Source organism: Cynocephalus volans, chromosome 8 (assembly GCF_027409185.1).
Source record: "Cynocephalus volans isolate mCynVol1 chromosome 8, mCynVol1.pri, whole genome shotgun sequence".
NCBI classification, from domain to species: Eukaryota; Metazoa; Chordata; class Mammalia; order Dermoptera; family Cynocephalidae; genus Cynocephalus; species Cynocephalus volans.
The window spans coordinates 114,709,656-114,781,744 of NC_084467.1; the positions used below are offsets into that span (position 1 = coordinate 114,709,656).

At 39.1% G+C, this 72,089-nt stretch overlaps 2 protein-coding genes and 1 pseudogene across 3 annotated transcripts in view; all 3 read right to left on the minus strand.

The window, feature by feature from the left end:
- Window positions 1–3,945: 3,945 nt before the first annotated feature.
- On the minus strand, window positions 3,946–4,702 carry LOC134384291 (voltage-dependent anion-selective channel protein 1-like; annotated as a pseudogene).
- Window positions 4,703–14,847: 10,145 nt separating this feature from the next.
- Window positions 14,848–52,720, minus strand: LOC134384292 (Fc receptor-like protein 2). The gene is given in 12 exon segments (XM_063105855.1): window positions 14,848–14,927; window positions 16,394–16,459; window positions 16,713–16,798; window positions 17,336–17,363; window positions 32,160–32,270; window positions 32,579–32,789; window positions 32,791–32,858; window positions 33,306–33,593; window positions 34,482–34,766; window positions 35,028–35,288; window positions 48,713–48,733; window positions 52,663–52,720. Coding segments are annotated over 12 exon segments (1,563 nt in total).
- Window positions 52,721–61,044: 8,324 nt separating this feature from the next.
- The window catches only part of LOC134384738 (Fc receptor-like protein 1), a 13,438-nt gene continuing 2,393 nt past the window's right edge, over window positions 61,045–72,089 (minus strand). The window contains exons 2-11 of one of the 2 annotated variants that reach the window (XM_063106449.1): window positions 70,475–70,495; window positions 67,879–68,148; window positions 66,435–66,722; window positions 65,993–66,271; window positions 65,565–65,684; window positions 64,501–64,528; window positions 63,439–63,521; window positions 63,146–63,217; window positions 62,498–62,526; window positions 61,045–61,116 (exon numbers count right to left, since the gene is read on the minus strand). In XM_063106449.1, the coding sequence (XP_062962519.1) occupies window positions 61,045–61,116; window positions 62,498–62,526; window positions 63,146–63,217; window positions 63,439–63,521; window positions 64,501–64,528; window positions 65,565–65,684; window positions 65,993–66,271; window positions 66,435–66,722; window positions 67,879–68,148; window positions 70,475–70,495 (1,262 nt within the window). Of the gene's footprint in view, window positions 61,117–62,497; window positions 62,530–63,145; window positions 63,218–63,438; window positions 63,522–64,500; window positions 64,529–65,564; window positions 65,685–65,992; window positions 66,272–66,434; window positions 66,723–67,878; window positions 68,149–70,474; window positions 70,496–72,089 lie in introns of both variants that reach the window. The other variant, XM_063106448.1, reaches the window with a different exon arrangement.

A 72,089-nucleotide genomic window follows, 5' to 3' on the forward strand; every position in this document is an offset into this window, starting at 1 on the left:
TAATTTTAATGTAGCCGAACTTATCGATCTTTTCCTTTATCTTTGCTATCTTATTTAAGAATTTTCTCTACTCTGAATTATGAAGATATTATACTAAATTATCATCTACAAATCTATTCTGTTTCTCACATTTAGTTTAATAGTTCACTTGGAACTGTTTTTGTTGTTGCTGTTATTGTTTCCAAATGGAATGAGAAAAGAATTAAAATTTATTGTTTCCCTATCTTGATATCTATTTATCCCAGAATCAATTACAGAAAATTCTCCTCTTCCCTGCTCCTGTGTTATGTTTATTATAAATTAAGGGTACACATATGCATGGGTCAGTTTCTGAATTCTCTGCACTGGTTTATTTGTCTATTCTTGTGCCAATATTACACTTTTCTAACTATTATAACTTCAAAATACCTTTTAATCTTATGAAGTCTTCCCATCTGTTCTCTTTTTATTAAAAGTGTCTTGCTATTCTTTGCCCTGTGCATTTATAATCGTATATGAATATCAATTTTAAAATCAACTTGTTAATTTTATAAAAAATAAACAAAAATAACTGATTAGGATTAAGATTGAGATTTTATTAAATCAATAGACCAATTTGAGAACAATTGAGATCATTATTATATTGAAACCTCTAACCACTAAATATGACATATTTCTCTATTTTTTAGGTCTTTCTTAATTTCTTCTAATGCTTTTATAGTTATCTCTGTAGAGGTCTTAAGTGTCTCGTTTTCCTTATTCTTAGGTACTTTTTATGCTAGCAAAAATGATTTTTTTTTTTTGCATTTCATTTTACTTTTGTTGATGTAATAAAGACATCCATTGGTTTTTGTTTATCAATTTTTTGTTCAGTAATCTTTCTAAACTTTTTATGTTAATTCCAATAATTTACGTACATATTCTTTTGGATTTGGTACACATGCAATCATATACTAGTTCTTTTTCTCCCTGTTTAATCCTTTCTTTTTTTCTTCTTTTTTTCTTTTTTGACTTTCTGCAATGAAAAAGACCTCCATGTAATGTTGATTAAAGTGCTGGTCCACTGTGGTTCTGTGGATTTGTTTTTAATTCACACATATTTTCCCTTTCTAGATTTTCATTGAGAACTTCCTATTCATTTTTTAAGACCCAGATTATAGTTACCATGTCTATATGCCAATATATTATACTGTTTCTCCCATAGTCAGAATGCTTGGGTTTGAGAAATGACGAGTGGAAGTGGGATATAATTTATGATACCTCCCACTGATATGACCTATGACCCACTTTCAACATATTTTCTTCCCATTCCTATGACTTTGGGTTCTACCTAGAGGCCTTAGAAGAGAGAATGCTTCCACTGGGGACACAACAATGATTCTATTGATCTGGAAACAGACTGTGGCCTGGCAGTATGGGGCTCTTCATGTTAATGGACAAACAGGCGAAAAAAAGAGGTTTACTAAGTTAGCAGGGAGTACTTATTATTATCAAGGTAAACAGGGTTGCTAATACACAATGGAGATGAACAAGAATATGTGGGGAATTTAGAACCTCTCGAAGGGTACACCCTAGTATATTCAGTAGCAAAAGTTTCAAATTTATTGATATGTAATTATTCATCAGAACTGTTGTTAAATCTCCATATATCTGTACCTAGTTAATATACATTAATAGCATGTATTTTATCTGCATTTTCTCTTTTCCTTATCTCTTAATCAGTCTTGCCAGGTGTTTATCTCATTAGACTTTTTATAGAAACAGCTACTATTTTGCTGTTCTCTCTCTCTCAGTTGTTTTTCATTATTTTATTATTTTTGTCTTTTTTTTACTATTCCTTCCCTTTTAGATAGGAGAATTTTGTTCCTTTTACTACCTTTTTGAGTAGAACAGTAGGCCTCTTGACTTTGATCTTTTTTTATTAATTCAATAAATAATTGTTAATTAATTCAATAAAACTCCCTCTTGGTATTGCACTAACCCTGTTCTATATTTTTCACATTTTGCTTTCATCATCCTGTTGTCTTTTATAATATGTTTTATGATTTACTCTTTGGTGTTATTTTGAGTAATTTTTTTCTTTTGTATACATGAGGCTATTTTCACTATCTTCTTTAATCAATTTTGAATTTTATTGCATTATGGTTTGAAAACATAGGTTAATTTTTTCATTGAACTTATGATTGACTTATTTGAATGTTCCATGAGAACTCACAAAGAATGTAAATTTTTAGTTCTACGTGAATTTATCTATATTTGAATACATTATTAAAAGATATGCTTTTATTTAGTTTTTATTTTATCTATTGGTTTCCAGAATGATTTTATTAAAATTGTCAATTACAATTAGATTTTTTTGGTGGCTGGCTGGTATGGGGATCTGAGCCTGTGACCATCAGTTACAATTCTTGATTCACTTTCCCTTTTCTAAAGTTCTGACTTGTACTTTATATATTTTGAGAATAGGCAAGCAAAATAAGAAGATGAGCTAAGCAAATTTCATATTCCATTTTCACTGTAGGCTTTCAGCATGAAATAAACTTATGCTGAGAGAAGAGGGATGATTTGATGCTAACTCAATTTAAAATTTTGATAAATAGCTGGCACTTAACATACTAATTAGTAAATGGAGAATTAAATACTCAACTTACCTATTACCTAAGAGTGAGAAGAAAAACAATGAGACTTACTTGAGTTTTCTCCTAGGAGAAGGAGAATTTTATCACCACAAAATTCATTTTTATGATAAAATGGGAGGAAAAAATAGTTTCATTTCCAATTAATAATCTAAATAGTATTATTTGAATTGAATCATATTAAATTCAAATGGTATTATTTGTGTTTGTTTAGTTATTGTGTTATAAATATATTTTCTAATGTGTTGCTGTATTTTTCAAAAAATTCAGTCCAAGAGTCCATGCGTTTTAATTAAGTTTAACTCAATTGCCAGCTATTATAATTACTGTACTAACCAGACCTAATTTCTGCTGTTTTATTTTGTCATTTCTGTTTACCTATATTTTCTTTTTATGTTTTACCATGTGCTTACCAATTTTCATTATAGAGGTTGAAATTTAAATATTTTATTCAAGTTTTATTTAAGTGATGTTAGTTACAGCATTTGAAAGGGAGGCTGCAATTCTGCACAAAATGGAATTCTCTAAAATGTAACCATTAAACTGATAAAAAATAAATCGAGTGGTGAGAGTACAACAGAAATCCAGTTTAAGATTCTGAGTGTGATTACAGCCACAGAGACTCTTTTCAGTGTGTAGTTATTTTATTCTGTGGTGTAAGGGCAAAAAAAAAAAAAAAAAAAAAAGTCGCAACATTAAAGGAAATTAAGTCCTGAATTATTGACCGCACCACACGTACTCTTTCTACTCCAAAATGGAACAAAAGAAACAGCCACCACACCCTGAAAACTGCTTTTGGTGTAAAAAAAAAAAAAAAAAGTGCAATGGACTGTAATAGAAACAGGCCATAAGATTTGTCTATAAAGGTCCCTTTCTGAAGAGCTGGTACATACCATCAAGCAATGAGCCTCTCCTCAATTAGGGTAGGAAATCAGGGTTCAATTCTCAGGAGTCACAATTTCATTCACTTATTCAATATAGCTTTCTGAAGTGCCTACACATTATCAGCTTCCACTTGCAGCCATTTCTAGATAAAGAAAGAAACCTGACATCTCTGGAGGGGCCACCAATTTCCCCCAAATCTACAGCTGAAGGGACCTTCTTTGGATTTGAGTTTCTTTTGTAACTCTGAAAGGGTAATATCTTAAAACTGAATCATCTTTAAACTTGAGGTCTAACATATTTAGCAATAATTGTATCCTACATTAAAAGGTACATTAATAAGTACACTAAATTCTAAAGGTAGCTATGCTGCAAAATCGTTTAAAATTCAAAAATTGTACGGTATTCATTAATGGTTGAAATCCCAGTCCTAGACCAAGCTCGTGGCTCACAGCATCAGTTTGATAGGTGGCTTTACAGTTTGAGTGTATCCCAAACCTATCAGGCTGGTGTTGTTCACTTTGGCTGAGAAGCAGGCATCTGGGTCAATCTGATTGGCTCCTGCTCTGAAGAAAGTGTTACTGTTTGCTGCTCTCGAGCTGAGACTGAGGACAGTGTCCGACTTCTCGTTCACCTTCTGGTAAATGGAGCCGCCAAACTCATTCCACCAATCCATCATTCACATTAATATAAAGCTGGAATTCATCAGTCTTGTAGCCAATCACAAAGTTATTCTGAGGCATTTGGGACTTTGTAATTTCAAAATTCATGTGGTGTCCAGCCAGCCAGCCCTCGTAACTCAGCACAAGAGCACCCTGTACATAATCTATGCTGCAGCCCAGGTTGATATGCTTCCATTTGAACTTTGTCTTGAATTTAGCATTTCCTCCCTGTGTTAGGAAGGTTGAATCACAGGTCACCTTCAGTCTGCACGTGAACTCATCTTCCTCAGTAATCTCCATGCCTTGTGTGTTATCAGTGTGCCACTTCTGCATAAACATCAAACCATATCTGGTCTATCTGTACTTGGTTTCCAGATCACCTGTCACTTTGGTGGCCTCAGTGTTGGCTGAGCCTGAGCTTATAATATATAGTCCATTTTCAGATATTGTTTTCAAATCAAGTTGTATTAAGAAAAATCCATAGCCTTTGGTGAAGACATTCTTGGCAGGTTTGTCAAGATCAGCATGCCTGGGTATAGCCATTTTCTGCTCAGACACAGGGGCAGCAGCCTCATTGGGGTTAGAGGTTGAATTTTCTTATGCTGCTCTGCAAGTTACACATTCTGTTCATGTCTGGTGGTAATTAAGTAAGATGAGTAACTATATTCATTTACATACATTTCTTCAAAATAACTCCCTCAACCACCTTTCAATCATGTTATCAAACTGAAGCTTAAGTAATAGAATTTTATCTACTTGCTTCATTTTTTTCTATTTATTTTGTCATTGTTTAAAAAACCAAATTTAACTATATTCTTATATACTCAAACTCACTTTCTGTATCTTGTAGCATATTCCTGCATGTATGTTTCTTCTTACCAATCACTTCTTCTAAAAGTGTTTTTAGTGGTGAGTGTATGTGTGTGTGTGTGAAAATTATACCAGAAAATATCTTTATGTACCCTTACAGTTTAATTAAAGTCTAGTAGATATGAAATTATAGGTTTGACTTTTTTCCTTGAACACTTTGAAAATATTATTTGACTTATTGCATTTAATGTTATTATTAAGAAGTCTTATCTGATTTCTGTGACTTATAGATAATACTTTATCCTCTTGAATATTTCAGAATTTTCCCTTAGTCTTTGATATTCCTAAATTTTACCTCAATATTTAGATATTTTCTGTCTATGCAGCTTAGCATATTAAAACACTTTCAATGTGCAATCTTTTATCTTTTTCTGATTTTGTAAAATTCTTGGTTATTGTTTTTTCACATTTTTTCTTATTTTTATGTGTAGTAAATGCATCATACAGACACTTCATTGCTATCATCCATTTTCTTAACTTTCCTTTTATAGTTTCCATCTCTTTACCACTTCTTGATATTTTTAGGAGAGTTCTTCTTGATCTCCCAGTCCACTATTTTTCTTTAATGTTATTCCATATGTTGATCAATTCACCTGTCAGTTATTTATTTTGAAGATTATAATTTTCATATTTACTTCTCTAGTTAGCTATTTCTTAACTTGTCACAATTTGGTGTGTCTAATGAGTATTGAGCACTAGTCTCATGTCGAAAACTTCTAGAGCTCTAAATGGTACCTCTTAGTCAGATAGTCTCCATCTAAAACCAGAGAGGTCACTGGCAACTCAACCATTGGGCCAGACCTTGGATTACTAAAATGCTATGATATACCCCAGATTCTGGCAAGCCAGAAACATGTAGATACTCGAGTCTTAATAGATAAAGGTGAGTTTGGGATTTTTTTGGGGGGAGAGGTAGACATTGCTGAGCAGAGATACATAGAGTTACCTATGTCCTTATGTACATTTTGATATGTTCCCCTGAAGAGATTTATCCCAGAGTTAATATTAATAAAGAGAGTGTGTAGTATCCTTTAGGGATGATTGGGTATAAATAATCACTGAGGAGTTCATCGCTGCTAAGGTGGTGCTAAGTGCTGCTATAAAGTTCTTTTTGAATCTCCTGAACCAGTGGCTTATGAACGATTGGCTAGGAGGGACACATTGGGAAGTTGTCCTGGTCAACTGCTTTCATGCCTCTTGGTTCATGTATTCCTATTTTTAAGTTGACATTTAATATTTTTTTATCCTAAATTTATGTACTTGCAAAGATGTAATTTTGGACACAGTAAATACTGATATTTGCAATGAACTATTGTAACATTTTTATAAGTGTATAGAATAAAATCTAAACACTCTAGGGATTTGATGCTTACTATCATACTTTTACAGTTTTAATTTAAAAAAAATTCTTTTTTTAATTTTAATTTTTTATTTTTTTAATTTTATTTTGTCGATATACATTGTGGCTGATTATTGCTCCCCATCACCAAAACCTCCCTCCCTTCTCCCTCCCCCCCTCCCCCCCAACAATGTCCTTTCTGTTTGCTTGTCGTATCAACTTCAAGTAATTGTGGTTGTTATATCTTCTCCCCCACCCTGTTTTTTTTTTTTTTTTTTTTGTGTGTGTGTGTGTGTGTGTGTATGTGTGAATTTATATATTAATTTTTAGCTCCCACCAATAAGTGAGAACATGTGGTATTTCTCTTTCTGTGCCTGACTTGTTTCACTTAATATAATTCTCTCAAGGTCCATCCATGTTGTTGCAAATACTTTTAAAAGTATGTGAAAAAACTTTCTTTTGCCAGTAAAATTTTGTAGTGTTTCTTGTTCCTTTTTCTCCGTGAATGCACATTTTCATTCAAAATTTTAAGTGCAATGCAGTCTTCTGAAAATCTTTTATTTATTTATTTATTTATTGAATCATAATTGATTATACGTATTTTGGAGGTTCAATGTTGACACACATTGATAAAATCAATATTACTAGTATGTATATTGTTACAAATTGTAGTTATTCTTTATGCCCCTTGTCCAATCTCTCCTTATCCCTCTCTCCCTCACCCCTCCCACCACTGATAACCCTAGATTTCTTCTCTCTCTCCGAAAGAGTAATGGTTACTGTGTTGATTTGTTGCCTAGATGATCTGTCCAATGCTGAGAGGTGTGATCAGGTCCCCCAATATTATCATAGCACAGATGCTTCTTCTGTCACTCTGGAATGGGCTTTGTGGAGAGAGACATCCTCTTCTTTTCTTTGGTCTCTGCCGGTGACTCTTCTTGTGTCAATGCACTCCAGTGGCTGGTGGACCATCTGCATGGAGGTTGTGATGTATAGCCACTTTTGTGGCAGCCATGGTTATTGTGGTGGTTGTGGTGGGCCACCCACAAGGAGGCAATGTTTTTGGCATGCTCCTTGGTGCTGGTGGTGTGCCTGGTTGTGGGAGGGGGAGGGGTCTGGTTCCCAGCTCGATGCCCTGGGCTCCGGAATGGGGGTCTGAGGGAACATCTTTTAATGATCACTCTCACTTTTAAAAAAAATTTTCTGTGATCATAAGTCTGTATGTGTTAGAATATTTCTTCTGGACTAAATTATGTTTAGAATTATTATAGGCATACAACAGACCAAAATCACAGTAATACATTACAGATTTGGACAAAATTATTAAACACAAAAAGGTAAATTTTACTGAAAATATACCTTTTAATGAATGGATGGGGCTCTTTTTAACATTTTTAATTGGCTCATGTATCCATGGATAAATTTATTGAACTGATTCAGCAGACATTTATTGAAAATGTACAAAGACCAAATGCTGCTCTTGTCAATGGAGATGCAAAATATAAGTATGCAAAAATCTCAGTCCTAAATTCTATTTCTATTCTTCTTTTTTATACATGTCATCAGTGAGAAACCTCATTCACATAAATAAAAGATTTTGATAAAAGGAGTTTTTAAAATAGAATTTTTACACAATTCTTTAAGCCCCTTCATAGTTACATGCAAAAAATAATGATCTATCATTAAAAGTTACTTTTTTTTTTTTTTTGTCTTTTTCGTGACCGGCACTCAGCCAGTGAGCGCACCGGCCATTCCTATATAGGATCCGAACCCGCGGCGGGATCGTCGCTGCGCTCCCAGCGCCGCACTCTTCCGAGTGCGCCATGGGCTCGGCCCAAAAGTTACTTTTAATGATCCCCAGACTTGCAACTTAATTAGACTCTTATTTATTTTGATTGAAAGCAAATAATTATAAATCACCAGATTTGCAAAATATTTGTCATTCAGTCTTTATAGCCATTCATTTCCTTGTTTTCTTGGATTTATTTATAACAATATTTTTCTGACATTTGTCTAATGATCATGAAGTGTGCCTTTACTCTGTCACTTAGAGACATCATCTTTAACCTTGAAGAATACAGTAAACAGTGGAAAAGAAAGAAATGCTCCAACCTGCTTGACTGTTCTCCTTAGAAGCCCACTTGGATCTGCTTTCTCTGGCCATTGGTACTATCTAATGATGGCTATAGGTAGGCACCTTGGCCATGTTGTCTGTGTTCTGACACTTGCTGGTTCCCCAGGGTTAATTACAGGGGTAAGATTACCCCCACCTTGTGATAATGCCATAAGCCATGCTGACTTTCAGTCCCTGGTGCTCAGAACTTAGATATTCGGTCTTACCAAAGATGATATCTATTTAATTTCTGGGCAGGTATTTTCTAGGCACACTCATAGGTATTTCTATTTATCTGGTTTCATCTACATAATATCTCATAGGAATTTGTTTTATTTGTGTGTGTGCTGATGCACATTCCTCCTAATTTTTGTGTTTCCTTGGCTATTTTGATGGTGGAAAGAAAGGAAATTCAACATGAGAATAAAAATAGTGAGAAGGATAATAATAATCTTGAAATGAAGATTTCTTTCCTTTGTGATGCTTTGTTTATCATTAGTTAAATTTATACAAATACCACAGGTTGTTTTTCTTTTGGATTGTCTATTCTGGACTAATTCTGTTCCATTACTTTGGTTTATCAATTCTTGGCCACTAGCATGATAATTTCATTTTTATAGTTTAAAATATGTTATTATATTACAGCTGGTCCTCATTAGCCTTTGTTAAAAATAACTCATAGTAAAATAAATTTTGAGAAAACAGAATAAAGTGGGAGGAATTACTCTCCTTGATATTAAGGATTACTATGTAAGTACAGTGATAAAGACAGGACATTACCGGTGGAGGGACAGACACACAAGTCAGTGCAACAGAAAAAGGGGCCCATAAACATATCCACACATATATGCTCAAATGATTTTTGACAAAGTTTAAAAAGAAATTGTCATAGTCCCATTTGTCTATTTTTTATTTTGGTTACTTATTCTTTAAAAGAATTCTTTTTGTTGTTCTTGTTTTTTGGTTTTAGTGGGGGTTTTTTTTGTTTGTTTTTGGTGGCTGGTTGGCACCAGGATCTGAACCCTTGACTTTGGTGTTACAAGGCTATGTTCTAACCAGCCAAGCTAACTGGTTAGCCTAGAAGTCATCTTCACAAACTTTTGCCCAGATCAATGTCTTGAAGCATTTCTTCTATGTTTTCTTCTACTGGTTTTATAGTTTAAGGTCTTATATTTAAGTCTTTAATCTATTTTGAGTTGATTTTTGTATACAGTAATGGATAGGGGTCTAGTTTCATTCTTTTGCATAACCAGTGTTCCCAGAACCATTTATTTGAGAGGCTGTCCTTTCCTCAATGTATGTTCCTGGCACCTTTGTTGAAAATCAGTTGGCTGTAGGTACATGGATTTATTTCTGGGTTCTCTATTCTGTCCCATTGGTCTGTGTGTCTGTTTGTATGCCAGTAACATGCTACTTTAATTACTATAGCTTTGTAATATATTCTGAAATCAGGTAGTGTAAAGCCTCTAGTTTATTCATTTTGGCTCAAGATTGCTTTGGCTGTTCAGGGTCTTTTGTTATTCCAAATGAATTCAAAAATTTTTTTCTATATCTGTGAAGAATGCCATTGGTATTTTGGTAGGAGTTGCATTGAATCGGTATAGATCGCTTTGGGTAGTATGGTCATTTTGACAGTATTAATTCTTCCAATCCATTAACATGGAATGTATTTCCATTTTTTGTGTACTCTTTAATTTCTTTTATCAGTGTTTTGTAGTTTTTATTGTAAGATCTTTCACTCCTTGTTTAAATTTATTCCTAGGAGTTTTTTTGTAGCTATTGTAAATGGATAGCTTTTTTGATTTCTTTTGCAGCTGGTTTGTTGTTGACATATGGAAATGCTACTAATTTTTGTATGTTGATTTTTTTCTACAATTTTACTGAATTTGTTTATCAGTTCTAAGAGCTTTTTGCTGTAGTCTTTAGGTTTTTCTATATGTAAGATAATGTTGTCTGCAAACAGGGACAATTTGACTTCCTCTTTTTCTACACTGAACTGAGAACCTTCTGCAAAACAAAGGAAACAATCAACAGAGTGAAGAGGCAACCTGAAGAATGGGAAAAAATATTTGCAAACTATTCATCCAACAAGGCATTAATATCCAAAATATACAAGGAATGCAAACAACTGTATGGCAAAAAAACAAATAATGTGGTTAAAAAATGGGCAAGTGAGCTGAATAGACATTTCTCAAAAGAGGACATTCAAATGCCCAACAGGTATGTAAAAAATTCTCAACATCACTAATCATCAGGGAAATGCAAAGCAAAACCATAATGAGATATCATCTCATCCCAGTTAGACTGGCTATTATCAAAAAGACAGAAAATAACAAATGCTGGTGAGGATGCACAGAAATGGAAACTCTCACACATTGTTGGTAGAAATGTAAATTAATACAGCTATTATGGAAAACAGCATGAAGGTTCCTCAAAAAACTAAAAATAGAACTACCTTATAACCCAGCAGTCCCACTACTGGGTATATATCCAAAAGAAATGGAATCAACATATTAAAGAGACCCCTGAACTCCCATGTTCTTTGCAGCACTATTCACAATAGTGAAGAGATGGAACCAACCTAAATGTCCATCAATGGATAAATAGATTTTTTAAAAATGTGGTATATATACACACAATGGAATACTATTCAGCCATAAAAAAGAATGAAATCATGCTATTCACAGTAACATGGATGAGCCTGGAAAACATTGTGTTAAGTGAAAAAAACAGGCACAGAAAGAAAAATACTGCATGTTCTCACTTGTATGTGGGAGCTAAGGAATGTGAGCTCATAGAAGTAGAGAACAGAATTGAGAGTACTAGAGGCTGGGAAATGTAGGGGGAGGAGGAATAGGGAGAGGTTGGTTAATGGGTACAGAATTATAGCTAGATAGGAAGAATAAGCTCTAGTATTCTATAGTAGCATTAGGTGTCTATAATTAACAATAATTTATTGTGTATCTTCAAAAGGCTAGAATAGAGGACTTAAAATGTTCTCATCATAAAGAAATGATAAATGTTTGCAATGATGGATAGACTCATTAGCCTGATTTGATAATCACACAGTGTATACATGTATAGAAATATTACTCTGTACCTTACAAATATGTACAATTAAAAATAAAATTAAAGAGACAATTGAAAGGAAGAATAGCCTTTTCAATAAATGGCATTCAAGCAATTGGTCATTCATAGGCAAAGAAAATAAACCTCAATTTAAGTCTCACACCTTCTACAAAAATCAACATAAATGAATCACATACTTAAATGTAATATTTTAAAATATAGAAAATTCAGAAAGAAAAACATATGAGAAAATCATTGGGACTTATGATTAGGTAAAGGAGTCTTAGAGTTGATGCCAAAAGCAAGAAAAGAAAACATTCATAAAAGAAAAAAATCATTAAATTGGACCTTTTGAAAATTAAAAATTTTACTCTGTGAAAGACCTTATTAAGAGAGTGAAAAATCAAACTGTAGAGTTGGAGAAAATATTTGCAACCAATATCCAACAAAATACTTGTACCTAGATAATATAAAAAGCTAACAAACTCAACAGTAAAAATAAACAAACAATTCAATTAAAAAATGGCAAAAGACAAGAATAGATATTTTTCCAAAGAGGATCTACATACAGAATGATAAACACATGAAAATATGTTCAACAACATCAGCCATTAGGGAACTGCAAATTAAAACTATAATGAGATACCACTACAAATTTATCAGAATGACTAAAATAAAAAATAATGATAATATCAAATGCTGATAAACATACAGAGAAACCAGATTGCTCATTCATGATGATGGGAAAATAAATTGGTAGCCACTCTGGAAAGCTTTGACATTTTCTTTTAAAATTAAACATGCACATACTATAAGTCCTAGCAATCATATTCTTGAACACTTATCCCCCCAAAATGAAAACTTACATTCACTGGAAACCTGTACATCAGTGTTCATAGCAGCTTTATTCATAATAGCCGAAACCTGGAAACAACCCAAATGTCATCCAATGGATAACGGTTATGAAGTTGGAGACGTAGGTTCTGAGATCTCCTGAGGGAACACTCTCATCAGGAACCCACAATACCTTCAAGCTCAAGTGGCAGAGTCACACTCACACTCAAAGTTCATTGCAACATGAAAGTACACTCAGAGGGCCGGCCTGTGGCTCACTCGAGAGAGTGTGGTGCTGATAACACCAAGGCCCCGGGTTCGGATCCCATATAGGGATGGCCAGTTCACTCACTGGCTGAGCGTGGTGCTGACAACACCAAATCAAGGGTTAAGATCCCCTTACTGGTCATCTTTTAAAAAAAAAAAAAAAAAAAGAAAGTACACTCAGAGAGGTTGCGTGGGTATCTCCTAGTGACTGAAGAGAGCCACATGCATTTTTAAGGAAGAGTTTATATGTTGTTTGGGGATAGGGGTGTTTCTCTATCTTAACTAAGGGAAGGAATATTCAAGAAAAAGGGGAAGGAAAAGGAGTTTGGATGCCTTTTTGCTCGAGCAAGCACTTTTCTGAGAATCAAAGAACAGGGTTTTTTTGTACTTTGTGGTTTTGTTTCCTGCTTAGAAAACCACAAGGCTCTGAAGAAGGGTGAGCTGATCAGTAGGGTGGTTAAGACGTTGCTAGCTGGTGTCAGTATGAACAGCCTCCCTGGGTCAAGTCCCTGTTCTATCCTGCTCAGTTACACAAGTTGTGGTACATCCATACCATGTAATGTTACTCGGCAATACAAAGGAACAAATTATTGATACACACAAAGATGGCTCTCAAGGCATGTAATGAGTGAAAAAAATTAATCTAAAAACATTACATAGTTTATGATTCTATTAATAGAACATTTTTGAAATAACACAATGGAGTTATTTGATTGGTGGCTGATACCAGAGATGGGGAGTGAAGGGAGGTCAGTGTGCCCATAAAGAGGTAGCACAAGGAAGCCCTGTGGTAGTGACAGTTCTCTGTCTTGATTATTGTGGTGGTCATTACACAAAGCTACACATGGGATAAAATTGCATAGAATTACACACACACACACACACACACACACACACACACAGACACACACACACACAATCTGAATAAGCTTTGTGGATGGTACCAATATCAATTTCCTGGTTTTGACAATACTATTGTTATGTAAGATGCTACCACAGAGAGATGTTGGGTTAAGGGGTTACAGGGCCAATTTGTAAATTACTTTGTAATTCCCTGTGAATCTATAATCATTTCAATATAAAAATTTAAATAACAATTATTATAACCATTCTTGATTATTCATTTTCTTCTGATGAAATTTAAAATTATTCTATAGAGTTTATACAACATTCTAAATTATTTCTGGGTAAATTAAATATCAAATCCAGGCCTTGAGTGACACCTTTCCATTGTTGAACCACCTTGTGCAGGAGATAGAATGATACAAAATGTTAATCAAAGATGCATTGTGGTGAAAATTCTGATAGTTGTCTTTGACAGCCATTTGACTTGAGATCCTCATTACTCAGCTTTTTCAACTTTCTTAGTACTGACTTTGAAGACTGAATGATAATTGTGCATATTTTATGTAATGAACACTAGGTGTGCTACCTATTTGCCAGAAACTGCTAGGCAATTTACAAATATCTATTTATTCCTCATAATTACCCTGGGCTACCCTCATTTAAAGGTGAGAAGACTGAGGCATGGGGAAGTTAGTAGTTTGCTCAAGACCACACAATTAGTAGGGGATGGAGTTGGGACACTGCTGCAGTCAGTGTGCTATAGAGGCTGGGCTCTTACTCCCTACACTCATGTAAAACCTTCGGATTTCAAAAAGATACCCTTGTTAATTTGTTTAAATTGAAGTACAATTGAACATTCATGATTCTGGACAATATGTCAAGCTAATTCTGGCTGCTGTTTCTTCCTGCAAACTGAACCCTCAAGTTCTCACAAAAGCAAGAAGAAATTCAATTTAAAACTTTAATGTCTCTGGGGAGGCAAAAGACAACTGAGTTACAGTTTGGGAGGGAAAGAACAGCCCAGGAACAGATCCTGTTCACATTGCCTCAGAGTTGATGAAGGTGAGACCTTGTTTCTCTTCTTCACTCTTCTTTCCTCAACTCTTTTTACATTGATAGCTTAAGAGAAGATAGCAGAAATAATTTCCTTGCACAGTGCCTGTGATGTAGTAGCAGTTCAATACATATTTAATGAATAAAATAAGATATTGGGGAAGAAATATGAGGGGAACAAAATTGATGACACAAAATTGATGGCTTGCTTACAGTCCCTGGACCACATTTTGGCTGTGTCAGGTGATGAGCCTTGAACTTTTTTATAAGGGTCTTATGGAAATCCTTAGTGATGCTTTACCCTTGTTGCTGATCTTCTCCTCTGATTCCACCAAGTGTTATGACACCTTCACAGAAGAGTAGATCACTTGGGAGTCCTGGAAGAGACACACAAGAGCAAGGAGCTAAGTGAGCAGGAGAAGGAACGTGATGGAGAAAGCCAAGATAGAAAAATTCCAAGGAGTCTAGCTCACCTTGTTCTCCATTGTTCTCCAGAAATGTCCTTCTGGTGTTTGCTATGGGAAAAAAAAAAAAAAAAAAAAAAAAAAAAATATATATATATATATATATATAGTACTGAGCTCTGGGGTTCCTTCTTAAACCTCACTCCAAGACTTTATATCACAGGGTATAGAACTGCTATGCTTAATGTGTCAAATTCCATCTACTACAGTTCTGTAAAATACATCCCTTAATATTGCTCACTCTGAAGTCCCTCTAAGACTCCGTCCATCCTCTGAGCCTTCCACCAATATTTATTAACAAAGCCCTTCCTCTCTCTGATGCAACTTCTGATGGGTTATTATCTTTATATATACATATTTTCCTTTTGGCTTCTCTGACCATTACAACATTCTGTCAGGCCCACTTTCTTGTCATTCTTCTATGTTCCTTAGATAACCAGCCATGGGTGGGTCACCACACTATATAGAAGAAAATTGGAGGCACAGATAAGTGAGGACAGAACCTGAGTCACACAGCAGTTAAAGTCTGGGTACAGGGGCTGCTCAGTGATGTCTGCTTCTTTCTCCCTTCTTTCCATGTGTGCATAGGGGGAGTGAATCTACTTTTCTCTCCTAACTGCAGATTAACACCTAGAGGGCTTGGAAGATGAACATCCAGTGGAGACAACTGTACCTTTTTGATTCTGCTGGGCTGGTCACAGACATAAAAGGAGAATGATAGGATAATCAACTCCACAGGAAGCTGCAGTGGCACAACTCCAAGCAAGGATAGTAGAAGACCCAGCCTCAGAGGCTCAGAAGAGAGTGTGTAGATGACCACCGACCAGAAAACTAGCCGAGCTGCCAACAGCCACTGGCTCCATTAGAGGCACGCAGGAGCACAGACCAAAGGACAAAGTATTAAGACTGTAGTTTCAATGGCACTGGAGCAGCAGCTTGAAGGACACGGCTCTGCATTGCTACAGAACTATCATCTCAGTTCTTGCAAAGCTACATGTCAAAGTGAAAATTTTCTAGATCAGGTTGATTAATTCGGTGATTCCTCCCATCCCATTCCAAGACTGCAGGTCCTTTAAAATGACCCTCTTCAACTGAAAGGATTTCTCCTGGACTTTAGATATTATGACTCTAGATATTCTCATTCTTGCCTGATTTCCTGTCTCTGCCTGGTATCTCAGGTTCTCTCTGACTCTCTAGTCCCATCCAAATGAAAACTCAATGTATCATCTGCCTATTTATTTTTAGTTCAGCTTCTTCACAAGAGCCTGCCTCCAGATGTCTTTTGCTTTCTCTGGGATCTACAGATCTCAGAACAAATGCAAGTGATGTATTGAAGCCTCTGCTGGACATCTGACAAGAACCAATTTGCAGTTTCCTACCTGATTCTTCTGGCTGCTGAATGCTCCAGACCTGGGAATAAACCACATCCACACCTACAGGGCCCACTGCAGGGAGAAGATAAGAGTTCACAGATGTCCATGGCCAAGAATTCAAACTTCATACACAATCTTCCCAGTCCCCTGCTTCATGACTATATCCTCCCTCCCTACCCCAACATGATTTCAAAAAAGTCATTCATTCATTGGGAGTGACCAGGCCTCATGGGGTGGGATGGCTAGAACGCCTCATGGGCTTTTCCCCTGCTCCCTCTGCCCTCCCTGCCTCAGTCCCAGAGCGCCTCCCAGTGGGGAGACTCACCATTGACATACACCGGCTGTAGCTCCTCCATGTCTGCAAGTGGGCTGGAGTGGGTGAACTCTTGAGGGTTTGGACTGGAAGCACCTCTGTGAGAAAATAAAATAACTACGTGATAGCCCCCAGGGCAGTGAGTGAGAACAGAGAAGAGACAGGCTGGGGAAAGAATAGGTAGAAACCACACAGGCATGACTCTTGGCTTGGTAATTTTATGGCCCTTTGTATAAACTATCTACTCTGATACTGTAAAAATTTTCTGTTTCTCACTTTCGGCTTTTTCAAAAGTTATAAATAAGACAATATTGCCCCAGATTCAATCTCTTTCTCTTATAAACTCTTATAGAATTTCACCTCCCCCTCTCTCATTACTTTATCTCGCTCACTTTTTTGTGTACTCTGTACATATCTTACGTTTCCTATAAGACAGTATTCCCTTGAGGAAATAAACTCCATTCTATGCATATTTTCGCCCCAAATGTAATAAAGTAGAGACATGAGTATTATAGAAAGATACCATATAATCAAATAGCTTTAATTCCTATGTACAAACAAAATAGCAATGAGTATTTAAATTGTTAATAAGGGAGCCTTCCAGAACTGAAATTTTGGCTAGAAAGAGCTCTCACCTGGGTGCATTAGTTCTAGAACTTTCTCCTGAAAAGCAGATAAAGAAACATTTATTTCAGGGGAGAAAGTTTATCTCTTAAAGCTGTTACATAACTGTACATAATCAGCTGATAAGATATAAGATATAGAATAGTAATTCAATTATATTCCATCCAAATGGCCACTTATTTATTCCAACACTATTAGTTATTAGTTAAAAAATCCACTCTTTTCCCCACTGATTTGAAATGCCACTTCAAATGGTAAACTCTGCATGCATTGGTCACTGTCTGGATTTTCTATTCTGTTCCATTGTTTCTTTGTCCATTCATGCACCTCTACAATGCTGTTTTAGTTACTGTAAAATATATTTTAATTGTTGGTGGCTCTAATTCTACTTTACTACTCTCCTGTTTTAGACTTTACAAGGCCATTCTTAATTTTTAACTGTTTTTATATTTGCAACATCCAGTAGCAGTGGTCTTGCATTTAGGCTTCATATCAGCATTCATAAGGTCCACTAGGCTATCTCTGGCACCATTTAGCTTTGCAGAGAGAAGCACAACAAGAATCACAGCATATCAGCATAGAGTATCAGGTGTGTCCACATAGCAGGAGGGCATATTAATAGTGGTCCAGGTGCTATTTTCTAGTTCTGCTATTAATAGCTCAGGAAACAAGGTCATATAGGTGGGTGTAGGTTCAAATGCCTTATGCTCCTTAGAAGTTAACCACTGTTGTAATACCCACGAGTGTATGAGTGTGGCTTCTAGAGGTCACCATTATAAGGGACATGCTCAATTTCAAGAGTATGCTCCCGTTTGTGCTTCCCACCAAGCAGTTATAATCCTGGTCAGAGTCCTCCCAGTTTGGATGCAGTTCACCAATCATGAAAAATGCTGCTGGTCGCACGGCCAAATCCAACTTTATTAGGTTTCTCAGAAAACAGCTCTAGAAGGATAACCTAAGTTTAGTTTTCCAAGGAGAATGAGAAACATTATAATCAGCTTGTTTAGTCTTCAAAGAAAGGAAGAATGACCTCAGAATTTTCTATCAAAACAAACTGTCATTCAAGTATAAGGCAAGGGATAGACATTTTAAAGCATGAATAAAATCAGTGTATGTGTTTCTAGCAACTCCTTGAAGAAATTAGTTTAAAAATGAGTGTTAACATATTATATAAGCACTCCTAAATAATAACAAAAGTTGATGATATGTTGGTTCACAAAAAAAAAAAATCTCAAAAATATTCCAAAAAGTAGATATGGTGGGTGCAAATAATATTTCTGATAGCAATGAAATGGCTAATTCATAACAAAACTATGATAAAATCCCTATATGCCTATAACATAAATTTAAGGGAAACAAGTCTTAAGCAATTGAAAACATATGTAAGTATATAAGAAAAAGGAAAGCAAATTAAATATTCAATTTGTTTAAAGAATGAGGCTAACAAAAACAGAAGGCTACAACTAACAAAGATAAAAACAAAACTATAGAATTAGAAAGCAAATTTGGGGCCGGCCCTGTGACGCACTCGGGAGAGTGTGGCACTGGGAGTGCAGAGGCGCTTGCGCCGCGTCACCAAAAAAAAAAAAAAAAAAAAAGGAAAGCAAGCAAATTTGGCAGACGGAATAATAAATCCAAAGGGATGGCTCTCAAATCCTTGGGATAGACATTCCCGAGTTGTAAAACTGGCAAGAGGATAAGAGAAAATTTATTTCTCAAAGAGGCCGAGAAAGAACTTACAATTGCAAGTTTTCTAAAGTAAATGATCTAAGAAAAGGGAGGTAAGGGGACTATAATCAAGCTGAGGAGAACATTACGGCTGTCTTGGTCAGGGAGAGGGTGCCAACAGTGGACACATGCCTGAGGAATCTCAAGGACAGAGTCTGTGGCCATCAGCTGAGGCAGGAGCTACAGATGGGGCTAAGGGTGTGTGAGTGTTTCTTGTGGACTGGATCTGAGTCCCATGGAAGAGAGAGCCAGCTTGAAGCCATTTCACAATCTGGCAAGAGAAATGCCTGGATGGATAAGGGAGTTCTGAGGTGAGGCACCTCAAAGTGAGGGGAAGAAGAAGGAGGCTCTAGATTCCCAGGAACTGAGGAGCGATGTTAAGTGCCTGGCTGAAGAGAAATGAATCACCTGATAGTGAGTATTCCCAGTTGGGGGACTCTGGAGAATCCATAAACACACTACCAAGATAGGAGCCAGTTTGCTCATTTGATTAAGTCTGGAGAGTCAGCTTTTTTTTTAGAGTCAAAGGAAATCATTTCAAAAACAGAAGCAAGCTGAGGAAAGAGAAACATCTGAGCAGGGCCCCTGCTTTATTACAGCAAGCTAACCTGAATAGAGCCTGAGCTGGGGATGGGAGGAGAGAGATTCAACTTAGAGATTAGGAGAGCTTTCAGTCACTTTTACAGGGGACTAAGCATATTAATTACTCAACAAGAACTCTTTGGAGAAAGTACTTTTTGTTTTTTGTTGCTATTTGTTGCTGTTTTTTTGCTATTTGTTATTTGTTATTTTGTTGGTTTAAAATTACTTAAGAATAAGTAGGTAGACTATGGGCCTGCCTGAGATTTCATCCAGGGATGGGTAAAATATAAGCCCCCCCGCCAGAGCAAGTGTGAATGAGCAATGAGGAAAGAGATATAAAGAACTAAGTTTTACTATTGCACTCTAAGAGTCCCCTTGTTCAATGAATCCATTATAGTAGCAAAACTAAATAGATAGATAAATAAATACCTTAAGACTAAACTTAATGAGAAATGATGAAAGCCTATGTCAATAAAATTCTAAAATATTGTGACTCAAAATATACCTAAAGTGAACAAAAATACATATTCTTCAATATGAAAGTTACATATCATGAAGTTATCAATTCCTCTGTAATTAATCTAATGGTTTATGAAAATCCTAATAAAAATACTAACTTTCTTGAGAGAAGCCAATTATATTGCTTGTAGAGAAAAATGAAAACACAACAATATCTGGAAATGTTCTGGGAAAACAGCATAGTCATGATGGGGCACCTTAATGAAGGAAAAAAGCATAATACTATAAGTTAAGATATATAAATCACACACACAGACACATGCACACATGGAATAGAGCATCAGAATTAGATCTGAATAGCATCTGAATGTGTCCTAAGCACAGGAGCTTCTGTTCCCCATGGAGTTTGAGTGAGCCACACTCCTAGCATGTGGATGCATTCCCCAACCTGGAAGCTCTCCAAATCCCATTGTTTAGGGTTTTTATGGAAGTTCTATTACAAGGCACAATGGATTAAATTGTTGACCATTGGTGGTTAACTCAATCTCCAGCCCTTGTCTCCCAAGAAGTCCAGGGTTGGAGCTGAAAGCTCCAACACTCTAATCATATAGTTAATCTTTCTGGCAACTAGCCCACATCCCAAAGCTACTTAGGAGCCCCTCAACTAAGAGTCATCTCATTAGCATAGGAAGACAGTCATCGCTTAGGGAATTTTAAGGGTCTTAGGAGCTCTGTGTCAAATAATGGGGACAAAGACCAAATACTATAACAAAACATGTTCCCATCACGTATCAATCAGGAAATTCTAAGCATTTTAGAAGCTCTTGTGCTAGAAACCAAGGACAAAGACCAAATATATGGTTCTTCTTATTATTATATCATAGTACATAAAGGTATAGCTTTATTGAGGAAAATATTTATTCAATAAATGTTATAGGGATAACTGAGTAGCAATCTGAAGAAAAAAAGTTTAGATTCTGACCTCAGTACTTATTCAAAAACATTTCTGGATAGATCAAAAATTTAAGCATAAAGACTCAAGGGAGGGGTCAAGATGGCAGAGTAGTGGGTTCCTGGTGTCGCTCTCTCCTACAGAGAGACCAATTTGCAGCTTTTGAGGAGAAGTGACAGAGGACCTAAAATCTGTGCTGGCACAGACAGGAGCTGCCCGCAGCAGGACCCCAGGTCAGGTTGCTCCCCCATTTCATAGAGAGACTTTAGAGCTTCTGGGCCTACACGCCCAGGGCCTGCTGGCTGGAGAAGGCAGACAGGACTGGGGTGGGACTTCCAGCGCCTGCCATCCCATCTTTGTGAGTGACCTGAGAGGCTCTGGGCTCCCAAGCCCTGAGCCAGAGGAGTCAGTGAAGGCAGGTGGGGTGACACTTCCGGCCCAGGCCATCTGTCTCCATGAGCGACTTGAGAGGTTCTGGAATCCCATGCCCCCTGACCCACCCATGAAGGCAGGTGGGGTGGGCTTCTGGTCCAGGCTAGTTTCTGCTGTCCAGAAACAGCAGTCCCTTCAGGATCCAAGCCAGACATCAGGGTGAAATGAGTGAACTGTGATATTCCTGGCCACAATGACAAAACACCAAAGGAAAGAAACCAGAAATATGAAAAATCAAGAAAGTACATCATCACCAAAGGAAATTATTAACTTACAAGTGCTAGATCCTATAGAACAGGAAGTCTTTGAAATGACAGACAAGGAATTTAGAGTAACTATTCTAAGGAAACTCAATGAGATACAAGAAAACTCAGTGAAACAACACAATGAAATGAGAAAAACATACAGGGTCTGAGAGAAGAAATGTACAAAGAAATCAATGCCTTGAAAAAGAATGTTGCAGAGCTTGTGGAGCTCAAGGATTCATTCAATGAAATAAAAAAATACAACAAAGAGTTTAACCAGGAGACTTGAACAAGCAGAAGAGAATATTTCTGACCTCAAAGACAGGCTGTTTAAATTACTATAGGCAAACCAGAAAAAAGAAAAAAGGATCAAAAAAATTGAAGAAAATTTAAGAGATATAAGTGACAACCTTAAGCACTCAAATATCTGAATCATGGGTATTCCAGAAGGAGAGGAAAAAGGAAATGGCATTGAAAACTTAGTCAATGAAATAATAGCAGAAAACTTCCCAGGTATAGGGAAAGTCACAGATCCCCAGATTCAGGAAGCCCAAAGATCACCAAATACATTCAACCCAAAAAGGTCCTCTCCAAGTCATGTGATAATCAAGCTGACAAAATTCAAAGACCAAGAGAGAATCTTAAAAGCAGCAAGAGAGTGAGAGTAGCAGCAAGTCACCTATAAGGTGATTGGAGCCCCAATCAGAATAACATCAGAATTTTCATCAGAAACTCTAAAAGCCAGAAAAGAATGGGATGATATATTCAAAACACTAAAGGTCAAAAATTGCCAGCCAAGAATACTTTACTCAGCAAGGCTACCCTCCTGAAATGAAGGACAAATAGTATATTTCTCAGACAAACAAAAACTGTGGGAGTTCACTACCACACGACCAGCCCTAAAAGAAATTCTTAAAAAAGTACTGGGTTTGATACCAGAAAAACAACCATCACTACCATGAATACCCAAGAAAGAAAAGTACCTACCAGCAAAACAAAAATGCTAACAAAAGAGAAAAAAATAGTTTATCTATCACCACAAGAAACCAACAAATACAGAAGACAAACAGAAAATTTGAAAGAAAGAAACAAAAGATACTTAAGACATCTAAACAAATATCAGTATAATGCTAGGAGTAAATCAAAACCTTTCAATAATAACTCTGAATGTAAAGGGTCTAAATTCCCCATTCAAAAGACACAGACTGACTGACTGGATTAAAAAGATGGACCCAACAATATGCTGTCTCCAAGAGACTCACTTGACCTGTAAAGACATACATAGACTAAGAGTGAAAAGATGGAAAAAGATATATCATGCAAATAGAAATGAAAAATGAGCTGGAGTAAGCTATTCTTATATCAGGTAAAACAGACTTTAAAGCAAAAACCATTAAAAGAGATAAAGATGGCCAATATATAATGATAAAAGTATCTATCCATCAAGAAGACAGAACAATCATAAATATATACACACATAAAGTTGGAGCAGCCATATTTACAAAGCAAACACTATTAGATCTAAAGAATGAAATAGACACTAACAACATAATGGCAGGGGACCTGAACACCCCACTCATCATTGGACAGATAATCTAGGCCAAAAATCAACAGAGAAACAGAAGTTCTAAACAATACTTTAGATGAATTGGATTTGGCAGAAATCTACAGAACATTCCACCCATCAACCTCAGAATATTCATTCTTCTGATCAGAACATGGAACATTCTCCAATATAGACCACATGTCTAGGTCACAAAGCAAGGCTTAACAAATTCAAAAATATTGGAATTATTCCATGTATTTTTTCTGATCACAATGGATTAAAATTAGAAATCAATAACAAACAAAATTCTGAAAACTATACAAACTCATGGAAATTAAACAACATTCTACTTAATGACATATGGGTCCAAGAAGAAATTAAACAAGAAATCAAAAAATTTCTTGAAACTAATGAAAATAATGACACATCATACCAAAAGCTGTGGGATACTACAAAAGCAATTTTAAGGGGGAAATTTATTGCATAAAATGCTTACTTCAGAAGAATGTAAAGATGGCAAACAAATAACCTAACACTTCACCTTAAAGATCTAGAAAAAACAAGAACAATCCAAACCTAAAGTTAGTAGATGGAAAGAAATAATTAAGATCAGAGAAGAAATAAATGAAATAGAAACCCCAAAAACAATACAAAAGATCAATGAAACATAATGTTGGTTTTTTTAAAAAAAAGATAAATAAAATTGACAAACCATTAGCAAGGCTAACTAAAAAAAGAAGAGAGAAGATCCAAATAACAGAAATAAGAAATGAAAAAGGTGATATTACAACTGTTATATCTGAAATACAAGGAATCATTCGAGACTACTATAAACAACTATATGCCAACAAATTTGAAAATCTGGAGGAAATGTATAAATTTCTGGATGCATACAAGCTACCAAAACTGAGGCAAGAAGATATAGAAAATCAGAACAGATCAATAACAATAAAAGAGATTGAAGCTGTTATCAGAAAGCTCCCAACAAAAAAAAGCCTAGGACAGGACGGGTTCACTGCAGAGTTCTACCAAATATTCAAAGAAGAACTGATACCAATTCTCTACAAACTGTTTCAAAAGATTGAAACAGAGGCCATTCTCTGAAACTCATTCCATGAGGCAAATATCACCCTGATACCAAAACCAGACAAAGATGCATCAAAAATAGAAAATTACAGGCCAATATCCTTGATGAATATAGATGCAAAAATCTTCAATAAAATACTAGCTAATAGAATACAGCAACACATACAGAAAATTATATACCATGATCAAGTGGGATTCATCCCAGGAATGCGAGGTTGGTTCAACATAGGCAAACCAATAAATGTGATACACTACATTAATAAAAGCAAAGACAAAAACCAGATGATCATCTCTATTGATGCTGAAAAAGCATTTGACAAAATTCAACATCGTTTCATGATAAAGTCTCTCTACAAGTTAGGCATAGATGGAAAGTATCTCAACATAATTAAAGCCATATGCAACACGCCATAAATAAAAGCCACTCCTTAAAAACAGGAACTAGACAAGGATGCCCACTCTCACCACTCCTATTCAACATAGTGTTGGAAGTACTAGCCAGAGCAATCAGAGAAGAGAAGGAAATAAAGGGCATCCAGATTGGAAAGGATGAAGTCAAGCTGTCCCTTTTTGCCGATGATACGATCCTATATATTGAACGTCTAAAGCATCTATAAAAAAAACTCCTAGAGTCCATCATCAGATGAGTGGATAAGGAAACTGTGGTACATCTACACAATGGAATACTACTCTGCTATAAAAAAGAATGAAATACTACCATTCTCAACAACATGGATGGACTTAGAAAAAATTATATTAAGTGAAACAAGTCAGGAAAATTATATTAAGTGAAACAGAAAGAGAAATACCACATGTTCTCACTTATTTGTGGGAGCTAAAAATTAATAAATAAATAAACACACAAACAAATAAAGGGTGGGGGGAAGAAGACAGAATAAGCACAAAATTCCTTGAGCTATTTAAGCCAAGTGCACAGATATGAAGTTTGGAGAGAAGGGAGGGGGTGGAGAGGAAAGGGTAAAGGGGCATGAAAATCAAGTACAATGTGTTCTGAGAAGTAAAATAAAATAAAGTTAAATTTAAAAAATTTAAGCATAAATATGAAACAATATAATTTTGGAAGAAAATATGAGGGCTAAGAATGGGGAAGACCTTTCAAAATATGTCACAAAACCCAGAATCCATAAAAGACTGATAAATTAGACTACCAAAAATCATTATTTTTTTGCATAGCAAAAATATCAATGTGAAAGGCAATGGAAAGTGCAAATTGGAGGACATTTTTATTACTCACATTACAGACAAGGGCTGATATATTTAGTATAAGAAGATTGTCTACAAATTACCAAAAATATCAAAAATTCAATACAAAATGATGAAATGACATGAACAGAGAGATCATAGGAAGAGAAACCCGAATCAAAAGAGCAAGGCATTACTGTTTCTCAATTAAAAAGAAGGCAAAAATCAAAAACTTATAACATGGTGTGTGGCTAGTATATCATGGAATAAGAACTTACCTATCATTATGGGAGTATAATTTGGTACAACCACTGTAAATAACACTTGGCAATATCCATCAAATTAGGAAGGTATTGAGGGAATTTAGGAAATTCCATCCCAAAATATGCTGCTTTGGTACATTGATTACTTTGAGCCGAAGGCATGTAGAGAAGGGTAATTACAGGGAGGGCCTTTCTCTCAACTCCTCTTATCTGCCTAAAGACAGATCCTCCAAAAGGAACTCAATTGTCATCAATCCCCTCCCCAGGAGTTTCATCAGCCAGGGAAAGTTAACTTCTATCACAGGAGAGGAGACTAGAAGGCAGTACCATACCCAGACGAACTTTGTTACAAACTCCTCTCTGTTTTTCTAAGGACCCACCCAGCTTTTCCCAAAATCATTTACTCCCCTATGTTGCCTATATCCCTCCTCTCTTCTGCTCTGTGAATAGGGTATATAAGCTTTTAAATATCACTGTTTTTTTGTGTATTCACTTTTTTTCATATGATGCCCACATGCACATAATAAATTTCTATACTTTTTCTCCTGTTAATCTGCTTGTTGTCCATTTATTTCATAGACTTAATTATTGAACACTCAGAGGGTGAAGGGAAAGTCCCCAACAGTTCCTACCTTGTATCTATAAATTTCATTTCTAGACAATTATCTTGCAGATATACTGACACATGTAAGATATGACATCTAAGCAAGTATATTTATTGTAGAATTGTGTGTAATGGGAAATGACCTGAGACAACCTAAATGTTCATCATTAGAAAACTATTATCAGCACCACACTCTCCCGAGTGAGCCACGGGCCGGCCCAGAAAACTATTAAATCAACTTTTACAAACTCATATATAGAATACTTTGCAAGCATTAAAGACATTCTGCACGTGGGTGGTGGGGGAGTTGGGCCCACTGGGGGAACACTGGGGCACAGCAAGGACAGCTGACTGGCACCCCAATCAGCAAAGGACCACTCAGAGGAGACTGGTCAGGAATATAGAATTACATGGGATGCAGTTTGATAAAAAGACTTAGGTCCAGATCAGAGTTTCTTCACAACCCAGGTGCATTGGGTCTCTGGAGAGCTGGAAGTACCTATAAGGTCAACCATTAAACCCTGAGCTGCACAAAAACCTTCCCTAGGGAATCAGCAGCAAAGCAGCAATTTAGCTAAACCACACAGCCCAAGTACTGGCCCCCACAGGAAGTCCCCCAATTTTAGAAGTAAGCAAAGGACAAAATTTAGTTCCATACCAGGCATACTGCCAGTGCCTTGGGGCTTACCCGGGGACCTGAGGTATGGAGCCTGGGACTGGACCTCCCTCCCACAACCAGGCACACTGCCAGCACCTATCCCTCCACAACCAAGCACACCCCCAGTGCCAAGGAGCATGCCAAAAACATCACCTCCATGTGGGTGGCCCACCACAGCCACCACAATAACCACAGCTGCCACAAAAGCAGCTAGACACCACGACCACTATGCAGATGGTCTGCCAGCCACTGGAGTGCATTGACACAAGGAGAGTCACCAGCAGAGACCAAAGAAAAGAAGAGGATGTCTCTCTCCACAAATCCCATTCCAGAGTGACAGAAGAAGCATCTGCTCTATGATAATATTGGGGGACATGAACATACCTCTCAGCATGGGACAGATCATCTAAGCAACACTTCAACAGAGTAACCATTACTCTTTCAGAAGGAAAGAAGAAATCTAGGGTTATCAGAGGTGGGAGGGGGAGGGAGAGGGGTATGGGGAGAGATTGGAAAAGGGGCATAAAGAATAAGTATGATTTGTAGCAATATATATGCTAGTAATATTGATTTGATCAACATATGTCAATGTGGAACCTCAAAAATATGTATAATCAATTATGATTCAATAAAAATTAAGAAAAGTGCTGCAGTTCTATATGTATTAATATGCAACATTCCCAAACAGTATTCATAAAAATATAAAGTGCAGTACATAGTACATGGTTTATTACACAAGATATTGCTAATACATGAGATATTGCTAATAGTGGGAGCCTCTGAGGAAGGAAACTGGGAGGCCCAGGAACAGGAGCAAGATAAAGGATTAATTTTCACTGTATATTCTCTAGTGTCTTTTGAATGATTTATTTACCATTTGCATTTCTTATCTATTTATTTAATTTTTTTAAAGAAAAAATGATAATTGTGCCATTCTGGGAGGAACCATATGAGTAGTTCATTTTCAGTACATAAGGAGGCACTTGTCCATATGATGGGAGATTGGCAAATAAAAGAAGACATGTTTTCATTAGGCAAGAGCCCCCCCACAACTATATATTGCTATGCTGTGAAGAGCTCAAAAGTTAATGATTTGATTATGGCTAATTTTTATAGCGATCCAAAGACCCTCGTGGAAGCAAGGGGATCAAGACCCGACTTTCTTTAGTTATTAGATCATATTTTGATGGATTGATGTGGTCCCAGCTAAATCATCTAGTTGGAAAAGAAATTAGATGTCTTAAGTAACTCACCATGAAATAAGTTGATAATTTCAGATATGTGAAGATATATTGAAATTTTTTTCTGAAACAATCATCCTAGTTTGATAAGCAAATTTAGGGAAAAATGGTTTTGCAGTGGGAAGAAAAAGTTATGACTGGAAGTGCGGCCCACTGACCACATAATAGATATATGCAGTAATGGCCCTCAATTTGTTCCCATCTTTCTCTGTGCATTGCTTTGCAATGTGATTTTGTCACTCCTCAATAGAGATGTAGAGACTATTTCTCCCATTTGCATTTGGGCATGAGCACATGACTTACTTTGGCTGAACAATGGACAATAACAAGAGTGACTCAACAGGAGCCTTGAAAGATGTTTTCATATTGATCCTTCCTGTCTCTTGGGCACGGTTATGGACTGAATGTTTGTGGTCCCCTAAAATTTATATATTAAAGCCCTAACCCCCAATATGACTGTGTCTGGAATTATGGCCTTCAATTAAGTTTAAGTGATTAAGTTTAAATGAAGTCATAAAGGTGGAGCCCTGATACAATAGAATCAGTGTCCTTATAAGAAGAGACACAAGAGAACTCTTTTTCTCTGCATGAGCACAAGAAGTCATGTGAGCACACAGCAAGGTGGCAGCTGCCCACAAGCTAAGAGAAGAGGCCTCAGCCTGAAACCTACCTTGCTGCCATCTTGATCTTGTACTGCCCAGCCTCCAGAACTGTGAGGAAATTAATTTCTGTTCCTTAAGGCACCCAGTCTGTGGTATTTTGTTACGATAGACCGAGTAGAACAATACAAGTTCCCTTTGCTCTCTTCATGGAAAAGAACAAACACCTTCTTTGTAAGTCTACAACAGTTGAAGATAGTTTAGCTGTATCACTGGACAGACCTGAGTTAACTTTATTTTCTTATTTTGTAGACGAGGAAACAGAACAGAGCTAGTTACCCACCGCTCACATAGAAGGTCCTGAAAAGCCATCTCATCCCTGAAAGAGAAAATCAGTGATGAGGAAAGGGATTCAAGAAAGAAATAAGGGCCTGGGAAAGTTATTTTGAGAACAGAGCAGGAGAGAGCAATCCAGTTGATATAATACCGCAATTCCTTAGTCTGAGATTGTCTGTTTAAAAAATTAGAACTTCCACTGGACTTGAAAATACTGGTTTACATATTAACTATATGGGAAAAAAAATTTAACTGATGATTTCCCCAAATTCCTTTTATTTGGTGGAAGTAGATAAGTCTAAGGAAGTATTTTACAAGATCTTAAAAGTTTACATTAAAATCCTGATGTAACTCCTGCTTCTACTATATCTGATAGGTTAAATAAATAACACTTTATTGAAATAAGTGAAACTTATGAGAGAATAGTTAAAGCCATGAGATGCAACACAGTCAGGTTCGAGGCTTTGTAGTCAGGCAGACCTGGATTCTGGTCTCAGCTCTTCCCTTACTGGCTGTGTGAGCATGGCAAACAACTTGACTTACCCAAGAACGTTAATGAGAATAATAACACACACTTAATAATTATTTTTGATAATTACAGATAAAATATACATAAGTATATTTTACTTTAAACTTTACTATAAATTTATAGTAAATTTACTATAAATTTACTATAAATTTATAAATTTACTATAGTAATTTAAACTTTACTATAGTAAAGTTTACTATACATAATAAATCCAATAATTGGTCATTGGTAGCTTTTTGGCTAATAGAATACTAACAGAAATCAGTATGAGAAATCACTTAGAAGAATTCTCTAAATTCTTAGTCTTAAAAACATGTTAGAAAGAGATATAGTAATGCTGAAATGCTAAAAACAGAGCAGCTTTATGAAGGTGTTGGTTATAAAAGGTGGATGCTTTTACACTTCCAGTGATGATTGGTGAAGACACTTGGATCAACCCTTCTACTAAGGACAAATAGAAATGCTGGGCAAAACATTTTTAAAAGCTGTTTAAAGGGGTTGAAAAGGTAAGAAGATAGTGACGAAATACTGGGACAAGATATGAGGAGGAAAGAGGTTCAGAGAGATAAACCTGGCTTCTGGAATCACTGGTTTCATGGGGCATTTGCTTATTCTGGAGAGGGCAGACAAGAGGCTTGTGGGGTTTTTGACAGTTTTTTTTTTTTTAGGATTACATATATTTGTGTGGTACAGAATCGAATGTCAATACATGTATACAATGTGGTGATCAAATCAGGATAATTAGGATAGTCATGTTTACAAGGGCTGGCCGGTTAGCTCAGCTGGTTGCAGCACAGCTTTAGAACACCAAGGTCATGGGTTCAGATGCCCGTACTAGCCAGCTGCCAAAAAAACAAAAAGAAAAGGGATAGTCATGTTTCCAAAACTTAATCAATCTTTGTGACCCTTAACTAATTTCTTGCTAACTCCTCTCCCGCTTCTCACCTCTAATAATCACAGTTCTATTTTCTCTCTTTTTTTTTTTTTTAAAGTTCAATGTATTATTGTGATTGTTTCTCTTTTTCTTTTCTTTCTTTTAGCTCCCACTTATGAGTGAGGACATGTGGTATTTCTGTTTCTGTGAAGAGGGTTGCGTTTTTGATGATCTTGTGGGGTTGAGGGACGTGGATGGGAATTCATTGTGGTGTGTGTGGAAACTTTTCAAATATGGTTGCAAATTCTTTGACAGTTCTCCCATTTAGAGGAGGAGTCTATGAACCCTCCCCTTATATCTGGGCAAGTTTGTGAGGCACTAGGACACAATAAAATTGTGGTGGCAGTGACACTGCTTCATAATTTTGAAATCAATTGATGAAAGATATTGCAGATTCATTATTACTCTTGCTTTTGGAGCCTGAGCCAACACGTAAAAACTCTGACTACCTTGAAGTCATCATGCTGTGAGGAGATCCAGGTCACATTGAGAGTCACATGTACGTGCTCTACTTGACAGTCTCAGCTAAAGTTCCAATTTATAATTGGGATTATCCAATATATCCATATTATCCATATTATGGATCCAAAACTCAAAAAGAAGTCATGAGTAGAGTAACTAATAGGAAATGTATAAACATTATAACTAAACTATTTAAGTTTTTTAAAATCTCACTCCTTATTGTTAGCCAATTATGTTATGACCGATGTCAGTCTAAGATGGTGGCAGGTGGACAGGAAGAACACCCAAAATGGCTGCAGAAAGTTTCAGGTCCCTAGAATAGCACATTTTCTGAGAACCACAAAAGACTCCCCCTCCCCTTCTGCTCACCACCACTTCACCTTCCCATGAGTGAGATTTTCCCCACCTATAGGAAAGTCCCAGCTCAGCTTAAATTCTCGCTTGGTCCTCTCATCCAGTGACAATGAGACAGCTCAACCTATTAGGATATATAAGGCACTCCCTAGTTCTGTATGCGGCTGCTCCCGCTTTGAGAGGGCAGCCCACCTGCTCACCCCCGAAGCCCTCCAATATACATTCTGGCTGAGTATCTGTCTCTTGGTGGAATTTTTTGTGACTCTGGGCCATCCCTTTCACTTATTACTTTTTACTCCATTGTGTGTAAACTATGTGTATTGAAAATTATTAAATGATATTTCATAATTAAACTTTTTAATTTAAAAGTCAAGCGTGGAGGAATGTGTTAATATTTTAATGCCAAGTAACTATACACAGGGGACAATGACATGTCATAGAATTTGTGGCATGGCAACATTGCCTACTGCATGGAACCTTGCACAATTGTGAAGTGTGGGAAGAAATTATCGGATACTGGAAGATTTTTTTTTCTTTTCTTTTTTGTGCAAATCCAGTGTGTATCAGTAATGCAAGAGCTCAAAGCAAAAAAGAGCAAACACAACAAAAAGTAGACACCAACCTGGTATCTTGTGGGACCAGCAATAAAACAGCAGAGTAACACCAATGAAACCAAGGATGCGAAACAGTCCCCCAAGCACTCTGGCAAGGTATCTTCTATAGCCATCAGGCCCTGATTGAAGAAACCCGTGCTTCAGCCTTGGAGAGTAAAGACTGGGACCCTGGAATTCCTATCAGTACTATGTAGGAATGATAAGTATAAATTCATGTAAGGGCATTGAAGTGTTGTCTGTAGTTTTCAGGTTAGTGTGGGGAGAAGAGAAGCAGTTAGATGTTGAGATCACCTTTCCCACCTTCCCGCATACCGCAGACAACACTCAAGACAGCTCCTATCTTCTGAAACCCCAATATGGTATCAATAGAGACTGGTGGGACAGAGCCATTGACCATAGTACTTTGTTTCTAGGTACCACAACCCACCTGAGATGAAGAGTGTCACTGCCTCACTGTGCTGGGCCCCCAGGCCATTGTCAGCCTCACAGGAGTAGTTTCCAGAATGTTCTGCAGTCAGAGAGAGGTTGAAGGATGCTCCTCCTCCAGAGGGGGCTGAGCTGTTCCCCAAGGTGACATCCTCATGATAAAACTGGTACAGGATCGGAAGAGAGCCTCTCAGGGCCTCACAATGAAGCTCTTACCATGTCCCCCACCAGAGCCTGGGCCCTGGGGGCTCTGAGGGTGAGGATAGGGCGAGACACTGGAACTGAGAGACACAAAGGGCTATCAGAGAGGGTTTGTGATGCTTCCATAGACTCACAAACTCCTACGCTAGGGTCTCAGCAAAGGGCCTGGGCCTTGGTCATTGTGTATTCATTCCGTTTTCACATCCTCTCTAGAACAGTCAGAGGTAATTTTCTCAACAATGTATTTAGAAATTCGGGAGAATATCAATTCTGGGGTGTGTCTAGAGACATGTTCATTTGTTTTTCTCATCTTTTTTTTTTTTTAATGGCAATCCAGCCTTCTTTTTATTTCCTTCCACAAAAAGAAAGATGTCAGTAGTTAACTTGCAAGGGTAAACCATCTGCAAACTGTTTTCGGTTCTCCACGGCACTGATAACTGGGACCTCCTAGAATTGCCTCATGACTTCTGGGTCCCATGCCCTTGGTTTTAAGAATTCTGGCTGAGATGAATGAGAGTATAACTCACTTCTCACAGGGACATCTACCACCTTGCTCTGGATGGGATCATGGCTGTTGTCAGCTCTGCAGTAATACGCGCCAGCATCGCCCTCCTTCACAGCCAGGAGCTCCAGCTCTGCCGACAGGGAACGCTGGCTCTTCTTTCCCAGACTGGTTCCTGTAGCCTCTCTGTGCCAGGAGAATGTGATGTTTCCTGTGCCCTCAGCCACTGAGCAGAGCAGGACCAGCTTCCCTCCTTCGATCACCTGTCCTCCAGGGGCCCAGGTCTCCAAGCTTACGTTAGAGACAGGGACTCCTAGATGAAGATAACATAACACATGAGAACACTGACTATGGGAAAACAGGGGTAAACTGATTCTACTCTCTAATGCAAGGAGTCGGAATATGGGGATTGTATATGTAATCCATTAGAAGTATTCCTGCAAAGATAGGGAATCCATTACAATTATCTTTGAGGAATGTGGATACAGATACTCGTATATTCTAATCTTGATCTTGACTAATTTCATAGGTAGTGATAATTTAAAAATTTGTGATGAATCATCCACTCCATGAGTCAGTAAACTTTTTAATATTTTTGGATGGGTCATTGTGCAGACAGATGCCTTTTGCACAGAATGAAGAGAGCCACTTATAGCATCAGTTCTACCTAGGAAAAGGCACTGTTCTTAATAACAATCCCAATAACATTCCCCTATCATTTCTAATTTCCAGGCTCACCCAGATCATAACTGACCTCTGACCACTCCAGTTCACTCTGGTCTCTGCTTTATCTGACGCTTCATTTAGCCCCATATGCTGTAGCACATCATTGCCTTCTAGTAAGTCCATTTGTGTTGTGATCCCAGAATGTGGAGCCATTCAGTGAGCCACTGGAGAGCAGGTGCCTTGTCTATTAAAGTACCCATCCCACTGCTAAGTGCTGAGGCGCACAGACAGTGATCAATGAAGACTTGATCAATGAATATGACTTGACGAATAAAGAAGAGAAAAACTTAAGGAGGTAGTCTATTTCTGATTCTAATGAAGAGAGATGTCAGGAGCAATCTGTAAAGTTTCTCTAGCCCAGTTCCACTTTCCATAAGGACAAGAGTTGCACAAAGAAACAGAAGGTCTAGCAGTCCAAGCTGAAGCTTCAGTACTCTGATCTTTGTTTCCCAGGCCCACCCCCACTGATACTTACTCTGCACATGAATCTGGGATTGGAGGCTACGTTTTCTGACACTGTGAGTCACTGTCTCTGCTTCACACCAGTAGGACCCTGAGTCTTCACCCCACATATCAGCAATCTGGAATTTGGGGGAGCTGCTCCAGCCTGACCCCAGGGTCCAGCTGTCTCTGAAGAAGCAGAACTGGAGCTGGACATTGGACCTCTGTGGAGGGAGCTGGGTCTCACAGGTCAGGGTCATGGGGCTCCCTTCTGTGGGCTGGAAGGAGCTGGCTGTCAGCACAGGACATGGAAACAGCTCTAGAGAGAAGGGTTACAACTGAGAACAGAGCAGTGAGATCCAGGGTTTCTACTGAAAAGCCCCTAGTGAGAAGCAACCCGAGCAAACAGGACATTCAGAACCAGAAACATGTCACCTCTCATGTATCCCTTGCATGGTCAAACCACAAGCACTCCAGTCCATATTTGGTCTGTGGGCAGCTTTCCCCTACCAGTTACCCACCCTGCTCTGCTACCACAGTCTCCTGCTCAGCCCAGCTCCCACGGGAGTGAAGGCTTTACCTTGGACTTTGATATTCACTATTTTTGAAGTTTCTGTCCATGGGAAGATTGTTTTTGTAGTAGCAGTACAATAATAGTTGCCACTGTCACTCATAACTGCTCTTTGGATAGTGAAGTTTGAGAGTTCCTCTGAAAAAAATAACTCCTTTTTATCCTTGTAGTAAGTTATCCTCTTTATTTTCCAGTTGTATTTTTTTTGGCATGTCAGAACTATGCTATCTCCTTCAAAGACAGAAGAGGGAGCCAGGAGAGTCAACCAGCCTGCAAGAGAGAGAAGGAGACTGGATTTGCCATTTCTGCAGAGAACTCAGTTGTCTGACCTGCTCGCCTTGCTCTTGGGCAGTGAGATGGTGTCAGGCATAGCCTCTACATATTTAAACACAATGGTTGTTCCAATCCATGCCTTAATTACTCAGTGTTGCATCCCATTTTTCCTGAGGGAGTATTTTAGTTCAGGCTGCAGTAACAAAATACCACAAATTGTGTGGCTTATCAACAACAGAAACTTATTATCAATGATTCTGGAGGTTGAAAGTCCAAGGTCAGGATGCCAGCATCATTGGGTTCTGATGAGAGCCCACTTCCAGGTTGCCGACTGCTGACTTTTTGTTGTATTCTCACAAGGCGAAAGAAAAGCTAGCTAGCTTTTTGTCCTCTTTTATAAGGGCATTAATTCTATTCATGAGGGCTCCACTCTCATGATTTAATTACCTCCCAAAGGCCACCTCCAAATACCATCACATTGGGATTAGGGTTTCAACATATGAATTTGGGTGGGAGTAGGGTACACAAACATTCAGTCCATTGCAGGGGGTGTTGGTAAACAGCTTTTTACATGGATGAGAGTGTTCTGCTAAAGTGCCTTGTTTTTAGCCCTCTCCATTGGTGAAATCACACAGGGGACCACAGTCTTCAGTGGGCACTTTACTTTTCATCCCCTATACCTTTATCCAACCCTTAGAGGCACTGCACTGTATTACAAATTCAGGTCTCACCCCTTCTTTTTGCCTCACCAGATGAAACCACCTAGTGGCCTGGATTACTGGGGAATAAGCCAGATACTGGAATAAGGTCCAGTAGCTTTAATTCTCATAACTTTCCACTTGAATGCTTTCAGAAAAATTTCCCCACCAATTCAATGAGGTAGAGATTATTTTTAACCCAAGATTCAGTTCCTAGGGACAGATAATAATGAGAAAAAAGTCATTGCCAAAGACAATTGTCCTCCCCAGGGTGGCTCTTCTTAGATTGATCATAGGTCCTCTAATTTTACCTGGTCACTACACTTATTTATGGTACTAGACTATGTTCTGTGTCTGCTACATCTCCACTGTATTTTAAGATTATAGTTGGGGATTTTGACCTCGAGGGACTAAATTATATCTCAAATAAAAATTTCCCTATTGCTATTGAATTGTATCATCACTGCATGGATTTGAATGTGTAATGTATGGAAGCAGAGGTCAATCATATAAGAGAATGTGATGGCTCATAAAATACCATTGCAGAGTCAGAGCCAAAATGCCACAGGAGACTTGTGGAACTTAAAATTCTAATTTTTGGTGCTGTTCCAGGAAAAATTTCTGAGGAGAATGCTGTTGGGGACAGGAGGGAAACATTCTGAGTCACGGTTAGAGAAGCTATTGAAAGGACACATGACAGGTGGCCTCACTTGCTCAGAGCTGCTGGTGACTAAGTGGGCCTTTGGGTTGGTTATTAGGGATTATTCATGTCTTCAAACTCTTTTTTAAGGGACAGACTTCCCAAAGAGTAAGCCACAGGTGGACAGAAGGGGGTGCAGATGATGCTGAATCCATAGCAGGAGACCAGCAAGCGGGAGCAGCAGGTGAGCCTACTGTAGCCCCTAGAGAGGAATCCACAGGGAGAGGGGCATAAAGCTTAGAGACCTGGAAGCGAACTTGCCCCAAGAGTGCTCCATTGCCAAGAATCACTGACTAATTTTAGTTCTCAGAACATTTAACCTAGTGGATATGAGCCTAATCACATTGTTTTAAATTCAAGTCTGTCACTTACTAGCTGTGTCATCTTGGACAAAGCACCTTATCTCTCTATACCTCAGTTTTCTCACCTGAGAAATGGAACAATAAAGAGTATTTGCCTCTCATAAGGATGTTTTAAGGATTCTATGAGATAAGCATAAAATTGTGATTGCAAATATGGGCCAGTCAGTTAGCTATGAATATTCACAGCCTTGAGGGAGAATGTCTTTGTTGCTGAAGCTAATGATGGCTGAGGAGGAACAAGAGGACATCACCTTAAGAGAAACCAAAATAATTGGTTTTAAGTCTGTGAGATGAAGTGACTTGGGGAGACTGAAGGGACGAAGGTGACTTGAAGTCTAAATCTCTGAGAGTTATGTCCTAGGGAGTGGACATAGTTGATCCTCATATGCTATGAAAGAGTCAGAATATGGTTTGTGTTAGAGTTTGTTTCCACTTGCTTCGATAATTGTTGTGACTACTCATATGCCCACTGCCTGGCAGTTTGGAGGTCTCAGCAGAGGTGTGCAGACTCTGCATTTGCTGTCATTGTGGTGTAGCCTCAAGGGTTCTGTTCTGTGTACACTTACTTATAGGGGAGTAAAAAGAGTTAGAGGTCCTGAGGAGCAGGGAGACAAAGCCCCAGTGCTGAATTGTTCACCTCAGGGAGTTCCAAATCCTCTACAACTAGGATTGATGGGGAAGAGACAGACACAGTCAGGCTGAGGGTGGCCACACCTACAGAGGGACACAGGAGAATCTTGCATATCCCCAGAGAGTACACAAGAGAATTTCATTGTGGGGATAATGGTAGGAGGCAGGGAGAAGGTTAGGTGGTGAACAGAGAAGCCCTTAAATAGAGCAAATAAAATAGGAACACAAAGATTTTACTAAGAAGGGAAGAAGCAAGATGGTTGTACAGGGCACTCCAGGGGCCATCTCACCACAGATACACCAATTTGAATATCCATCCATGCAGAAAAATACCTTCCCAAGAGCTAAGAGAACCAGGTAAGAGATCACAGTGCCTAGTTTTAGCATAATAAAAAGAAAAGATGCATTAAGAGGGTAGAAAGACAGAATTGCACTGCTCGCTTCACCCCCTCCCCCAACGCCATGCAGTGTGCAGCTCAGAGAAACACAAAGCCTGCTTGGGAGAGGGAGAGGGAGAGGAGGAGGGGGAGGGAGAAGGAGAGGGAGAGGAAAGTGAGGGCAGGACTTTGAAGGGAGCCCAATGCCAGCCACCACCATGAAAGCCAAGGTGACATGAAAGTTCCCCTGTGTTGTTGTCTTAACTGCTGCAGATCTTGAGACCCAGCTTTAAGGAGCCACTTGCTCCATATCTTCTCCAACCCCAGGCAGCACAGAGCAGAAAGAGACATGGCCCCCTTGAAGAAAAGAGAGGGAAGTAGACCTGGGGGCCAAGGGCCAGGCCCACCAGGGTGAAGCCCAATACCAGGCAGAGACCAGAAGAACCTGACGTCAGGCCACTGATCACAGACATAACATCTGGAATCACTCAGATATTGGGGGAAACTGCAAACATACAGCAAACTTGGGCTTAGGACATCCTCTAGTGTTAAAAACGTGGCAACATACCAGCTGCAGACTGGCAGCAAACCAGAGCATAGGGCATAGTCAGTCATCTACCACTGAAACAATGGCAGCAACCATAGGCTCAGAATTTATAGCTAGCCTGCCTAAAAGCTCACAAAAAATGGGCACAAACAAAGCCAGAGAGCGAAGACTAGAATAAGTACCTAATCCTTCAATATGCATGACCACAGCATCCATGATCTCACTGAACAGACAAATTAAGGTGCCAGAGACTGACCCTAAAGCAATGGGAGATGTGTGATCTCTCAAAGAATTCAAAATAGCTATTCTAAGGAAATTTAATGAGTTACAAGAAAATACAGGGAAGTCATTCAATAATTTCTCAGAGAAATTTAACAAAGAGATAGAAATAAATTTTAAAATCAAACAGAAATTCTGGAATTGAAAAATTCAGTGAACCAACTTAACAATGCACTAGAGAGCATCAATAGCAAAACTGATTAAGTAGGAGAAAGAATTAGCAAGTTTAAAGACAGGCCATTTGAAGAGATACAGGTGGAGGGGAAAAACTCCCCACAAAGAAATGAATAAAGCCTTCACAGACAGTGGCACAGTGGGACAGTGTCAAAAGAGCAAATATTCAAGCCATAGGAGTTCCTGAGGGCCTTGAGAATGCCAAAAGGGTAGAATGCTTATTCAAGAGATAACAACAGAAAGCTCCCTAAACCTAGAGAAGATACAAATATTCAGGTACATGTAGGTCAAAGGACACCAATCATATTCAATCCAAATAAGACTACTCCAAGAAATATTGCAATCAAGCTCACAGAAGTCAAAGATAAAGACAGAATCCTAAAAGCAGCAAGAGAAAAAAAGAAAACAAATAACACATAAGAGAGTCCCAATTCACCTGGCAGCAGACTTCTCAGTGGAAACCTTACAGGCCAGGAGGGAGTGGAATGATATATTTGAAGTAATGAAGGAAAAAATTGTCAACAAGAATACTCTATCCAGCAAAACTATTTCTCAGAAATGAAGGAGAGATCAATACTTTCCCAAACAAAAACTGACAGAATTTATTACTACCAGACCTGTCTTACAAGAAATGCAAAGGAGGTTCTCCAATCTGAAAGAAAAAGGTGCTAACATGTAACAAGAGAACATCTAAAGGTACATAACTCACTGGTGAGAGCAAGTATATAGACAAAAAGAATTCTCTAATATCATAACCATGGAGCATAAAACACTTATAAAATCAGCAGGAAGACTAAAAGGCAAAATTATTAAAAATAATAATAACTACACTAATTTGCCAAGAGATAGGCAATATAAAAAGTTCTAGAAATGGGACATCAAAAATCCAAATATGGGGGAGGGAAGATGGAGATAAGGTGCAGAGTGTTTTTAATATTTATTGTAACTTTTTCTTTTGCTTTTTGTTTGCTTGTTTTTTGTTTCTTTTTCTATCTTTACAATAAAAATTAGGTTGCTGTCAGTCTAAAATTAGTTTTTATAATTACAATATGTTTTGTGTAAGCCTCATGGTAACTGCAAACAAAAACCTATGAGAGATCCACCAAAAATAAAAAGCAAGGAATCAAAATATACAACTAGAGAAAAAATTTTAATCACAAAGAAAGTCAGCAAGAGAGGGAGAAAAGAAGGAAAAACTGCAAAAAAAACCCCTATTAAAAATTAATAAAATGGCTGTAGTAAGGCTTACTGATCAATAATTACTTTAAGTGTAGATGGATTAAATCTCCTAGTTAAAAGACACAGAGTATCTGAATGGATTAAAACACAAGATCCATCGATATGCTACTTACAAGAAACTCTATTTGCAAAGAAACACATAAACTAAAAGTGAAGGGGTTGAAAAAGATATTCCATGCAAATGGAAAAAAGAGCAGGAGTAGCTATACTTATAACAGATAAATAGATTTCAAATCAAAAGCTGTAAAAAGAGATGAGGAAGGTTGCTATATAATAATAAAGGGGTCAATCCATCATGAGCATAGAAAAATTGTAAATATATATGCACCCAACTTTGGTGCACTTAACTATATAAAGCAAATATTAATAGACCTGAAAGGAGTGAGAGATTCTAATACAATAATAGTAGGAGACTTTAACACGCACTCTCAGCAATGGGCAGATACTCCAGATAAAAAATCAACAAAGAAACAATAGAGTTAAATGGTATGCTAGACCAAATGGACGTAACAGACATCTTTAGAATATTTCACACAACAACTGCAGCATACATATCTAAAGTACATGGAACATTCTTTAGGATAGATCATCTGGTAAGTAACAAGTCTAGACAAGTTTTAAAAATTTAAAATCATATCAAATATCTTTTCTGACCACAGTGCAATAAAACTAGGAATCAATAACAAAAAGAACTTAGAAAACTATACAAATGCATGGAAATTAAACAACATGCTCCTGAACAATTATAGGTGCAAGGAAAAAATTAAGAATGAAATTTAAAAATTGCTAGAGACAAATGATAACGAAAACCCAATATATCAGAGCTTATGGAATATAGCAAAGTTAGAACTAAGAGGGAAATTTACAGCAATTAACATCTACATCAAAAAATGTAAAGCTCACATCTAAAAAATCTAATGTTCCAACTCAGATCAGAGAAGAAATAAACTAAATTGAGACTAAAATAACAACACAAAAGATCAACAAAATTAAGAGTTGGTTTTTTGAAAACATAAACAAAATTGGCAAAACATTAGCTAGTCTAAATGATAAGAAAGAAAGAAGACTCACATTAATAGAATCAGAGATGAAAAAGGAGACATTGCAACTGACATCACAGAAATACAAAGGATCATTAGAGACTATAAAGAACAACTATATGCTAACAAACTGGAAAGCCCAAAAGAAATGAATAAATTTCTGGACACTTACAGCTTACCAAAATTGAATCCTGAAGAAATATAAAATCTGAATAGACCAATAACCAGTAATGAGATCAAATCAGTGATAAAAAGCCTCCCATCAAAGAAAAGCCCAGGACCAGATGGCTTCACTATTGAATTGTACAAACTTTTAAAGAAGAAGTAATACCAATTCTTCTCAAACTATTCCAAAATATCAAAGGGAAGTGTAGTGGATTGAATTATGTCCCCACAAAACTCACTGAAGCTTAAATTGTGAGACTTGAATTATTTTATGTATTAGAAACTTAGCCTCCACTGTGACTGTTTAAGAGGGTGGGAAATCCTATTATGGCAATTGAAAGGTGGAGCTTTGAAGAGGTAATTGGATTGTAGAACCATGCAGTAGTGAATGGATTAAAAATGGTGGTCAGAGGCATGGTTCTGAGGGCTTTAAAAGAAGAGGAGAGTCTCTCTTTCTCTCTGTTTTTATCATCTTGCAATGTGAGACCCCTGGGTCACTGTCACCATCACCAGAAGGATTTTGGACTTCCCAGCCTCAGAAACTGTAAGCAATAAATTGTGTTTTCTTTGTAAATCATCCAGTTTCAGGTATTTTGCTATATGCAACAAAAATGGACTAATACAGAAAATTGGTACCAAGGAGTGAGGTGTTTTTATACAGATACCTGAAAATGTGGAAGTGGCTTTGGAACTGGGTAATGGGCAAAGGTTGGAGGAGTTTAGAGGACTTAGAAGAAGAAAAAAGATGAGGAAACGTTTGGAACATTTTAGAGTTTGGTTAAATGACTGTGACCAGAATGTTGATAGAAATGTGTACAGTGAAGGCCATGCCAATGATGAGGTCTCAGATAGAAATGAGGAACTTATCAGGTATTGGACAAAAGATCACCCTTGCTACATCATAGCAAGGAACTTGGCTGCATTGTGTCCATACCCTTGGACTTTGTGGAAGGTGGGACTTATGAGATGTGAAACAGAATGTCTGGTGAAAGAAATTTCCAAGCAGCAAAGCATTCAGGAAGCAGCATGGCTACTTGCAATAGCCTGTGCTGAATTATGGCAGAAAAGGCATGATGCAAAGCTGGAATTTAAAAGGAAAGCAGACTGTAAAGATTTGGAAAATTTGTAGCCTGGCCACGTGGTAAAAAAGCAGAGAGCAGTAGAAAAACACAAGGGTGAAGCAGATTAACTGCTGTTAAAGACATTAGCTTAGCTATGAGGCAACCAGATGCTAATAGCCAAGACAATGGGAGAAAGGCCCTGAAGGCATTTCAGAAGCCTGGAAGGGTGCCCCTCCCATTACAGAGCCATAGGCCTAAGAGGCCCAAGTTGTTCCAGAGGACAGACCCAGGTGGGTGCCGCTGCCCTCAGGAACCTGCTCCTTGCATCCCAGCTGCTCTGGCTGGAACAGCCCTGCTTTGAGTGGCTCCAAGTGTGTTTCATGCAGCAGCTTTGGAGAGCACAAGCCAGAAACCTTGGTGGCATCCATGTGGTATTAAGTCTGCAGGCCAGCAGAATATGAGAGCAGTGGAGGCATTGAAGCCTCCACCCAGAGTTCAGAGGATGTACGGAAAAGCCTGGGGCCCAGGCAGAGACCAGCTGCAGGGGTAGAGCCACCGCAGTGGCCATCTACTAGAGCAATGCCTTGCAGAAAAGTGGGGTCAGAGTCCCCACAGAGAGCCCCAACAAGGGAAATGTCAGTAGAGCCACGACTCCAGAACTGTAAGGTAACTGGCAACGTGCAATGCAGGCCTTGAGAAGCTTTAGACACCAGCACAGCCCTCTGAGCTGTGCCTGGCAGAGCTGTGTGAGCGAGGCTGCAGGTGCCCAGTTGCCCCATTGTGCCCAGGATGCAGAACTTGGAGTCAAAGAAGAATATTTTGGAGCCTTAAGACTTAAGGTCTGCCTTGTTGGGTTTCAGACTTGTTTGAGGCCTGTTTCTCATTTCTTCTGGTCTATTCCTCCCTTTTGGAATGGTAATGTGTACCCAATGTCTGTTTCACCCTTGTGTCTTGGCAGTAAATAAATTTAGTTTTGATATTTACAGGTTCACAGCTGGAAGGAGTTTTTCCTTTGGTCTCCATGGGGAAAATAGAATAATTTAGTCAGGCTCAGGTCTGGCTGGGGGCATGGAGCAGCACATTTCTTGTAAACAAGTTATGTGGGTGGAGTTAGTGTGCATGTGCACCCATGTATCTTTCTAGTTAATTGCAATTGTGTGTTCTGCTTTTGGGAAGCAGAGCTGGCTGCCAGAGCTCCAGTCAAAAATAGAGCATGTTTACTCTGCTGGCAGCTGCTCAGTTTCAGTTTTTCTTTGGATTTTGCTGGTAGCAGTTGAGTTTTTGAGTTTCTCTTCATACTGCCTAGCTCATAGTGTTATGTGTGCTGAATAAAGACTACTTTTTCTTCAACCAAGCCTCCAAGGAACTTTTTGCTGGTTACCTGACTCATAGACCTGCGTGTGAAGGGTTTGTGAATGGGCTCAAGGGGACTGTGAGCTCCAGACCCTAGCCCTACCTCTACAGTCTCAGATGAGACTCTGGACTTTTAAGTTGGTGCTGGAGCAAGCTAAGACTTTTGGGACTGTTGGGATGGAATGATTATATTTTATATGTGAGAGGTACATGACTTTGGGGAGGCCAGGTGTGGAATGATGGAGTTTGGATGTATTGTCCTCCCAGAACTTGTGGAAATCTGATCCCCAGTGTAGTAGTTTGAGTCACGGATGGATCCCTCATGAATGGATTAGTGCTCTCCCTAGGTGTAGGGGAGTAATAAGTGAGTTCTCACTCTATTAGTTCCCATGAGAGCTGGTTGATTAAAAGACCCTGGCACCTACCTCCTCTCTTGCTTCCTCTCTCCATGTGATCTGCTTATACCCACTCACTATCTACCACCTTCTGCCATGAGTAGAAGCATCCTGAGGCCCATGCCAGATGCAGCTGACCCAGAACTATAAGCCAAATAAACCTCTGTCCTTTATAAATTACCCAGTCTCAGGTATTCTGTTGTAGCAACACAAAATGGACTAAGACAGGGAGGAAACTCTTCCAAACTCATTCTACAGGGCCAGTATTACCTTGATACCAAAACTGGACAAGGATATAACAACAGCAAAAAGAAACAAACAAACAAACAAAAAAACGGGCTTCTTTCCTTGTATGAACATAGATGCAAAAATCCTCACAAAATACTAGCAAGCCAAATCCAACAGCACATCAAAAAGATTATCCCCCATGATTAAATGGGATTCATCCCACGTATGCAGAAAGGTTCATATGTCACTCAGTGGGATGGAGGGCAAAAACCATATGGTCATCTCAATAGATGCAAAAAAAAGCATTCAATAAAATTCAACACCTCTTCGTAATAAAAACTCTTAACAAATTAGGCATAGAAAGAACATACATCAACATACTAAAGACCATATATAACAAATCCACAGCCAACATCATACTGAATGGGAAGAGCTGAAAATTTTCCCTCTAAAATCTGGAAAAAGAAAATGATGCCCACTCTCACCACTTTTATTTAACATTCAAGTGGAAACACTTACCAGAGAAATTAGGCAAGAGAAAGAAATTAATGGCATCCAAATTGGAAAGGAGAAAGTCAAATTGTCCCTGTTTATTGACAACATGATCTTATATACAGAAATATATAAGATCCAAAGACTCCACCAAAAAATTATTAGAACTAATAAACAAATTCAGCAAAGTTGCAGAATACAAAATCAACATACAAAAAGTACTAGCATTTTTATAAAACAATAGCAAATAATCTGAAAAAGAAATTTAAAAAAACAATCCTGTTTACAATAGCTACAAAAAATACCTAGGAATAAATTTAACCAAAAAGGTGAAAAATCTCTATAATGAAAACTATAAAACATTGATGAAGGAAATTAAAGAAGACACAATAAATAAAAAGATAACACATTTGTAGATTGAAAGAGTTAATACTGTTAAAATGTTAACAGTACCCAAAGTACAGATTCAGTGCAACCCCTATCAAAATACGAATGACATTCTTCACAGAAATATAAAAAAAATTCTAAAATTCATATCGAACAACAAAAGATCACAAATTACTAATGCAATCTTGAGCAAAAAGAATAAAACTGGAGGCTCTGACACTACCTGATTTCAAAATATGCTACAAGGAAATCATAACCCAAACAACATGGTACTGTCATAAAAACAGACACATAAACCAATGAAACAGAACAGAAAACTTAAACATAAATCTACGTGCTTACAGCCAATTGATCTTGAGCAAAGGTGCCAAGAACACAAAATGGAGAAGGTTAGTCTCTTCAATAAGTGGTGCTGGGAGTACTAAATAGCCACATGCAGAGGAGTAAAACTCGATAAGTCCATCTTTATCTCTTACCACTTACAAAAATCAACTCAAAATGAGTTAAAGATTTAGATGTAAGACCTGAAACTATGAAACTTCTAGAAAAAAAGCATAGAGGAAACACTTCAGGACATTAGTCTGGGCAAGGATTTTTTTGATGAGACTTCAAAAGCACAAGTGACAAAAGCAAATATAAATAAATGGTATTATATCAAACTAAAAAGCTTCTGCATAGCCAAAGAAATAACCAATAGGGTAAAAAGGTAACAAAAAGTTTGCAGACCATACAACTGATAAGAGGTTAATAGGAACTCATACAACTCAATAGAAAAAAAGAAACACATCTGTTTAAACAAGAGGCAAAGGACCTGAATAAACATTTCTCAAAAGAAGGTATACAAATGGGTGACAGGTGTATGAAAAGGTACTCAAAATACTAATCATCAAGGAAATGCAGACCAAAACTGCAATGAAATATCACCTCATACCTGTTACGATGGCAATTATCAGAAAGAGTACAGATTAGTGTTGTTGAGGATGTAGAGAAAAGGGAACCCTTGCACGCTATTGGTGGGAATGTAAATTGACATAGCCATTTTGGAAAATAGTATGGAGGTTCCTCAAACAATTATAAATAGAACTACTCTGTGATTCAGCAATCCCACTTCTGAGTATATATCCAAAGGAAGTAAAATCAGTATCTGCACTCCCATGTTCATTGAAGAATTATTCACAATAGCTGAGATATGGAAACAACCTCCATGTCCACTGATGATAAGTGTGTGTGTGTATATATATATATATATATTTACACACACAGAGGAATGTGATTCAGTCATAAACAAGAAAATCTTGTTTCTTGTCATTTGTGACAAAATGGATGAACCTGGAGGACATTATGCTAAGTAAAATAAGCTAGATGCAGAAAGACAAACACTACTGATTTCATGTATAAGTGGACTCTAAAAACATCAAACTCACAGAAGCAGAGAGTAGAATGGTAGTTGCCAGGCGATGGGAGAAGGGGAAAAGGGAGATGTTGGTCAAGGGGTACAAAGTTTCAGTTATGCATAATGAATAAGTTCTGAAGATCTAATATACAAAACTGTAATTACTAAAAAAAAAGATTTAACTAGGGGCAAAATGTATAGAGCTGTTAAATTTTTTTCACAAGAATTTCAGTGAAAGATATTTTCACCAGAGCAGCAGCAAAAGCGAAAGGCAAATGACATTTCTCAGAGGTTTGCATGCAAGGAGAAGGTCCCAGGTGGTGAGTGCAGTGTATGAGTGGGGCTAGGAGGAAGGTGGGAAGAAGACTGCCCTGAGAGAATGGGTGAAGAGAGAAAGACATTCTCAGCAGCTATGCCGAATGGCATTTTCACACCTTGCAGGGGAGTGGAATTCTCAACAGGCCAGAGACTTTTAACTGGAGACAAGGCTGGTGTCAGAGTCCAAGTGACTGACCAGCCCACACAGAAGGTAATAGCAAAAACATGATTTCAATTATTTCAGGCTGTATAACTCCTGCTGTTTTCACTACATTATGCTGAATTAAGTTCCCTTTTATTATTTTTAAAGGGAAGGATCTCAAATTTCTGAATAATATCCCAGCTCTCTGAGAACAGGAAAGAAAGTTACTTAGCTGTTGTCCTGTTTTCTGGATAGATGTGGGTAATTCACTTTTTTCCCAAATAGAAGCCCTGCCCACATTACACTGAAACTGAGTCATAGTTTTGTTTCTCACTCATGGTCAGAAACTACCTGAGCATCGGCTGAGGATTCCTCTAATTTCCACCCAGTGAGGAAGTGGAGTGATGGCTATGACAACGTAGGGCTCAGGGGCCTCATGTGGGACAAAAAATGACACAAGAGATGAGACTTGCTCCTGAACAAGCTCCAGACCAGGACCTCTGTAGGTGTTCCTGAACATTTCTGCTCCATTCAAGGTGAGACAGGGATCTGCTTATCCCGGCACAGTGCCCTATAGTCCAAAAAGCCTCCTCTATTTGCTGGTTAGCATTGTGTAGGCAAGGAAACAACTCCATTTTTCTTTATATTTAGTCTTGGTTCATGTGGAGATTCTATATATAGAATAAAATATTTTTATCCTTTACTTCCTTTACTGAGCACAGCTTTAAATAAAAAAGAATGAGATCAAATTACACAGTTTTAGTCACACAATGTTAGAAAAAAAATTGAAAAAATAATTTTATATAGAAAAAAATTCAGAACTAAATATAATGAATCTATAGCAGGAGTTGGCAAACTGTGGCCTGTGAGCCAGTCAATGACCTGTTTTAGTAAAGTGTTATTAGAAAACAGCCGTGCCCATTCATTTACATATGGTCTGTGACAGCTTTCCAGCTACAAAGACAGAGTGAGTAGGTATGGCAGAGACCTGAAAAAACTAAAGTATTTACTCTCTGGCCTTTTACAGAAAAAGTTTGCTGACTCCTGACCTAGAGCTAGAGCAATGATGGCACATGTTTATTCTGACCATGCAGACGTTTTTAGCCCTGAGATTTTTCCTCTATGAATAACTGTTTTTGGGGTTACTGACCTGTGGCAGGAAAACAATTCTCTGAAAATGGTTTTCTACTCAGTCTGCTTGTCCTCTTTTAGATGTTACTTCCCTTCCTACACCTGGGCTTTAAACAAAAAGGCAGCATCTGGGGCCTTCAGAAGACTGGGTGGGGCCCAATCACCCAGGGTAGCAGGAACATGTGGCCCCAGGGGAGCAGTGATATTTGGACATCTCCACAATCTTTCTGGGGTCACATCTACAGGACCCTGTGGTGGCCTGATGACCAACGAATCAGAGACCGAGAACAACAAAGACAAGGAGACTCACCTTCCTGTTCACTGACTGGAGCTGTGAGGGGATCAAAAACCAGAGGTTAGCACAGAGCATTTGTCCTCTTAATTTAGAAATTCATTTTACTCTCGTAAATTGCTCTAAAACTTTTTTCCTGCTTTTCTTTTTTTTCTATCCCCCTTTTCCCTCATCCCCAACAATTCGATCTCCCTCACATGTACCACGAACCCTCATTCATTGTACAATCACAAGACAAATTGCAAACCCATTCCTTGGCCAAAGGGATTACCAGGAACAAGTCCCACAGATGTTGGATATTTAGTGATTCTCTCCTTCATTTCATTTTCCCTCCTCCTCCCCACCACCCTCCCTTACATCCACGCTTTTTCAGTGGTAGACACATTGCTACATGACATCACAGTCACAAGTCACAAACGTTTATCAGGAAACATAGGGGAGTTACGAGAGTTGGACGCACTCTAAATTGCTCTCTTTCCTCAGGCTGTATTTTATGTTAGAGTCCTTTTACTCCAATAACAAATATTTATGTAGTGACTACCGAGTGTAGAGAAAGGAATCTTTTTTCCAGCAGCAGCCTTCGTCTTCCTCATAGCCCGTGGATAAACAGAGAAACATAAGCAAAGGGTCTCAATGCATCTGCTAGACCCAAATCTCATAGATAATGGTTTTCATGGATGAATGGGGGCATATTAAGAGCTGGAAATTATGAACATTCTACTTACAAGAATATCATAGTACCCAATGAGATCTAAGATATCAAAACAGAAATTTGTGGTGGACAAATGGTGAAGTGGCCCGCCTTGAACATAAAGAATTAGGATGTGCTGCGATTTGGTTTTCCTCAGGCCCACTGCTTTGCATCTGTTCCTGAAGCTAAGCTAGAAGCAGAGACCTGAACATTCCCCTTCGGCTACGATAAAACCTCAGACCTTTTAGAGCTGGGGACCCCATCCTGCTGCCATCTCATTTTTAACTGAAATTATTGAACTCACCAAAGATGACCAGCAATGACCACAGCAGCATGAGGATCTGGTCCAGCAATTTTAGGAGGTCATAGAAAAAAGAAAAGCTGTTTAAAAAAGAGAGAGAGAGACAGAGAAACGATGTTCTCTCAACTACCAGCTGGGACCTGTGAGCAGGGGATGAAGACAACTCTTCAGCATAGCTTTTGTATAATTAGCAAAAAAGGAAGTAAAAGAGCCCTGCAATGTTTTACCACTATCTTTTGTCCTGAAGGTGTTAAGAAAATTAAAGCCGGTCCTCGAAATGCCAGAGAAATTCCACATCTTGACACTAATTATAGTAGCTAACACATATACAGGTCTTAATGAGTCAAACACAGTTTTAAGTGCCTTATGCTTACAAAGTTATTTAATCCCCTCAGCAAGCTCCTAAAGTCAGCAGAGGCACAGAAAAACTTAGTGAGGCTCTTGGAAGACGTAAGTGAAGTATCTGTGACAAGGAGCAGTCCTCCCTCCGTGCGTGAAAATAGTTCCTGGCTCATGGCCTGGGCTCTCTGGGGACAGCAGGTGGGGAGGTCCCCTAGGGATCATAGACAGTTCAATTGGAAGCTTTCCACTTTCTGTTTTAATTGTATATCTGTGGGTTTTCCAGAAGGTGGATGATTTATGACTCCTCAGGCAGGAAGGCCAGTGACCAAGGGGAACTGTGAACTGTGGGTCGTTGACTACACCAACCCTTAATAGATCACCACAGCAGCTTTCTGTAGGTGTCTTCCTGGCAGGCAGGTGAGCATTAGTTGGGTTGTGGCAGAAGTAAAGCCAAATCCAGATTATATTCCTGGCTTTCAATCTTGGTTTCCCCCAAGGCTTTTTGCTGACTCTTTTTTTTTTTTTTCTTAATCTTTTTTCTGTGACCCATAAGGGGAATGCAACCCTTGGCTTGGTGTCGCTTGCACCGCGCTCAGCCAGTGAGCGCACCTGCCATCCCTATATAGGATCTGAACCTGCGGCGGGAGCGCCGCTGCGCTCCCAGCACCTCACTCTCCTGAGTGAGCCACAGGGACGGCCCTTTTGCTGACTCTTCTGACATACTCTGCTAACAACTTTTTCCCAGTTCACAAAGGTATGATTCCCAAGCAGAGGAAGCATTCATTCACACAGGCATCAGTTATTCAATAAAGTTTAATTCAATGCCCTGTACTTTCTATGCAATATGCTAGGCAGTAGATGATGCAGATAAAAAGATGTGGTTCCTATTCTTATGGGAATCACAGCCTAGTATTAGAAGACTAACATAAAAAAGTGAAGATATTTGTATGTAAGATTGAGGAGTGGAGGAGTAAAGGCTTCCAAAGGAAATAACTGTTGAGAGATGGGTAGGTCTTAACCAAATAATTAAGACTTGGGAGGAGGCAGAGTTTCCAGCCTAGAAAGCAACAAGAGAAAGGTTGCCCAGAGATCTACAGGCACTTTAGAATGGCAGATGCAGAGGCATGAAGGGAAGTGTCACAAGTGATAAGGCCCAAAGGTGGGCAGGGGCAATGTCAGGGAGCACCTGGTATGCCATGCTCAAAGTCTGGGAGGATCCTTCATATTTTAATAGGGTGAGAGATGTCTAATCTATTTCCCAGGAAAGAACAGTATTAGATAAAACTCTTTTGATCCTTTTAATAATGCTCCTCATCTCTACCACTTATTCCTCTGCAGGGGAGGAGAGGCTTATATGATTGGGGAGTTGCGGGGAAGATACCACTCATGGTCTCTTGCTCTCTCTCCTTTCCTTGTCCGCAAGCAGAAAGAGATCCTTCCTTGCTCATTTTCTTAAGTGGAATCATCTCAATGAGTTGAGATAGTTCCTCCGTTTGCTGGCTGGACACAACTCTCCTCACAGATAAGTCCCAAAATCTATTGAGAGAAAAGTAGAGAAAACCTCTCTGGAGGGCTTGGATCCAAGCCCCACGGAGCCATCCAGCATGGCCATTAATAAAGCTGATATTTTGTCTTCAATCTGACTTTATTTCTCAATTAGAAACACCCATAAACTCCTAACTATTACAAGACTAATTGGGGACATTTTAACCATGATCATACATGAACATTTTGAATTTTGAGAGCAGGGTATATGGTGGGGTGGAGGGGATACAACTATAGAGAAATAGAATAAATGGGTGGCCACTGATAGAATCCTCACTGGAAAAGGTGAAGGCTTGAACCAAGGCAGTGATAATGGAGAGGAGGGAATGAACAAAAGAAATGTCAGGGAGGTGCCAGTGCCTTGGGGCCCACCTGGGGACCTGAGGCATGGAGCAGAGGACCAGACCCCCTCCCACAACCAGGCACACTGCCAGCACCAAGGAGCATGCAGAAAACATCACCTCTTTGTGGGTGGCCCACCACAGCCACCACAATAACCATGGCTGCTGCAAAAGCAGCTAGATGCCACAACCACCATGCAGATCGTCCACCAGCCACTGGAGTGCATCGACACAAGGAGAATCACCAGCAGAAACCAAAGAAAAGAAGAGGATGTCTCTCTCCACAAAGCCCATTCCAGAGTGACAGAAGAAGCATCTGCTCTATGATAATATTGGGGGACCTGAACACACGTCTCAGCATTGGACAGATATATCTAGGCAACAAATCAACAGAGTGACCATTACTCTTTCAGAAGGAGAGAAGAAATCTAGGGAATTAGAGGGGGGAGGAGGGAGGGAGAAGGAGATGGAGAGAGATTGAACAAGTGGCATAAAGAGTAAGTATGATTTGTAACAATACATATACTAGTAATATTGATTTGATCAACATATGTCAACATCAAATCCCCAAAATATGTATAATCGATTATGATTCAATAAAAATTAAAACAAAAAAGAAAAAGAAATGTCAGAGAGTCGCAATATATAGGGCTGGGTGACTGCTTAGAAATGGGGTGTGAGAAGGAAGCCAGAATCCAGGCAGACTCCCTGGTTCCTGGACCTTGTTTTTACTGCAAGACAAACTTACTTTGGTTTTGTCGAAGCAGTCTGCTCTGCTTCTCTTGATTGAGGTCTTTTTTGTCCATTGTCCTTCACCCCTGAGATTCCCCCTAGAAGCCATCCCAGACTTCCTGTGATCAAGCTAATTGCAATCTCATTACATAAATTCTGCAGGGCTCTCCCAGACTTGCTGCTTTCTCAATATTTTAACTCACTTTTAGCCTCCTTTCTTTGTTCTTCTCTTTTTAACCATCTCCCTTAAACTCAGCACTGTCATTTTGTGAATATCATAGTGGCAGGTTTGTCTGTGTCTTGCAGGAAACTTCCATCCCTGGTGGCAAGAAACCAACTATTGTTGTTGACCTGTCCAAGAGGATTAGGCATAATAATGTACATAGCAAAGTTAAGAATGGCTCCATGGGTCAAGGAGTCAAGAGCTGAGACAGGGAAAAAGCAAAGTATGGGATCAGTTCTAAAGCTGCCTTCCAACAACTTCAGTGTTTGTGCATAAGTAAAATTAGAGTTTCCTTCCAGCATTTTCTATTTAATTAGATTTTTTTCAACTTTTTATGTATCATCAGATACATAGAAGCTAAGAAGAAAAAGAAGTTTCAAAATATGATTGTGAGATTGGTGGACACAATAATGTAAGAGTGAAAAAGGTGTTGGTTGGAAGGGAAAGATAATTGTAGAATTATAAAACCCCACGAATGCAGAGAACGTTAAGGATCATCAATATTGCCAGAAAACCTCTGCCTCCAGCCAGGAGTATTCTTAGAATTTTTTATTATGTTAAATAATACATGTATGTTTTCTATTATAAGTAATTGATGATCCAAGATGGCAAACTAAGCACTGTTGTTTAAATATTCGTACTTTCAAAGTCCCATTAAAAGGTGGAAAAATTTAAAAATCAAAATAAAACCACATCTCCACTGGGAAAGCAAGAAATGAGGTTCTAGCAAGTTGTGGTACACTAAAAACCCTAAAAATTCTTCCACTTTAAATTTTTATAAGTGATGGGTAAATATTACATAATTTAAAAAAATGCTTAACTAAACATATAAGAAAAAGGGGAAATTCCTTCATTACAGATTAAGAAAAGGAAGTGAAAACGAGTGTTAAACATGTAAATTGACATTACTACTCCCCTGGGAGGAGTGAGGGAAGAAATTTCACGCTAGATAATTTTCATGGGCTTAATGTTCAAAGTTTGTGTGGAACTAAGAAACAAAACTTTTGGCCTGCAAAAGGCACAAAATCGAAATGCCTGCATAAAATCTGGACCATCAAAATATTTTCCTTTTAATGAGTAGTTGGTGGGGGAAAAATCCACCCACCAGCACAGACAGATGACAAGAAAGCTTATCTTTGAATGAACTCTGGAGGAAATAGAAAGTTTCCCCTGAAATAACAAAACCCCAGACTGTTCCACACTCATGGGTGTTCCCTGGGAAACCCCAAAAAGGAATTACCGTAAAAATTGGTCCTGGGCCAGTGACATTCCCAGGGCTTAGAAGGAAAAAGAATACAAAATGGCTTTTGAGGGACACCATCAGAAGCTCAGGCCAGAGTGACTAGGAGATACCAGTCTTCACACACATACACCCCCCCACACAGACCCACAAAACAAATAGACAGTTCTCTGTGAATGATAACAATAGCCTTAGGAGGGCTCTAGAGTTCATTTGAGAATCTACAGTAACACAGTAGAGCAAAAAAGAAAAAAAAAAAAAAGAAGGGACGGGGTGGGCAATAATGCATAGAAAGGATTGCCGGGGAAATCAACATACCTGAGACATCTGGGATGGCTAGGAACAAAGATGGAGGGCAGGGGCTGTCAGTGTCAGCCATGCCACAGGTGCCACCATGGTCCCCAATGGCCTGCTTTGCAAAGGACACTGGCACCTTTTGCCATTTAGATAACCATGAGCCATCCTCGTTGCAGACCCCTGGAGAGGGAGACACTGCTGCTCCCCATCCCTCAAGAAGGGGCTACTATTGTGCCATGCCAGAACTGGGGCTTGCCACTCCGCTCAACCCCATGCATGCCTCTGACCCCACAGTCAGGGGCCACTTTGCATGTGCCTCCACTCCAGACCCCAGAGCCACAGCTATTCCTCACATGCCCATGTTTTAGTCCCCAGTTCTGTGGCCACCTGCACATCCTACAATCCTGGCTCTGCTGCTGCTCTGTGAGTGTTTGTACCTCTGACATCTGAACCACCACCACTACAAGCTAGCCCATTGCCCAGTCCCTGGAGCTGTTGTACCTCTGCACATGCCCACATTCCAGACCTTGGCTCTGTAGCTCCACTGCACACACTCAGGCCTAAGACAATGGAGCCACCACCTCTACTGGCTAGTCTGCCCTGGGCCGCAGAGCTGCAGTCTCTCTGCATGCACCTATGCTCCAGACACTGACTCTGGTGTCATAGTGAGCTAGCCTGCACCCCAGACCCAAGAGCCACTGTAGCTCTGTGCACACCTGTGCTCCAGACTTCAGCTCCCTGCTTGCTCCACAAGCACCATCACCTTACACACCACTCCAGTGCAGCAGTGGGGATGCCTGTGCTCTAAGAACCATTGCTACTACCATCCCAGACTCCAGAGCTGCACCCGTGCTTCAGAACCCAGCTCCATACCTGCTCTATGAGCTCCACACATCAGATACTGGTGTCACTGTCACTGCAAGCATTCCCTTAAGCTGAACCTGGCACCAAGAGAAATCCCCTCAACTATGACCTCCTTAGTGGGAACAAAAAAGATTAAAAGGACTATAGCAGCCTTCACCACCAATGATTCCAACAGCCTTCATGGCAGCTGAAGATACCCACAGCATTGGCTGCTTAAAACATCTGCAACCTTTGCCAATGCCTGCGTCAGCTGATGAGCTGTATGGGGATTACATTGTGTGCTATCATTGGAACCAGAACTGCACCCCACCCCACCCCACCCCAAATAAATGGAGAACTATGAATTGCTTGAAAAATAATTCAAAACAATTGCTTTAATGAAGCTTGGTGGACTATAAGAGAATACCAAAATAATTCAACAAAATCAGGAAACAATACATGAGCAAAATGAGAAGTTTAACAGAGAGACTGGAATCATTAAAAAGACAAAAATTCTAGAGGTGAAGAATACAATGAATAAAATGAAAAATGCAATGGAGGCATTAACAGCAGAATTGATCAAGCAGAAGAGAGAATCTATGAACTCAAAGACAAGTTTTGAAATTATAAAGTCAGAGGAGAAAAAAATAAAAAGAAAGGAAAACTGTTAGATTTATGGGATAGCATCAAGCAAGCTAACATTTTTATTATAGAAGTTCAAACAGGAGAAGAAATTGAGAAAGAGACAGGAAGCTTGTTTATAAAATAATAGCAGAAAACTTTTCAAATCTAGGAAAAAATATAAACCTCCAGGTACAGAAAGATCAAACATCATCAATCAGATTCAACCCAAAGAAGACTACACCAAGACATATTTTAATCAAACTGAAAAATCAAAGACAAAGACGATCTTGAAAGCAGCAAAAGAAAAGAAGATCCTCACATGCAAGGGAAACTGTATGAAGCTATCAGCGGATTTCTGAACAGACACTTTATATGCCAGGAGACTATGGAATAATATATTCAAAGTACTGAAAGACAAACAAAAAACTATCAATAAAAAATAATTTACCCAACAAAGCTGTCCATCAGAAATGAAAGAGAGATAAGGACTTCCCCAGACAAGCAAAAGTTGAGAATAGTCATTACAGCTAGTCCCGTATTACAAAAATTCTAAAGTGAGTTCTCAGCCTAAAATAAAAGAACACTAATTAGTAACATAAAAACATATGCAAGTATAAAACTCACTGGTAAAGTAAGTACATAGTCAAATTCAGAATATCCTAATATGGTAATGTTAGTTATATCTCTACTATAAAGGTAAAACACAAAAAATACTAAAAAATAATTATAGCTTAATTGTTAATGGATACATGATATAAAAAGATGTAAATTGTAATGTCAAAAACATATAATGTGGGGGGGAGAGTAAAAGTGTAATGTTTTTGTATGCAATTCAAGTTAATTTGCTACCACATTAAAGCAGAATGTTATAACTACAAGATGTTTTTATTTCAGCCTCATAGTCACCAGAAAGCAAAAATCTATAGAAGTTACACAAAAGATAAAGAGAAAGGAATCAAAGCATACCACTGCTGAAAATCATCTAATCACAAAGACAACCAGAAAACAATTTTTAAAATGACAGTAGTAAGTCCTTACCTATTGATAATTACCTTGAATGTAAATAAATTAAATTCTCAAATCAAAAGACACAAGGAAAAAGATATACCATGAAATGGAAACCAAAAGAGAGCAGGAAGAGCTATGCTTATATCAGACAAAATAGGCTTTAAGTTAAAACTGTAAAAAAGAGACAAAAAAGGTTATTACATAATTATAAATGGGTCATCTCATCAAGAGGATATAATGCTTGTAAATATATATGCACCCAACATCAAGGCACCTAAATATATAGAGCAATTATTAAATAATCTGAAGGGAGAGATAGACTGCAATCTAATAATGGCAGGGACCTTAAATACCCTGTTTTCAACAATTGATAGACCATGCCAAAAAAATAAATAAATAAAAATCAATAAGGAACATCAGACTTGAACTACACTTTAGAACAAACAGACCTAATAAAAATATGCAGAACATTCCACCCAACAGCAGCAGAATACACATTCTTGTCAAGTGCACATGAAATATTTTCCAGAATAGATCATGTCTTACACCACAAAAGTAGTATTAATAAATTAAGAAGATTGAATTCTCACAGTGGTATAAACTGAGAAATAAACAACAGGAAAAAACCTGAAAAATCCATGCATATATAAAAATGAAACAAACCAGTCTTGAACAAAATGGTTTAAAGAAGAAATCAAAGGGAAATTTTAAAATATCTTGATGTGAGCAAAAATGAAACAACATTCCAAAACTTATGAAATGCGGCAAAAGTGGTACTAAGAGGGAAATTTATAGCATAAGTGCCTACATTTAAAAAAAGAGAGATATCAAATAAACATGTCATATGTCAAGAAACTAGGAAAAGAAGACAAACTAATTCCAAAGTTAGTACAAGGAAGGAAATAACAGAGATTAGAGTAGAAATAACAATGAAAATAATTGATAAGACTAAGGGCTGATGTTTTGAAAAGATAAAATTGACAAACTTTCAGCTAAACAAACTCAAAGAAAAGACACAACATTCAAATAAATAAGTTTAAAAAGTTTGTGGAAAAATGGAATTAAAAGGTAATACAAATCTTTCCATGAAGTTTTTGATGACCATTTATATTTGCAAACTGTACATCTCCTTACACATTAGCTTAATTATTTTACAATGTACTCATATGTCAAAACTTCATGTTGTATACCATAAATGTACACACTTTTCATTTGTCAATTTTACCTTTATAATCTTAATACAGCTAGATAAAAAGGACCCCTAGCTTCATGAAATCTCCACACTGCACATTTTTCAAAGTAAAATCACAAAATCTGTCAAACTACCATGAACAAGATTTAAAATATGTGATAAACATAGGAATAAATATCTAAAAGTCTGATAGTAGAATTATCTAAGAATTACAGGAAATTAAGTACACTTAAACTATTTTAAGGTTGCTAGAATCATGAACTAAAGGATTAAACCCATAGTACTATGATGGAGTTTGAGTTTGGATGTACTGTCCTCCTCCCAAAACTCATGTGGAAATCTGATCCCCAATGTGGCAATGTTGAGAGCAGTTTGGGTCATGGGGGCAGATCTCTCATGAGTGGACTAATGTTCTCCCTGGGTGTGGAGACAGTGAGTTCTCACTCTATTAGTTCCCACAAGAGCTGGTTGTTTAAAAGACCCTGGCACCTTCCCTCTTTTCTCTCTTGCTTCATCTCACCATGTGATCTGCTTGTACCCGCCAGCTGCCTGCTGCTTTCAGCCATGAATAGAAGTAGCCTGAGGCCCATGCTAGATGCAGCTGTCCCAGAATCGTAAGCCAAATAAACCTTTGTTCTTTATAAATCACCCAGTCTCAGGTATTCTGTTACAGTAACACAAAATGGACTAACACAAACTAAAACACTGTAAAGAACAAAAAGGCAAATTTGAAAAGGGATAATAATAAAAATTTATTTTTTGAGTACTGAGAGTACTGAATGTGTTTTAAGCATTTACACAAATGATTTTACCTAATTATCAAACAACATTATATATGAAGGACAATATCTATTACAATTTTATACAGGAAGAAACAAATAATATTCAGTAGTTGTTTCTAAAAGAAAATAAATTGACTGGGAATGAGTATGAGAGAATCTTCTGGAGTGATGAAAATATTCTGTATTGTGATAGGGGTTTGGATCACTTGGATGAATGCATTTATCAAACTGAAGAAACTGTGTGCATAAAATCTGTGCATTTCACTGTACATAAATTTTGCTGCAATAAATAGTTCCTATAAAAGCTATAAGAAAAAGTCAAATAAACATATAGAAAACGGGGAAAGTCTAAACACAAACTTTTAGAAAAACTACAAATTAACAGTGAATTTATGGAAAGATCAATTATTTTACAAATTTACATTAAATTAATAACAATACCTTTCCCCCACAAATTGATTCTCTCATATATTGTTGGTGGATGCGTAAATTGATAGAGCCTTACTGGAAAGAAATTTAAGAGTATTTAACAAATATTTATTGTTCATAACCTAAAATGTATAATCCTAGATTCACAAATTTATTCTGCAGATAATCTAGTAGAAGTGCCTAAATATGCTCATAAAACAACATTTGTTTAAGCATTGCTTTTATAATATAATGTTTTCAGAAACCACCTTATGGGGGCTGGCTGGTGGCTCACTCGGGAGAGTGTGGTGCTGATAACACCAAGGCCACGGGTTCGGATCCCATATAGGGATGGCCGGTTGGCTCACTGGCTGAGCGTGGTGCTGACTTGAGATCCCCTTACCGGTCATCTTTTTTTTTTTTTTTTTTTTTGTCTTTTTCGTGACTGGTACTCAGCCAGTGAGTGCACTGGCCATTCCTATATAGGATCCGAACCCACATCGGGAGCGTCGCTGCGCTCCCAGCGCTGCACTCTCCCGAGTGTGCCATGGGCTCGGCCCCCCTGTCATCTTTAAAAAAAAAAAAAAAGAAACCACCTTATGTTTACCAGTGGTGAAACTGATTAAAATACATTATGATAGTACTTAATGCCACTGAACTGTATACTTAAAAATAGTTAAACTGATCAGTTTTATGTTACATATATTTACCATAATAAAAGAAACCATGTATTATGATTTATCTGTACTGTAGAATATTATACAACCATTTAAAATAGTATAATTGATCTATAGACAGATTTTAAAATATTTTATGATAGAGTATCAAATATGTTTACTCCTAAATATCTATATATTTACATGTATGTATAAGTGTTTATATAACAATAGAAAAGTATCTGGAGAGCTACATGCTAAGTTTTTAACAATGGCTATCACTTATAGTGTTAGCTTATAGAAAGGACTTTAGCTTTTTACTTTATATACCTCTAAATTGTTCTAATTTATAAAAGTGAGTGTGTGATTTTTTAAAATTCAAATACAGACTTCAAACCATATTACCACTTTTTCAAAAAGTTTGTGAATAAAACAAGAAACACTGTTTATAAATCTTCTACAGGCCGCAACAAACACAGAACTCTAGATGTGGTGAAACTTACAAAGATTAATCAATACCGGGGTGTTAGTTTGGCCTGTGTATACAAAATATGTCACTAAAAATGAGTGAAATCACAATAACTTTTTATGTGACTTTGTTTTAATTCTAACTTGGTAACAGTGACTCAAAATATATGGAATTGCATATTTGAGGTGGAAACAGGATGATTAATGTAAGAGGCAGGGCTGGAGTATAAACTGTCCAAGCAGAGAACACTTGGACAAAGTGATGGACACAATTCTCTTTATGGAGCAGACTTGCAAAACCACTAACCTTGGGTTCATGCACTCTCCACCCCAAGGCTCCAATTTCTCTTATCCCATCCTATTTCCTCTTATATTAAATAAAGTAAAAGCACAATTTGACCTGTTCCCTAAAGAACCAACAGGAATCAGGTTCAGGAGTGGGACCCCTTCCCATTCCTGTGTCTATGTGGTTTCTCCTGATTGGTTTCTTCAGGGCTGGTGCCAACTTAACTTCAAAGTAGATGAAGGAATAAACTCAGGGAGAAAAGCACCTGGGGGAGGTGTACTGGAAAGCCGACTCCCCAGCATCAATGAAGAATATGTTGAGTCTGAGGCTTGGGTTTATGGATGGTTTTCATTCAGGAGACTTCCATTACTTTACATAGCATTTTCGTAGTCCATATCTGTAATGTTTGTCTTCCTCAGCCTAGAATAGATGTCTAGGCCAACCTGGAAGCAAAGGTACATGGATGGGACCACAGCAGGGAAGACAAGTAGAACATGCATTCCACTGGTCCTCTTCTTAATTAGCCCAGATGCAGCCTGTCATGGCGCATCATGCAGCACATAAATTAGAGACTCTTGGAAGACTGTGGACCTAGACCAGCATTTTTAAAGGGCCTGCAGCCCACTGGTGGGCTACAGAGGTGTTCCTGATGAGCTTCAAACTGATCCAAACATATAAGGCCTTTCTTCCCTTATTATTATGGGCCATTATTAGGCAGTCCCACAGGATGTCGTTTTCTAAGGATGTCAGAATTTTGTATTCATAAACCAAGTTTAGTCTTTTACTAGAGTTTACCAAGGACTTGAGTCCCATCCTGAGATCTCTAGCTGCCACACTCTGCTAGACAAAATTACAAAGCACCTACTGTTGTTGCACACATGCGGGGTTGGAATTCCTGCAACTTTTAGAAGGTATTTTTGTATTATCAGTGATATCTTGAATTGTTCAAGGTTTACAAATTACTGATTTTTTATGACACAAATCACCATTAGCTTAGCTTCACTCAATATTGATTTAGTTTGCTACAGATTACTTTGTAAACCTTACAGCACAAAGTTATGGATGTATGGTTTAACAGTGTCTTAGGATAAAGATTTCTAAATAAATAGAATTTTTAGAGTAGATACACACTTTGGTTTAACTTCGAATTATCCGTATGCTCATTGCTAAAGTAAATGTATAAGGAGGCCTACAAAATTCCTTGTACAGTTACACTTTGTTATAACTAAGTGTTTTTACCTCTATTCTGTTGGAAGATAAGGGAGGAGGTATATCATGGGATCTTCTGCTCTTCCTAAGGGGCTATAATCAGATGAGTGGATATGGAAAATGTTGTATATCTACACAATGGAATACTACTCTGCTATAAAAAAGAATGAAATACTGCCATTTGCAACAACATGGATGGACCTAGAAAGAATTATATTAAGTGAAACAAGTCAGGCACAGAAAGAGAAATACCACATGTTCTCACTTATTTGTGGGAGCTAAAAATAAATAAATAACTACACACATCACCTGCAGGGGGGAAGGAAGAAGACACAACAATTACAATTCTTCGAAGTTGATACGACAAGTGAACAGAAAGGAGATTGTTGGGAGGGAGGGGGGAGAGGGAGAAGAGAGGGAGGTTTCGGTAACTGGCCCCAATAATCAACCACATTGTATATAGACAAAATAAAATAAAATTTAATAAATAAATAAATAAAGAGACACCAACATACTGACAAAATAAAAAAAAAAAAAAAAAAGAAGAAGTTTAAGAATCAGTCCGTAGAGTAAAGAAAAAAAGAGCGTGAAGGAAAGACTGATAGCGACTCTCACCTGATTCTCCAGGTGTGTCCTCAGGGGTTCTACTGTGGGGAAAAAGGTAAGTGCTGTGAGATTCTACTTACATTGAAAGTCCTTCACTAAACTTGTGCTAATAAAGGTTTCTTTCTCTTCCATCTATTTCCCATGGATTGATTTCCACTAATATTTTGTTTTGCCTTTTTATCACAAATACAATTCCTTTGCTCTCTGGAGAAAAATTGGCAGCTTGGGGTAAGAGGTAAGTAGGCCCCTCTTGGCATAACAGAGAACTTTATACCTCTCAGCTTTTCTGCGCCCACCATGTGTAGGATGGGACAGCAGCAGCAACAAGGCTGTTGTGATGCGGTGCTACAGGAGTGTGCAGGGCTACTTAGAGACGGCAGGTGGAAGCCACCATCTCCAGTGCTGCTATATGACTGAGGAGTGAGCATAGAGTAAGCCAAATTAACATCAGCACCGGGCTTCACTGGAGGCAGTTTCCAGACCAAAGGTCAGTCTTCGAATAGGCACAGCAATGCTTACATTCAGCTCCAGGGGCAGAAGCAGCCATTCTGAAGAATGCTGCCATACTGCCATGCACAGCCACTGATTGTCCCCTTGGTTCTAGGAAAGTCAAAAGTCAAGAACAGATTCAACTCCCCCCACCCCGGCACTTCTCACCTGCTGCTGATTTCTGTTCCTGCTGGATACAGTAAACCAATGAATAAACTCCATCTCTGCTTACAACATTCACTTCAAGAAAAGAAAGGAGACATCATGACATAGTCCCTTCTTCCTGCCCTTTAACTTACTCCATACCTACCACCTATCACAGCCATGAGCAGAGATAAGTCATTTATTTGTAGAGGAGGCTGGGGCACTGCAGGGGCAGGTTTGACTAGCAGATGTCACCCCATTGCCCCTTCCCCAGCTTGCTCTACCCACTTTGGCCCGGGTCATTTGGGAAGCCTCACCATTTTCATATACAGGCTCTAGCTGCACTGGGGCTGGTGAGTTGAGGTAGCTGGATTCTTGGGGTTCAGGCCTGGGAGGGGTCCTGCAAACACAGAAACACATGTTATCTATCTGGGAGAGCATCCCAGATATCCCAGACATCACTACCTGAGATTTAAGACATTGAAGAAGAGAAGCTTGTTGGAAAGGGTCCTGAGCTGAATGCTAATTCACAGGAAAATTAGCAACTGGAAGGCAGAACTGCATGTTACATGCCACAGCCCCATACATGAACTGAGTGGGGCATTACAAGCATACACTAGCGGGTGTCTGACTGGCTCACTGTGGTATTGCCCATACGCAGAATATGGCCATTCACATCATAGGTGTTCCATAAATATTAAATAAAGAAATATTGATTCATCCCAAATGGAAAATAGGTGGCTGGGAAGAATAAGCAACTTGAGGAAGGGGCAGGAAAAAATGGTCATAAGCATGCACTGAAAGAGTGCTACTCTGATTTGGAAAAAAATATCTTCATATTGTTAGCATAAATGATGATGCACAATAAAAATATATCAGCCAAAATTGGTATCTCTAGGTGGAAGTATATTTAAAATCTTTTCCTTTTCTAAACTTCTAATGCATTTCACCATAATTTTTCCATATCTTACTCTCTGTCTGGCATTCCAAAAATGTGTCTATATCTTACCTACCCTAAAAGACTTTTAAGACTCTCAAGATCTTTTCATATTTTTATGCCTCTCAGCGTTCAGCAGAATGACTTACAGACCCTCAAATATTGACTAGTCCTGGTCAAAGCAATGTAACTTTCTTATTCTGCAGATGTATTGAAGGGGATCAATAGGAAAATGATAAAACGATTTAAAGTAATTAGTTAACATATGAAATCTAAAAGAAGAGAAAGAACAAGTGAAAGTTCGAAGTTGGCAGTGGGAGAACTTGGGGGTGAGTTGTGGGTATGATAAGACAGGAAAAAAACTCATGAGAGGATAATTCAAATTTTTTAAAATAAGTGTTTCTACATTTATCAGCACATATGGAAAAAGCAGAGGCCTCACCTGAGTGGATCCCTGGATGAACACCTTCCTGCAAGTCAAACAAATGAGCATGCATGTCAGCAGAAGAACCCTCCTTCTCAGTACTTTCACGTAGTCCTCGTGTGGGGAGGCCGCTGTGTGTTGGGAGCACATCCTGGCAATCATCCACAGAATCTTCGTTCTGCAGATGAGGAGGCTTGGGTCCAGAATAGATAAGCCAGCTGTCCAAAGCATATCAGCACCCAGGCTAGGATGTAAATGCAAGTCTCTAAACCCTCATGTCTATTATGTCTTGTTTTTGGTTTCACAACCACACCACCAAATCCTGTGGTGACAAAAGTCCTCCAAGGCAGACACTGTCACAGCCATGTTGTAGTTGGGGTGAGAAGCCTAGAGATGCCAGAATAGCTTGGAATTTAAATGAGAATCTCACGTTGTCCTCTCTTGCCCCATCTCCAAATTGCTCAATGGAGAACAAGGGGCCAAGGTTAAACATACAAATAAACATGTATTTGTCAACTATGATCAAATTTGAAGATAAATTATTTTAAACTCATAGTAGAAGGGAACAGTTGTAGGCTGTGTGGCCAGGGAAAGCCTCTTGGAGAAAATGACATTTTAGCTAATAAGTGAGAAAAATCCAGCAGTGAATAGAATGTGTGGGCATGTGGGTGAGCGTTTCAGGGAGAAGGAAAAGCATGTGGCAACACTCCGAGGTCAATAAGAATTGATCATGAACTTTAGAACTGGGCAATGGTCAACACAGCTGGAGCTGCTAAACTATTTCTCTTCTAGTGGCTGATTGTTTTAAACAGAGTCAAATCTCTGTTTAAAAATTAAATCATAGAAGCACAAGATATCAGTCGAACCTCATCTGATAACACTTGGGGAATGGAGAACTTTACCAAAAACATTGCACTACTTTAACAGGTGTTGTTCTATGTGCTGGGGGTTGTGAGCAGATCTGTAGGCAAGGTGGCTAATGAGATACATTCATCCCCTGCAGTATACATGTCCCCAATCCATTCTATTTTAGTGAAAACAAAGATCACAGTAACAGAATACCAATCTGTATGAATACTAACCTATTTTTCTCTTGAGCCAGTAACAAAATAGTAGGGCCACAGTGGCAGGACAAAGGGTGCCAAGCAGTCCCTCAATGACTCCTGAAGTAAGATGACGATCCCTTCTGTCCCTGATAGGCACTGAGGGGAGAGACCTGTGCATGAGCAGCTGAAGGAAGGTCTTGGGTTTGGAGAGCAGACATCTTAGGTGTGGGTTGTGCCCAAGGTCTGCTGCAGGGACTTGCAGCTTGTCACGTTGATGAGAGGGAAAGAGAAGCACCCAACCTTCACATCTTCCCACCCCTCAGACACATGGCCCATGACAGCACCATCTGCAGGATCCCCATCTTCGAAGGCACACCACCAGAATCACTGTGGGGTCAGTGAGCCTCTCCCAAGGTGCTGGGAAAGAGACATTGACCAAGGCAGTTCCGCAGCCTGAGCTATACCTGTGAAGTTGAGTGTCACTGCCTCACTGCGCTGGGTCCTCAGGCCATTGTCAGCCTCACAGGAATAGTTTCCAGATTGTTCTGTGGTCAGGGAGAGGTTGAAGGATGCTCCTCCTCCAGATGGGGCTGAGCTGCTCCCCAAGGTGACATCCTCGTGATAAAACCAGTAGAGGATTGGGGGAGAGCCTCTCAGGGCCTCACAGTGAAGCTCCACCATGTCCCCCACCATAGCCTGGGCCCTGGGAGTGCTGAGGGTGATGACAGGCCGAGACACTGGAACTGACAGAGATAGTGGACTGTCAGAAAGAGTCTCTGATGATGTGACAGACTCATAATCCCTGCCTGCAGAGGCTCAGCCCCACTGAACTTCCTCGGTGTGCCCCAAGGAATGGCGGAGCCCAGTTTGAGACCTGCTGGCCTTTATGAGAGTAATGGAACTTACTTCTGACAGTGATGCTCACCAGTCCACTGGGACTGGGGCCATAGCCATTGTCAGCTACACAGTAATATTGCTCAGCGTCGCTTTCCCTCACTGTAAGGATCTCAAACTCTGCTGTCAGTGAACGCTGGGTCTTTGTTTCCAGGTTTACACCCAAGACTCCTTTGTACCAGAGGAAGGTGATGTCTCCTGTGCCCTTAGCAACCGAGCAGACGAGGACCAGCTTATCTCCCTCTATCACTTGTCCCCCTGGGGGCTGGGTCTCCAAGCTCACATCAGAGACAGGGAATCCTGCATAAACACAAGATGACATAGGAAGGCCCTGAGTAGGGAGAGTTTCAGGGACAGGGAGCAGGTGTGACAGTCAATGATTTATACAGTTTAATTGGGGGAGGGGGTGGGATTCTGCTGATTTGGAATCAGCATTGGTTGGGTTGATGGTGGTAGGGTAAGAAAGACAACATAATATTGCCATAAAGGATTGGCATCCCCTCCCTCCCTGGGATGACATACCCTGATTTCATTTTTCAAGGCACAATAGTATAGTGATTACAAGTTCAAATTGTAAATCAAACTGCCTGGGTGTGAATACTGGTTTCAACTCTTACTTGCTGTGCATGCTTCATCAAATTACTTAACTTCTCTGAGACTCAATTTCCCATCTGTAAAATGGGGATGGTAGCCATAGTTATTGCCTGCAGTGGTGAGGGTTCAATTAAACAACATATTTGAAGTTCTAGAACAGGGCCTGCTGTGTATGAACTGTTCAATGGGTTTTGTTGTGATGGTGGTAGTCCAGTTTCACTAGTGTTGAATTTTTAATAATTCTCGGGAATCCCAGCCTTGCAGGGGTATTAGATGTTTGCTTTACGGCTCATTGTTGTCTGAGAATGGGAGAGGATGTCAGAAGTGTCCACCCTGACGTGGAATAACATGGGTGAAAGTCACAAAACACTCTCTCTTTTCTTTTTATCTTTCGAAATCAAGCCTCAACTACTCTTCCACAAGCCCTTCTCCAATAACCTGTTCCACACACTTCTTCCACAAAGCCTCTCTTACCACCTTAGTCAGATTTCTCCCTTCTCTGAAGTCTCTGTTGACAGTCAACCATGTTCAACACAACATCACCTATTTCACCCAGTTGTTGAAAGTGCTGGATGAGCATCACCTGTGGTCAGAGACCAAACATGATGCAGCTAATTCGCCCACATCCTCCAGCACAGTGAAGACATATGGTAACAGTTTCTGAGATACTCTTCTGTTTGCTGAATGAAAACAGCAGGGACAAGGGAAGATCACTTAAGGACCCTGACAAAGACAGAAACTCAGGTGCATCTCTTGAACAGCTTCTATTCTTGCAGAAGTAGCACCCTACAGACGGGGAGGAGCAGCCGCCTGCCACTGCCCATCTCAGCCCACCCCACAGACCAGTCCCACCGGCACTCACTCTGCACATATATCTGGACTCTCCGGCTCCGTATGACCTTGAATGCCATTGTCTGTGCTTCACACCAGTAGGACCCTGAGTCTTCTTTCCACATGGTGGCAATCTGGAGCTCTGGGGAGCTGCTACAGCCCAGCCTCAGGGCCCAGCCACCTCTGAAGAAGCAGAACTGGAGCTGAGCCACTGGCTTCTGTGGAAAGGGCTGGGCCTTACAGGTGAGGGTCACTGGGCTCCCCTCTATGGGCCTTGATGGCTTGGGTATCAGAAACAGCTCTAGAGAGAAGAATTAAACACAAATTCCAGGGGAATGGAGTTCAGAGTTCCTGGTGAGAGGTACTTTGTGTTCTCAGCCCTTGCAATGAAGATGCAAAGCCACAGCCAGTTGGACACACAGACCACCCCTCACATAACCACCACACCCCCCCAAGGTGCCTATGGCTTTCCTCTGGTACGAGCCCACCCTGTTCACCCCAGCACATCTGTCCCTGTGCAGCAGCATCTTCTATCAGAAGGCAACCCTTACCTTTGACTTGGATCTTATACTTCTTGAAATTTCTATCTGTGAACTAAAAACATCTTTCTCAGAGCCAGCACCATTGGCATTGGAGATGGTGAAGCATGAAGTTTTAGAAAAAGTGAATACATTTCTTTCTTCCTTGTTGTAAGCCATGTTGGTTATTTTCTTCTGTTCCCTTTCCCCTGCATCTCAGACTCACACTATCTCCTTCAAAGACAGAATAAGGAACCTGGAGGACCAGTCAGTCTGGGAAAGATATAGAGGAGCTCAATGCCTTCTTGGCTGACTCTATCCTGCCCCAACTTTTGCTATTCCTATTGGAAAGAAAGGGATGCACTTGCCTGCACATGCCCTGTACCCTCCATTCACACAGCCCAGCTCCCTTGATCGGGGTCTTCTATACAAACCTCTTTAGAGGCTATGATATAAGGAACAAATTTAACCCATACTTTAAACCTCAGGAATGTATCCTTTTGGAACTTAGAGGCTCTTTTTGGATAAATAAAGGTGGTTAAAATTGTGTTCTGCTCTCACTTCTTTCCTTATCTCTATACCTACCTCTCTCCCGGGTTGCAGCAGCCCATGAAATGCCACTGGCTCTTTGGGCATTTGTTTATCCAATCCTCAGGGACCCTGCCTTTTGGCAAATTTTAATAATTTTTCTAAGAGAAGGTTCTTTTTTCCTTACCAGATGAAAATGCCAAGTGCTCTGGATCACTGAGGGGTGATTTCTCATTCGATATCTGTAATCTCCAAGCTTTCCTACTGGAATGCTTTTCCCTGGAAACTTTTAAACATTAATTCCACCCATAGTACCAGAATGTTTGCTCTATCCTGGGGCATCAAATACCCTGTACCTCAGAGTCACTTGCTCTCCAGAGGACTAAGGAGCAGCACAGTTTTTGGAGCTGAGCAGGGAAGGGAATAAAAAAGGTATTTAGGCACCTGTAACCCATTCTTCAGAATGGGGCTGGGGTGGAGATGAAGTAGGGAACCTGACCGGGCTGATTACAAGGGGCCTGGAGCTCAGCCTTGCAGGTCAGAGCATGTTTCGAATAATTCTCCAGCAGCAGAGACTACCTGGAAAATACCTGGTGGCAGAAACTTTGCTTCTTCATCCTTGATATGGCTTTGGATTTCTGGGATTGGGCACCCGGGTTTATGGGTAAAGGTTAGACCTGGCACAAAACATGCATGACATTGACACAAGGCATGAGTCAGACTTGCACAAACATAGGTGAGGAACCCAGGAGGTGAGGCTGATTCCAGTCTCTCTAGTCACAGGAATTCTTGATCCTGTGTTCCCCTGCTGCACTTGCAGTCTGTGTTACTGAGGTGGCAGGACAATTTCTTGCAACCCTGTGATTAGTATGTTATGTCCAAGAGAGCAGTTCTCACATATATTAGATTTGAACATGCTGTAGTGAAATTTTGCTTGTGAGGGGAAAATTTCCAACTCTCTACCTCTGGTAGAGGTAAGACTTTGAATCAGGATCAGAATGATGAAGTAAATTTGCGTAAACCAGAGTCTGAGACAATGTGCTGGGGTAACAATTGTGGCTGCAGAGTGAAGCTAAAAAATAGGAAGGAGGCAACAGTATTACTTCTTATCTCATACGGCCCAAGGACTGACTGTAATGTTTTCCACGGATGTGTGATTTCATCCTTTCCTCCATCACCCCTGGTGGAGCACCCAGCTGAAGAGCACATAGGACCTGCAGCCCCTGAGGCTGGGAGGACAGAGATTCTTCTCACTTGAATCTTCAGTGCCTTCTGCCTTCCTTGTGCAAATGGCATCTTCCTCTCTATGCTGGGACTTCCCAGAAATAAGCCTGTGTTCCTTAGAGGGTCAGAGCAAGACCTGCTTGCCCAGCTGAACAGGCACATGTCAGGTGCACAGACTGGTGTGAACACAGAGCAGCCTGGGCCAGCAGCCACTGATGTTTGTACACCTCGGCAGCAGTTGCCTGGATGTGTCTTGGACAGGAAGGGGCTGCTCAGATGGCCATCACAGGTCTCCTGTGCTGATCTGAGTAACAAGATACCCACAGACCGTGAAGAAGAAAGGGAAATGCAACTCACCGATGGGTTCACAGAGTGGAGCTGGGAGGGAATTCAGCAGAGATCAGTACAGAGCAGCAACTCCCACACAGCCACAAAGTTTAACTCTTCTGAGAGCTTTCCCAACAATATGCCCTCTTTCCCTCGTGCCCTCCCCACGTCTCTACCTTCCTCTTTCCCTCCTCTTCGTCCTTCACTCTTTCTCTCTCCTTTCCTCCCTTTCCTCGTCTGCCTCCCTCCCTGCTTATCTTCCTCCCTCTTCCTTCCCACCTTCCTTCCTTCCTTTTTTCTCTCTGTTGCTTTTCCTTCATTCCATATCACCCACAGAACACCCGCCTACAAAACAACACATGGTTCCTTTTTATGATCATAAAGTAATTTCCAATAGCTTCTTTCATCTGTAATTAGGAGATGATGCCTTTGTTCTTAACTACTTAGCAGCTCCCTCTTTGAGTCCCTTATTCCACTCCCAACTCCTCCTCTTAAAGTCTTGATGATCTAGCTCTAGACTCACTGCCTCATAGTAACAATGGAGTCAGGCAAGAGGAATGCAAGGACTCATGCTCAAAGCAGGGGGCCCCTTTGTTTACCAACTTCAGGTCAGAGGAAATTTAGAACCAGAGAAAGAATTCAGATTTCTCCAAAGAGTCTCTCCTATCTCAAGGATTTAACCATGACAGTATGGCATAGTGTTTAAGAAGGGAAAGTTCTGGAGAAAATGCAGGCTTTGTAGCTAAATAGCATAGATTTGAATCCTGGCTCTTCCTCTTATAAGCCGTGTGACCCTGGGGAAAATGCTTCACCTCTCTCTGCTTTAGTCTCCTTTCTTGCATAATGAAGACAATAACAGTAATAACAGTACCTACTTCATAGAGTTTTTATGAAGATTTAATAAGCTGATACCCATAAAGTGCTTAGAATAGTGCCTGGAATTTACTTAGCATTCAGTAAATATTGTCTCATTATTATCTATTTTAACCCATGTTTAATCTGAAATACCTACCTTTTTAGGTTAAATGTTTATTTGAATAATTAGTCTCTTGGGTAGAAGGAGAGAGTCAATGGAGGCTAGCATAAAAATTACAGTTTAAGTATTCATTCATACAACAAATAATTTTGAGTGCTTACTATATGCCAGGCATTGTGCATGTCGGTGACAAGAGTGAATATGAATGACAGTCTTTGCTGTGAAATAATTTACATTATATGGGAAGAGAGCCAATTTAAAAATAAGTATATAATATGATTTCAGAGGATAATTGGTGCCATAAGAAAAATAAATCAGAGAAATAAGTTACAGAGTATCTTAGGATGGTCTTGGCTACTTAGATAGATCCTAATTCCGAAACCTGAATGAAATCAGGAAGCAAGACTTCTGAATATTTAAGAAAGAGCATTCCTGGCAAAGAAAATAACAAATGTAAGGACCTTGAGGAGGGAATGAGCTTGTCCAGGAGGGAATGGCTTCAATAGGTGAAGCCTATTGAAGTACATGGAGCTTAAATAGGTGGGGGGACAGTGGGAGGTATTGGGATGTGAGAAGTAGGCAGGAACCAGTCACAGGGGGCTTTATGGACTTGAAAATAGCTTTGGATTTTATTCTGAAGTGATGGGCAACCATGGACAGTTCTGACTT